A 72089-nucleotide genomic window follows, 5' to 3' on the forward strand; every position below is an offset into this window, starting at 1 on the left:
CGGGCCGTGAGGGGTCTGCTGGGGGGTTGCCCCCCAAAATAGGCATTTGCTCTTTTCTCTGAAACTACATACACAATTTCAATGAAACGTCACCACAACCTTCATCATCCGTGATGTACCAATGCTTGTTCAAGCCATTAGAAAGATTGGGATATGAGGAGGTATACAGGATGGGAGGGGGGGGGGGGGTTGTAGGAGTTGCCCCCCAAAATAGGTATTTTTTTGTTTGTTTATTTCAAGTCTTGAGATTATGTTAGTATGATTCTACATGCGGCCCTGTCTTCCAGAAACCATTCAAATTAGTTTAAAATACCTTTAGTCATTGCAGTATACTGTTTAATGAATCTACCCGGTGAGCACCAGGGGTATTGCTCCTGTAGCGGCTACCGCTGGGTTTACACAATCGCCTTGCACCTACCAAGGACGCGGAGCGATCACCATGCCGGGCTCGTCCAGGACGCCCGGGCAGGCCCGCTCTCAACTTGCCAGGCCTCGGCCGGGATGCCCGGGCATGCCCGCCCTCGACTTGCCAGGCCGCGGCCAGGACGCCCGGCCACGCCACCTCTCGCCTTTCCCGGGCAAACGCTCCAGGATAATGTGTGTATATATATTGCTGCCCGATAAACGGGCTTTTCAGAGTACCCGAGTTGTTTTGTGACAATAAAGAAACTCGGACGAATTCCAGCTTTTTGTCGCGTCCATTCTTCCGATTGACGTGGGAGCACGGCTCCTACATTGGTGACCTACCGACATGGACACGGCAGTCGCCCTCAAACTGCCTACCTTCTGGGAGGCTCACGCGGCAGTTTGGTTCGCCCAGGCGGACTCCCTGTTTGCCCTGCGAGGCATCACGGCCGACGACACCCGCTTCCACCATGTGGTAGCAGCGCTCGGTTCAGCCACCGCAGCCCGCGCCCTGAGCCTCCTCGAGAGCCCGCCAGCCATTGACAAATATGGCGCGATTAAAAAGCTCCTCCTCGACGCTTTCGCCCTCTCATCGGCGGAACGCGCACGGCGCCTGCTCGACCTGCCCGAGCTCGGCGACACGTGCCCGTCCGAGCGAATGGACTACATGCTTTCGCTGCTCGGCGAGCACTCTCCGGCATTCCTGTTCCAGGAGCTGTTCCTCCGTCAGCTGCCCAGCCCGGTACGCCTCGCCCTGGCGAGCACGACGATCACGGATCCCCGCGCCCTCGCCAGGGAAGCCGACAAGATCTCCGCGGCAGGCCAACGCATTGCAGCAGCGACCTGGGGCCCACCGCCGTCCGACGCAACGCCCATGGCGCCCGAGCACCCGGCACGGTCGACGACCGAACTGCCGACGCAATTGGCGGCCACTACGCTGAGCCGACCACCTCCAGCACGACGAACGGGGCCTCCACCTGACCAAGCGTGGTGTTACTATCATGCCAGGTTCGGACAGAAGGCCCGGACATGCCGACCCCCGTGCACCTTCGGCAGGCCGGGAAACGGCCGGGCCGGCATTCATTACCAGCCATGAGCGCCGGCCACACGGGCAACTTACTTTTCATCATGGACAAAGCGTCCGGACGGCGCTTCCTGTGCGACACCAGCGCCCAACTGAGCGTCATACCCGTCTCCGATCAGGACAGGCAGTCCGCGGTTTGTGGCCCCTCCTTGGTTGCGGCCAACGGATCGGCCATCCACACCTTCGGCCCGCGCAACGTCACCCTCTGCTTTGGCGGCCAACGCTTTACTTGGACGTTTGTAACCGCAAGCGTGCCCATGGCTCTGCTAGGCGCCGACTTCCTCTGCACACACGGACTGCTGGTGGACATCCAACGGCGTCGCCTCATCAACGCCGAAACCTTCAGCTCCCTGGTATGCACATTGAGCAGCTCCGCTCCGACCGAGCTGGCATGCGCCCTCCCGGCGGCGAACGAGTTTGCTCGCCTGCTAACGGAGTTCCCGGCCCTCACGCGGCTGACGTTTTCGGCCGTCGCAGTATGGCATGGGATCGAGCACCACATACCAACCACGGGCCCGCCGGTCTACGCCAGAGCCCGCCGCCTCGACCCAGCCAAGCTCGCCATGGCCAAAGCCGAGTTCGACGCTTTGGAACACCTCGGCATCGTGCGGCGCTCCGATAGCGCGTGGGCTTCGCCACTACAAATCGTCCCAAAACCAGGGGGCGGCTGGCGCCCATGTGGCGACTACCGCCGCCTTAACGACGCTACCACCCCCGACAGGTATCCGATCCCGCACATCCAAGACTTCTCCGCCCGTCTGGCAGGACGGGTCATTTTTTCAAAAATTGATCTAATACGGGGATATCACCAGGTACCTGTCAGGGCGGCCGACGTCCCTAAAACGGCTGTCATCACGCCGTTCGGCTTGTTCGAATTCCTGCGGATGCCATTTGGCCTCAAGAACGCGGCTCAGGCGTTCCAGCGCTTGATGGATGGCATGCTGCGTGACCTGCCGTTCCTCTTCGTTTACCTGGACGACATGCTCGTCGCCAGCACGTCCCGAGCACCTCCTCCACCTCCGAACACTGTTCGGGTGCCTCAGCGAGCACGGCCTCATCGTCAACCCGGCCAAATGCCACTTCGGCATGACGGCCATTGATTTTTTGGGCCACCACATCACCAAGAACGGGGCCGTGCCGCTGCCAACCAAGGTTGAGGCCATCACCACGTTTCCGCGTCCCCGCTCCATAAAGGCCCTGCAGGAATTCCTGGGAATGGTGAATTTCTATCACCGCTTCGTGCCCCGCGCTGCTCAACTCATGCAGCCCCTCTACGAAGCCCTCCGGGGCAAGCCGGCCAAGCACGACGTCGTCTGGTCCGCAGCAATGGACGCGGCCTTCAACAGCTCAAAGCGGGCCCTCGCCGACGCAACACTGCTCGCTCACCCGGTGCTCAACGCTCCCATCGCCCTCACCACGGATGCCTCCGACTACGCGGTGGGTGCCGTACATGAGCAATGGGTGAACGGGGTTTGGCAGCCACTCGCTTTTTTCAGCCGGCATCTCCAGCCGAACGAGCTCAAATATAGCACGTTTGACCGTGAGCTCCTCGGTCTACACCTGGCCGTTCGCCATTTCCACCACCTCCTGGGGGGCCGACCCTTCACAGCGTTCGTCGACCACAAGCCGTTGGTTTACGCAATGGCCAAGGTCACGGAGCCGTGGTCGGCCCGCCAACAGCACCACCTCTCCGCCGTGTCGGAGTTTACCACGGACATCCGGCACGTCGCCGGCAAAGACAACGTCGTGGCCGACTGTCTTTCTCGGGCCAGCGCGAACGCGGTCCACCTCGGCGTGGACTTCACGCTTATGGCGGCGGACCAAACCACCGACACAACGGTGCAAGCCCTCCGGGCGGCGGACACGGGCCTCCGCCTGGCCGACATCCCCTTCACGGACACTGTCCTGCTCTGCGACGTCTCCCAAGGCCAGCCTCGCCCCATCGTGCCCGTTACCTGGCAACGCCGCATCTTCGCCTCCCACCACGGCCTTTCCCACCCGGGCCGGAAAGCTTCCCAGAAGCTGGTGTCGGCGCGATTCGTCTGGCACGGCCTTCGACGGGACGTCCGCGATTGGACCAGCACCTGCACAGCCTGCCAACAGGCCAAGGTCCACCGACACACACAGGCCCCGCTGGCACCTTTCACCGTGCCCGAACGACGTTTCGACCACGTCAACGTGGACCTGGTGGGCCCCCTCCCCCCATCACGGGAGTTCACACACCTGCTCACCATGGTGGACAGGACCACCAGGTGGCCGGAGGCCGTTCCCCTCGTCTCCACCACCACCGCCGACGTGGCGCAGGCTTTCATCGCCACCTGGGTCACCCGCTTCGGCGCACCGGCGGACATCTCGTCGGACCGCGGACCGCAGTTCACCTCCGAGCTGTGGGGCGCGGTCGCCCGCAACCTGGGGGTCAAGCTTCACCGTACTACGGCCTACCACCCCCAAGCCAATGGGTTGCGCGAGCGATTCCACCGCTCCATGAAGGCCGCGCTCATGGCCGGCCTTCAGGACGGCGGTTGGGCCGACCGGCTGCGTGGGTCCTTTTGGGCCTCCGCACGGCCCCCAAGGAGGACCTCCGGGCATCCACCACCAAGCTTGTCTACGGCCAGGCGCTAAGCGTCCCGGGCGAATTCGTGCCTGACGCTACCAGTCCCTTGTCCGCAGCTCACCAGCGCTCGGACCTCCAGGAGGCCGCCCGACGGTTTGCCCCCGTGCCAACGTCCCACCACGGTGACCCCCAGTCCTACGTCCCCCCAGCGCTTCGCACAGCGGAGTACGTTTTTGTGCGTCATGACGCACATTGGGGGCCACTCCGGCCGCCTTACGACGGACCCTTCCGGGTCCTGCGACGGGACGACAAGTCGTTCGTCATCGACATCGGCGGCAGGTCGGACCGGATTGCGGTGGACCGCCTCAAGCCGGCGCACGTGGACATCGACCAACCGCCACGGTTAGCCCTTCTGCCACGGCGAGGCCGCCCCCCGTCCATGGTGCCCCCCACTCGACCGCCCACCACCACACCGGACCCCCCCCCCAACGACCCGCCAGGGGTCACTTCGGCCGGGTCATCAGGACCCCCCTTAAATTGACCCTGCCGGTGCAAGTCGATTCTGGGGGGGACGTGTGTAGCGGCTACCGCTGGGTTTACACAATCGCCTTGCACCTACCAAGGACGCGGAGCGATCACCATGCCGGGCTCGTCCAGGACGCCCGGGCAGGCCCGCTCTCAACTTGCCAGGCCGCGTCCGGGACACCCGGGCATGCCCGGGCATGCTCTCGACTTGCAAGGCCGCGGCCAGGACGCCCGGCCACGCCCCCTCTCGCCTTTCCCGGGCAAACGCTCCGGGATAATGTGTGTATATATATTGCTGCCCGATAAACGGGCTTTTCAGAGTACCGGAGTTGTTTTGTGACAATAAAGAAACTCGGACGAATTCCAGCTTTTTGTCGCGTCCATTCTTCCGATTGACGTGGGAGCATGGCTCCTACACTCCTATGTTTTCTCTCGGAAGCAGTTCTTTTTTATTTTTGAACTATCTGTCTCACACGTTGGACGTATACGACATAACCCGACCTGTGGCCAGGAGAACAAGCGTTACGCCTAGGTCCCCCGTCGGTGAAGTGATGTGAGTTGACAAAGTGGAAGACGCAGAAAACATGCTGTGATATGATATTTCGCTCACAAGGTTCAGACATACATGGAGGCGGCCATCTTGGATTTTGACGTGGCGACCCAATTTTCAATAGCGTTCTTCCTTGTGCCTAGATACACCCAACACCAGATTAGAAGTTGGTACTTTGCTTATTTTTCAAGATATTATGCTCACAAGTTTCAGACATATATGGTGGCGGCCATCTTGGATTTTGACGTGGCGACCCAATTTACAATAGCGTTCTTCCTTATGCCGAGATACACCCACACACCAAATTAGAAGTTGGTACTTCACTTATTGTCCCCCGTCGCACAGCGTAGCGAAAGGGGGACTATGGCTTTCCCCTCCGTCCATGTGTCCGTGCGTACGTGCGTACGTGCGGGCGTGCGTAATCGAAGGACCGCATTCGAATTTGGTGTGTGGGTGCAACCCACGTCAAAATCCAAGATGGCCGCCGCCATGTATGTCTGATGCCATGTATGTCTTAACCTTGTGAGATGAATATCTTGAAAAATAAGTGAAGTACCAACTTCTAATCTGGTGTGTGGGTGTACCTAGGCATAAGGAAGAACGCTATTGAAAATTGGTTCGCCACGTCAAAATCCAAGATGGCCGCCGCCATGTATGTCTGAACCTTGTGAGATGAATATCTTGAAAAATAAGCGAAGTACCAACTTCTAATCTGGTGTGTGGGTGTATCTCGGCATAAGGAAGAATGCTTTTGAAAATTGGGTCGCCACGTCAAAATCCAAGATGGCTGCCACCATATATATGTCTGAAACTTGTGAGCGAAATATCTCGAAAAATAAGCGACGTACCAACTGCTAATCTGGTGTGTGGGTGTATCTATTGGGTCGCCACGTCAAAATCCAAGATGCCCGCCGCCATGTATGTCTGACCCTTGTGAGATGAATATCTTGAAAACTAAGCGACGTACCAACTTCTAATCTGGTGTGTGGGTGTATCTAGGCACAAGGAAGAACGCTGTTTAAAATTGGGTCGCCACGTTAAAATCCAAGATGGCCGCCGCCATGTATGTCTGAACCTTGTGAGATGAATATCTTGAAAACTAAGCGAAGTACCAACTTCTAATTTGGTGTGTGGGTGTATCTCGGCATAAGGAAGAACGCTATTGCAAATTGGGTCGCCACGTCAAAATCCAAGATTGTCGCCACCATATATATGTCTGCAACTTGTGAGCGTAATATCTTGAAAAATAAGCAAAGTACCAACTTCTAATCTGGTGTTTGGGTGTATCTAGGCACAAGGAAGAACGCTATTGTAAATTGGGTCACCACGTCAAAATCCAAGATGGCCGCCGCCATGTATGTCTGAACCTTGTGAGCGGAATATCTTGAAAAATACGTGAGGTACCAACTTCTAATCTGGTGTGTGGGTGTATCTAGGCATACGAAAGAACGCTATTGAAAATTGGGTGGCCACGTCAAAATCCAAGATGGCCGCCTCCATGTATGTCTGAACCTTGTGAGCGAAATATCATATCATAGCATGTTTTCTGCGTCTTCCACTTTGTCAACTCACATCACTTCACCGACGGGGGACCTAAGCGTAACGCTTGTTTTTCAAGATATTCATCTCACAAGGTTCAGACATATATATGGTGGCGGCCATCTTGGATTTTGACGTGGCGACCCAATTTACAATAGCGTTCTTCCTTATCGTAGATACACCCACACACCAGATTAGAATTTGGTACTTTGCTTATTTTTCAAGATATTACGCTCACAAGGTTCAGACATACATGGCGGCGGCCTTGTTGGATTATGACGTGGCGACCCAATTTTCAATAGCGTTCTTCCTTATGCCTAGATACACCCACACACCAGATTAGACGTTGGTACTTCGCTTATTTTTCAAGATATTCATCTGACAAGATTAAGACATACATGGCATCAGACATACATGGCGGCGTGTATCTTGGATTTTGACGTGGGTTGCACCCACACACCAAATTCGAATGTGGTCCTTCGCTTACGCATGCACGCACGCACGCACGCCCGCACGCAAACACGCACGGACACACGGACGCACGCACGCACGCTCGCACGCACGGACACACGGACGGAGGGGAAAGCCATAGTCCCCCTTTCTCTACGCTGTGCGACGGGGGACAATGATGCGGCTACAAGCGCGTCTAAGTTAGCGGGCGACTCGGCCTATCGTGCGGACTGTCAAAAGGCAAATATTTTGCCTGGCAATCCGACCATGCTTCAGTCGAGCCAAAAGCAAACCCTCGTCCTGGGAACAAGTCTGCAGAATTCCGGTGCAAAAGCAAACGAGCGATTTGCGAGCGGAGAGCCATGCGCTGGCACCATGTCAACTCGAGCATTTCTACTCATTCTTGATAAGGCGCGTATGTATTTTATGGCTTTTGAGTGATAGATGCTCCGAGCTTCACCGCTCCTCCCTCAGGATTTGCCGCAGACGTTTTGTACCTTCAGGATATGCAGGAGAGCCTTCACGCATGCATTCTTTGAATAGTTTTGAAACAACAAAAACACCCTTTGTCACTTTCTATTGGTCGAACAATTAGTAGATTGTACTTCACATGCAAAAAGAGGAAAGCTTTCCCACCCTTCACTGGGCTATGCCAAAACAAACATGAACATGAAACCTTATGGCCTATCTTTATTTTAAAAACATTCTTCTTAGCATGAACCAATGTACTCCAATTCTCAATGGCATTTATCTTCGGTGCTCTCAAGCTGTCTAACCCTGCAAAAGAATAGCATTTGGTGGAGGGAGAGGATTTATAACCCCAACCTACCATTCTTATTTAAATACATTGAGGATTGCTAACATAAGCTCAAGCTAAAATATATATATATATAAAACACAGTTTGTGTGTGTGTGTGTGTGTGTGTGTGTGTGTGTGTATGTGTGTGTGTGTGTGTGTGTGTGTGTGTGTGTGTGTGTGTGTGTGTGTGTGTGTGTGTGTGTGTGTGTGTGTGTGTGTGTGTGTAATGTTACCGATAGACTCCTAAACGGAGAGGCTTACGTGCTTGATATTTGGCATAGACATGGCCATTGAGCCTGGGACGAACATGGCCGAACTCAAAATATTTGACGATCCATATTTTTTATTCATATTTACCTCAGCGCATTTCAGCCACGGAGGTATATAAAATGGAGAGCCAATGACGGCTGTCGGCTGAAGCTAGCGGAAGTTGCTTGGCGGCCATATTGGGAAGCTGATTCATTTTGGATGCTTACCGACTGTAAGGAGTCTTATTTGTGAAGTGAGTTATGTGAGGAGTGAGTTATGAGGAGTGGATTATGAGAGGAGTGGATTATGAGATGATTGAGTTATGAGAGGGTTATGAGAGGAGTGGGTTATGAGAGGAGTGGGTTATGAGAGGAGTGGATTATGAGAGGAGTGGGTTATGAGAGGAGTGGGTTATGAGAGGAGTGGGTTATGAGAGGAGTGGGTTATGAGAGGAGTGGGTTATGAGAGGGTTATGAGAGGAGGCGGTTATGAGAGGAGGAGACGGTTATGAGAGGTGAGGTAGAGAAGGTGATGTAAAGTGGAGAGGAAGAGAAGGTGAGGTGAGGTGGAGAGGGTGAGTGGGGTGAGGTGGAGAGGATGAGATGGTTGGATGAGGTATAGATGATGAGAGGATGGGGTGAGGTGGAGAGGGTGAGTGGGGTGAGGTGGAGATGATGAGACGGCTCGGTGAGGTATAGAGGATGGGGTGAGGTGGAGAGGGTGAGTGGGGTGAGGTGGAGATGATGAGACGGCTCGGTGAGGTATAGATGAGGATGGGGTGAGGTGGAGAGGAAGAGAGGGTGAGTGGGGTGAGGTGGAAATGATGAGACGGTTGGGTGAGGTATAGATGATGAGAGGATGGGGTGAGGTGGAGAGGGTGAGGTGAGGTGGAGAGGATGAGGAGGTGAGATGGAGAGGGTGAGAGGTGGCGTGAGGTGGAGAGGAAGAGAGGATGGGGTGAGGTGGAGAGGCTGAGAGGGTGAGGTGAGGTGGAGAGGATGAGGAGGTGAGATGGAGAGGGTGAGAGGTGGAGAGGAAGAGTGGGTGGGGTGAGGTGTAGAGGATGAGAGGGTGAGGTGAGGTGGAGAGGATGAGGAGGTGAGATGGAGAGGGTGAGAGGTGGCGTGAGGTGGAGAGGAAGAGAGGATGGGGTGAGGTGGAGAGGCTGAGAGGGTGAGGTGAGGTGGAGAGGATGAGGAGGTGAGATGGAGAGGGTGAGAGGTGGAGAGGAAGAGTGGGTGGGGTGAGGTGGAGAGGACGAGAGAGTGGGAGGGGTGAGAGGTGAGAGGAGAAGAGGAGTGGAGAGGAGTGGAGTGGAGAGGTACGTTTCCATCATGTTGTGAGAACACTCGATGATGACATAAAGGAAGAGCGCATCAGGAAAAAATATTGCAAACTGGTCCTGTTTGCTCACCAGTGAGGCTTGTGGGTTAACTACATGACAGCGTTTCATGTCATTTATGTGACTGACTCACTGTTGATGTGTTGCTGACCCATGTCAGTGTAGAATAAACTCTGGTTATTATTATATCTGCGTGGTTTCTAACATCTCGGTAATAGAAACATACACATCTTAGTTACAATATAATGACTGAATTAAGTAACATCATATAACATGACAACACATCAGATCTTTATATTGAGGAATATTATTGAACAAGCCAAAGAATGGCAAACGACGATGTACCTCAATTTTATAGATTTCTAGAAAGCTTTCGACTCCTTGCCCAGAGAAAGTCTGGGTCATAATGAAGAAATACAGCATACCTGGAAAATTAGTGAACCTTGTAAAAGCCCTTTACCAAGACTTTCAATGTGCGGTCGTCGACCAAGGTGAAACAACAGAATGGTTCAAGGTGAAGACAGGAGTTAAACAGGGGTGTAACATGTCAGGATTCTTATTCCTACTAGTGGGTGATTGGGTCATGAGAAGAACGATAAAGAACACCGAGCGGTAATTTTGGGCACTTTTTTTTCAAACAAGCTCTAAACCATTGGATTCCCCAGGAAAAATGCGTCTAGAATCAACTTCAAACTTAATGAACACCATTTCCTTAAAGAACGGGATTCTGAGCCCGAATATCAGTTCAAATATTAGTATTCTATATTAATTAAATAGTCGGCGGTCCTAAAATTCGCTCCAGCTGCATCATCAGTGCGCCACGCCTTTGCTTTGACAGGCTTTGTTTACAAAACGATCGGCTTCCCAATATGGCCGCCAGACTATTTCCGGTGGCTTCACGGCGGCTAATGCTGCGAGGTGGCCAATTGGCTCTCCATATTATATACCTCCGTGATTTCAGCGCACGGAATCAACGGAATCAGCGCAGGTGGGCGCTGATTCGCTCAGAGCGATCACGTGATGACGCTATGACGCTATGAAACGCTATGACGCTATGAACGCTATGACGCTATGAAACGCTATGACGCTATGAACGATATGAAAAAAAAAATCGCTATGACGCTATGAAACGCTATGAACGATATGACGCTATGAACGCTATGACGCTATGACGCTATGAAAAAAAAAATCGCTCGCTTTACCAAGGGGCTCGCTCTCCCCCCGTTCCCCTCCCCTTCCCCCTCCCCCTCCCCTCCCCCGTCCGGCAATGCCGGGTACTTCTGCTAGTACACTGATAACAGGACAAAATAATTATGTGACTAAAAGTAAAGTACTTATGATGAATAAAACAGAATCAACAAGAAAGAGCAATCAGAGATTGCAAACCCTCACCAGGATGTATTTTCAGTGGTTTTTAAGGCTTTTGTGTTAAAACAAATATGGCGGCCGAACCACGTGACCGATGACATCATCATTATTATTTTTTCTCCACTAATTTATTTCTCGATTATGCTCAAGAAATTTCATCTCGATCGGATGACGTTTTGTACTTGTCAAATTATGACGTCATAATGGAGGCACCTATGACATCATCATTCACAGATGTTATTCCACATGGAGAGTTCTTTACAATGAGCCATGCCTCAATCTTTTCTATTCATTGCTTTCGGAGATATGAAGGTGCAAAATTTTTCGGTTTTTCAAAGATGGCGGCCGAACCACGTGACCGATGACGTCATTATTTTTTCTCCACCAATTTATGCCTACATGACACTCAATAAATTTCATCTTGATGGATGAAGTTTTGTACTTGTCGAATTATGGCATCATAATGGAGGCACCTATGACATCATCATTAACACATTTTATTCCCCATGGACAGTTCTTTACAATGAGCCATGTCTCAATTTTTTCTATTCAGCGCTTTCGGAGATGTAGTGGTGCAAAGGTTTTCGGTTTTCCAAGATGGCGGCCGAACCACGTAACATATGACGTCATAATTATCATTAAAAAAATTATACAGGTGGAGTTGCACCTATGGTGAAAATTTGCTGTCAATCGGACCAACGGTTGCAGAGAAAATCATATTTATTCTGTGCAGACAAACAAACAAACAGGCAAACAAATGAAAAATCGGTCAGAGACCGAGGACTTGCCGGAATTTACTTTTTTATCGGCCATTTAGGACAAATATGGCGGCCGAACCACGTGACCGATGACATCATCATTAACATATTTTATTCGCCATCGAGAGTTCTTTACAATGAGCCATGTCTCAATTTCTCTATTCAGAACTTTCGGAGATATAGAGGTGCTAAGTTTTTCGGTTTTTACAAGATGGCGGCCAAACCACGTGACCGATGACGTCATCATTAACATATTTTATTCCCCATGGAGAGTTCTTTACAATGAGCCATGTCTCAATTTTTTCGATTCAGCACTTTCGGAGATTTCGAGGTGCTAAGCTTTTCGGATTTTCCAAGATGGCGGCCGAACCACGTGACCGATGATGTCATCATTAACATATTTTACTCCCCATGGAGAGTTCTTTACAATGAGCCATGTCTCCATTTTTTCTATTCAGCACTTTCGGAGATAGAGAGGTGCAAAGTTTTTCGGTTTTCCAAGATGGCGGCCGAATCACATGACCGATGACATCATAATTAACATATTTTATTCCCCATGGAGAGTTCTTTACAACGAGCCAAGTCTCAATTTTTTCTATTCAGCACTTTTGGAGGTATAGAGGTGCAAAAATTTTCGATTTTTCAAAGATGGCGGCCGAACCACGTGACCAATGACATCATCATTAACATATTTTATTCCCCATGGAGAATACTTTACAATGAGCCACGTCTCAATTTTTTCTATTCAGCACTTTCGGAGATATAGAGATGCAAAGTTTTTCGGTTTTTCCAAGATGACGGCCGAACCACGTGATCGATGACGTCATCAGTTGGGCACAGTCTATTCCAGGGCAAGACAAATATGTGTGTAAAGTTTGGCAATTCTACATGCAACAGTGTAGACGTAGTACTGCGAACAGACAGACAGATGAAAAATCGGTCAAAGACCGAGGACTTGCTGGAGTGTACTTTCTTATCATCCATTTTGGACAAATATGGCGGCCGAACCACGTGACCGATGACATCATCATTATTTGTTTTCTAAACTAATTTATTCCTTGATGATGCTCAAGAAATTGCATCTTGATCAGATGAAGTTTTGTATTTGTCGAATTATGATGTCATAATGGAGGCACTTATGACATCATCATTAACATATTTTATTCCCCATGGAGAGTTCTTCACAATGAGCCATGTCTCAATTTTTTCTATTCAGCACTTTCGGAGATATAGAGGTGCAAATTTTTTCGGTTTTTCCAAGATGGCGGCCCAACCACGTGACCGATGACGTCATCAATTGGGCACAGTCTATTCCAGGGCAAGACAAATACGTGTGCAAAGTTTGGTGATTCTACGTGCAACGTTGTGGATGTAGTACTGCAAACAGACAAACAGACAGATGAAAAATCGGTCAGAGACCGAGGACTTGCCGGAATGTACTTTTTTATCGGCCATTTAGGACAAATAGGGCGGCCGAACCACGTGACCGATGACGTCATAATTAACATATTCCCATGGAGAGTTCTTTACAATGAGCCATACCTCAATTTTTTCTATTCAGGACTTTTGGAGATGTGGAGGTGCAGAGTTTTTCGGTTTTTCCAAGATGGCGGCCGAACCACGTGACCGATGACATCATCATTAACATATTTTGTTCCCCATGGAGAGTTCTTTACAATGAGCCATGTCTCAATTTTTTCTATTCAGCACTTTCGGAGATATGGAGGTGCTAAGTTTTTCGGTTTTTCCAAGATGGCGGCCGACCACGTGACTGATGACGTCATCATTAACATATTTTATGCCCCATGGAGAGTTCTTTACAATGAGCCATGTCTCAATTTTTTCTGTTCAGCACTTTTGGAGATATAGTGGTGCAAATTTTTGCCGTTTTTCCAAGATGGCGGCCGACCACGTGACATATGACGTCATCATTAACATATTTTATTCCCCATGGAGAGTTCTTTACAATGAGCCATGTCTCAATTTTTTCTGTTCAGTACTTTCGGAGATATAGAGGTGCAAATTTATTCGGTTTTTCCAAGATGGCGGCCGAACCACGTCACCGATGACGTCATCATTGAGGCACAGTATATTAGAGGGCAAGACCATTATGTGTGCAAAGTTTGGCGATTCTCCGTGCAACGGTGTAGACGCAGTGCTGCAAACAGACAAACAGACAGACAAACAGACAAACAGACAAACAGACAAATGAAAAATCGGTCAGAGACCGAGGACTTGCCGGAATGTACTTTTTTATCGGCCATTTAGGACAAATATGGCGGCCGAACCACGTGACCGATGACGTCATCATTAACATATTTTATTCCCCATGGAGAGTTCTTTACAATGAGCCATGTCTCAATTTTTTCTATTCAGCACTTTTGGAGATATGGAGGTGCTAAGTTTTTCGGTTTTTCCAAGATGGCGGCCGACCACGTGACATATGACGTCATCATTAACATATTTTATTCCCCATGGAGAGTTCTTTACAATGAGCCATGTCTCAATTTTTTCTGTTCAGCACTTTTGGAGATATAGTGGTGCAAAGTTTTGCCGTTTTTCCAAGATGGCGGCCGAACCACGTGACCTATGACGTCATCATTAACATGTTTTATTCCCAATGGAGAGTTCTTTACAATGAGCCATGGCTCAATTTTTTCTGTTCAGCACTTTGAGATATCGAGGTGCAAAATTTTTCGGTTTTTCCAAGATGGCGGCCGAACCACGTGACCGATGACGTCATCATTTGGGCACAGTATATTAGAGGGCAAGACCAATACGTGTGCCAAGTTTGGCGATTCTACGTGCAACGGTGTAGACGTAGTGCTGCAAACAGACAAACAGACAGATGAAAAATCGGTCAGAGACCGAGGACTTGCCGGAATGTACTTTTTTATCCGCCATTTAGGACAAATATGGCGGCCGAACCACGTGACCGATGACGTCATCATTAACATATTTTATTCCCCATGGAGAGTTCTTTACAATGAGCCATGCCTCAATTTTTTCTATTCAGGACTTTTGGAGATGTGGAGGTGCAGTTTTTCGGTTTTTCCAAGATGGCGGCCGACCACGTGACATATGACATCATTAACATATTTTATTCCCCATGGAGAGTTTTTTACAATGAGCCATGTCTCAATTTTTTCTGTTCAGCACTTTTGGAGATTTCGTAGTGCAAAGTTTTGCCGTTTTTCCAAGATGGCGGCCGACCACGTGACTGATGACGTCATCATTAACATATTTTATTCCCCATGTGGAGTTCTTTACAATGAGCCATGTCTCAATTTTTTCTGTTCAGCACTTTTGGCGATATAGTGGTGCAAAGTTTTGCCGTTTTTCCAAGATGGCGGCCGACCACGTGACATATGACGTCATCATTAACATATTTTATTCCCCATGGAGAGTTCTTTACAATGAGCCATGTCTCAATTTTTTCTGTTCAGCACTTTTGGAGATATCGTGGCGCAACGTTTTGCCGTTTTTCCAAGATGGCGACCGAACCACGTGACTGATGACGTCATCATTTACATATTTTATTCCGCATGGAGAGTTCTTTACAATGAGCCATGTCTCAATTTTTTCTGTTCAGTACTTTCGGAGATATAGAGGTGCAACGTTTTTCGGTTTTTCCAAGATGGCGGCCGAACCACGTCACCGATGACGTCATCAATTGGGCACAGTCTATTCCAGGGCAAGACCAATATGTGTGCAAAGTTTGGCGATTCTACGTGCAACGGTGTAGACGCAGTGCTGCAAACAGACAGACAGACAGACAGACAGATTAAAAATCGGTCAGAGACCGAGGACTTGCCGCAATGTACATTTTTATCGGCCATTTAGGACAAATATGGTGGCCGAACCACGTGACCGATGACGTCATCATAAACATTTATTCCCCATGGAGAGTTCTTTTCAATGAGCCATGTCTCAATTTTTTCAATTCAGCACTTTCGGAGATGTTGAGGTGCAAAGTTTTCGGTTTTTCCAAGATGGCGGCCGAACCACGTGACCGATGACGTCATCATTAACATATTTTATTCCCCATGGAGAGTTCTTTACAATGAGCCACGTTCCAATTTTTTCTATTCAGGACTTTCGGAGATATGGAGGTGTAAATTTTTCCGGTTTTTCCAAGATGGCGGCCGAACCACGTGACCAATGACGTAATCATTAACATATTTTATTCCCCATGGAGAGTTCTTTACAATGAGCCACGTTCCAATTTTTTCTATTCAGGACTTTCGGAGATATGGAGGTGCAAAGGTTTTCGGTTTTTCCAAGATGGCGGCCGAAACACCTGACCGATGACGTCATAAATTGGGCACAGTCTATTCCAGGGCAAGACGAATATGTGTGCAAAGTTTGGCGATTCTCCGTGCAACGGTGTAGACGCAGTGCTGCAAACAGACAGACAAACAGACAAACAGACAGACAGACAAACAGACAAACAAACGAACAGATCAACATACTTGCCGGAAATTTTTCCGGCAAGTAACAAACAGATGAAAAATCGGTCAGAGACCGAGGACTTGCCGGAATGTACTTTTTTATCGGCCATTTAGGACAAATATGGCGGCCGAACCACGTGACCGATGACGTCATCATTAACATATTTTATTCCCCATGGAGAGTTCTTTACAATGAGCCATGCCTCAATTTTTTCTATTCAGGACTTTTGGAGATGTGGAGGTGCAGAGTTTTTCGGTTTTTCCAAGATGGCGGCCGAACCACGTGACCGATGACATCATCATTAACATATTTTATTCCCCATGGAGAGTTCTTTACAATGAGCCATGTCTCAATTTTTTCTATTCAGCACTTTCGGAGATATGGAGGTGCTAAGTTTTTCGGTTTTTCCAAGATGGCGGCCGACCACGTAATTGATGACGTCATCATTAACATATTTTATTCCCCATGGAGAGTTCTTTGCAATGAGCCATGTCTCAATTTTTTCTGTTCAGCACTTTTGGAGATATAGTGGTGCAAATTTTTGCCGTTTTTCCAAGATGGCGGCCGACCACGTGACATATGACGTCATCATTAACATATTTTATTCCCCATGGAGAGTTCTTTACAATGAGCCATGTCTCAATTTTTTCTGTTCAGCACTTTTGGAGATATAGTGGCGCAACGTTTTGCCGTTTTTCCAAGATGGCGACCGAACCACGTGACCGATGACGTCATCATTTACATATTTTATTCCCCATGGAGTGTTCTTTACAATGAGCCATGTCTCAATTTTTTCCATTCTGCACTTTTGGAGATATAGTGGCGCAAAGTTTTTGCCGTTTTTCCAAGATGGCGGCCGAACCACGTGACATATGACGTCATTATTAACATATTTTATTCCCCATGGAGAGTTCTTTACAATGAGCCATGTCTCAATTTTTTCTGTTCAGCACTTTTGGAGATTTCGTGGTGCAAAGTTTTGCCGTTTTTCCAAGATGGCGGCCAACCACGTGACTGATGACGTCATCATTAACAAATTTTATTCCCCATGGAGAGTTCTTTACAATGAGCCATGTCTCAATTTTTTCTGTTCAGCATTTTTGGAGATATAGTGGTACAAAGTTTTGCCGTTTTTCCAAGATGGCGGCCGACCACGTGACATATGACGTCATCATTAACATATTTTATTCCCCATAGAGAGTTCTTTACAATGAGCCATGTCTCAATTTTTTCTGTTCAGCACTTTTGGAGATATAGCGGTGCAAAGTTTTGCCGTTTTTCTAAGATGGCGGCCGACCACGTGACATATGACATCATCATTAACATATTTTATTCCGCATGGGGAGTTCTTTACAATGAGCCATGTCTCAATTTTTTCTGTTCAGCACTTTTGGCGATATAGTGGTGCAAATTTTTGCCGTTTTTCCAAGATGGCGGCCGACCACGTGACTGATGATGTCATCATTAACATATTTTATTCCCCATGGAGAGTTCTTTACAATGAGCCATGTCTCAATTTTTTCTGTTCAGTACTTTCGGAGATATAGAGGTGCAACGTTTTTCGGTTTTTCCAAGATGGCGGCCGAACCACGTCACCGATGACGTCATCAATTGGGCACAGTCTATTCCAGGGCAAGACCAATATGTGTGCAAAGTTTGGCGATTCTCCGTGCAACGGTGTAGACGCAGTGCTGCAAACAGACAGACAGACAAACAGACAGACAAACAGACAGACAAACAAACGAACAGATCAACATACTTGCCGGAATCTTTTCCGGCAAGTAACAAACAGACAGATGAAAAATCGGTCAGAGACCGAGGACTTGCCGGAATTTACTTTTTTATCGGCCATTTAGGACAAATATGGCGGCCGAACCACGTGACCGATGATGTCATCATTAACATATTTTATTCCCCGTGGAGAGTTGTTTACAATGAGCCATGTCTCAATTTTTTCTGTTAAGCACTTTTGGAGATATAGTGGTGCAAAGTTTTGCCGTTTTTCCAAGATGGCGGCCGACCACGTGACTGATGACGTCAACATTAAGATATTTTATTCCCCATGGAGAGTTCTTTACAATGAGCCATGTCTCAATTTTTTCTGTTCAGTACTTTTGGAGATATAGCGGTGCAATTTTTTTGCCGTTTTTCCAAGATGGCGGCCGAATCACGTGACCTATGACGTCATCATTAACATATTTCATTCTCCATGGAGTGTTCTTTACAATGAGCCATGTCTCAATTTTTTCTGTTCAGCACTTTTGGAGATATAGTGGTGCAAAGTTTTGCCGTTTTTCCAAGATGGCGGCCGACCACGTGACTGATGACGTCATCATTAAGATATTTTATTCCCCATGGAGAGTTCTTTACAATGAGCCATGTCTCAATTTTTTCTGTTCAGTACTTTTGGAGATATAGCGGTGCAATTTTTTTGCCGTTTTTCCAAGATGGCGGCCGAATCACGTGACCTATGACGTCATCATTAACATATTTCATTCCCCATGGAGAATTCTTTACAATGAGCCATGTCTCAATTTTTTCTGTTCAGTACTTTTGGAGATATGGAGGTGCAAATTTTTTCGGTTTTTCCAAGATGGCGGCCGAACCACGTGACCGATGACGTCATCATTAACATGTTTTATTCCCCATGGAGAGTTCTTCACAATGAGCCATGTCTCAATTTTTTCTGTTCAGCACTTTGAGATATCGAGGTGCAAATTTTTTCGGTTTTTCCAAGATGGCGGCCGAACCACGTGACCGATGACGTCATCATTTGGGCACAGTATATTAGAGGGCAAGACCAATATGTGTGCCAAGTTTGGCGATTCTACGTGCAACGGTGTAGACGCAGTGCTGCAAACAGACAAACAGACAAACAGATGAAAAATCGGTCAGAGACCGAGGACTTGCCGGAATGTACTCTTTTATCGGCCATTTAAGACAAATATGGCGTCCGAACCACGTGATAGATGACGTCATCATTAACATATATTATTCCGCATGGAGAGTTCTTCACAAAGAGCCATGTCTCAACTTTTTCTATTCAGCACTTTTGGAGATATGGAGGTGCTACGTTTTTCGGTTTTTCCAAGATGGCAGCCGAACCACGTGACCGATGACGTCATCATTAACATATTTTATTCCCCATGGAGAGTTCTTTACAATGAGCCATGTCTCAATTTTTTCTATTCAGCACTTTCGGAGATGTGGAGGTTTCGGTTTTTCCAAGATGGCGGCCGAACCACGTGACATATGATGTCATCATTAACAAATTTTATTCCCCATGGAGAGGTCTTTACAATGAGCCATGTCTCAATTTTTTCTGTTCAGCACTTTTGGAGATATAGTGGTGCAAATTTTTGCCGTTTTTCCAAGATGGCGGCCGACCACGTGACATATGACGTCATCATTAACATATTTTATTCCCCATGGAGAGTTCTTTACAATGAGCCATGTCTCAATTATTCTGTTCAGCACTTTTGGAGATATAGTGGTGCAAAGTTTTGCCGTTTTTCCAAGATGGCGGCCGACCACGTGACATATGACGTCATCATTAACATATTTTATTCCCCATGGAGAGTTCTTTCCAATGAGCCATGTCTCAATTTTTTCTGTTCAGCACTTTTGGAGATATAGTGGCGCAACGATTTGCCGTTTTTCCAAGATGGCGACCGAACCACGTGACTGATGACGTCATCATTTACATATTTTATTCCCCATGGAGAGTTCTTTACAATGAGCCATGTCTCAATTTTTTCTGTTCAGCACTTTTGGAGATATAGTGGTGCAAATTTTTGCCGTTTTTCCAAGATGGCGGCCGACCACGTGACATATGACGTCATCATTAACATATTTTATTCCCCATGGAGAGTTCTTTACAATGAGCCATGTCTCAATTTTTTCTGTTCAGTACTTTCGGAGATATAGAGGTGCAAATTTATTCGGTTTATCCAAGATGGCGGCCGAACCACGTCACTGATGACGTCATCATTGAGGCACAGTATATTAGAGGGCAAGACCATTATGTGTGCAAAGTTTGGCGATTCTCCGTGCAACGGTGTAGACGCAGTGCTGCAAACAGACAAACAGACAGACAAACAGACAGACAAACAGACAGACAGACAAACAAACGAACAGATCAACATACTTGCCGGAAAATTTTTCCGGCAAGTAACAAACAAACGAACAGATCAACATACTTGCCGGAATCTTTTCCGGCAAGTAACAAACCAACTGATCAACATACTTGCCGGAATCTTTTCCGGCAAGCAACCAACCGATCAACATACTTGCCTTTTCCAGCAAGTAACAAACAGACAGACAAACCAACCGATCAACATACTTGCCGGAATCTTTTCCGGCAAGTAACAAACAGACAAACAGATGAAAAAACGGTCAGAGACCGAGGACTTGCCAGAATGTACTTTTTTATTGGCCATTTTGGACAAATATGGCGGCCGAACCATGTGACCGATGACGTCATCATTATTTGTTTTCTAAACTAATTTATTCCTTGATGATGCTCAATAAATTTCATCTTGATCGGATGAAGTTTTGTACTTGTCGAATTATGACGTCATAATGGAGGCACCTTTGACATCATCATAAACATATTTCATTCCCCATGGAGAGTTCTTTACAATGAGCCATGTCTCAATTTTTTATATTCAGCACTTTCGGAGATATAGAGGTGCAAATTTTTTTCCGTTTTTCCAAGATGGCGGCCGAACCACGTGACCGATGATGTCATCATTAATTTTTTTCTCCACCAGTTTATGCCGTCATGGCGCTCAACAAATTGCATCTTGATTGGATGAAGTTTTGTACTTGTCGAAATATCAAATTATGACGTCATAATGGAGGCCTTGGGCCGAGAGGGTTAAAAATTGGGCACAGTCTATTCCAGGGCAAGACAAATATGTGTGTAAAGTTTGGCGATTCTACGTGCAACGGTGTAGACGAAATACTGCACAAAAAAACAGACAAACAGACAGACAAACAGACAAACCAACCGATCAACATACTTGCCGGAATCTTTTCTGGCAAGTAACAAACCAACCGATCAACATACTTGCCGGAAAAGATTCCGGCAAGTAACAAACAGACAAACAAACTGACTCAAATGCAATAACCTCTCCTCAGGCGAGGGTAACTAGAACAGCACTCAGTAGAGAGCATACCTCCGTCTGGTTGGCCCTATCTCCCAATGGTGATGAATCACTTACAAAATTCTACTAACCGGATCCGAATCCGGATCTTCACCAAAATGCAATCATTTAATCCTTGTCACATGTGCTACATCTCTGCCAAATGTGGTCTGAATCTGTCCACAACGTTTTGAGATATCTTGTTCACAAACAGACAAACAGACAAACAGACAGGGGTGAAAACATAACCTTCATCCACCTTCGGTGGCGGAGGTAACAAGAAAGAGCAATCATAGATTGCAGACCCTCACCAGGACGTGTTTTTAGGGCTTTTATGTTAAAATAAATATGGCAGCCGAACCACGTGACCGATGACGTCATAATCCCCCCCCCCCCCCCCCCCCCACCAATTTATCCCGAGATGACGCTCAATAAATGTTGTCTTGATCGGATGAATTTTTGTACTTGTTGAATTATGATGTCATAATGGAGGCACCTATGACATCATAATTAACATGTTATTCCACATGGAGAGTTCTTTACAATGAGCCATGTCTCAATATTTTCTATGCAGTGCTTTCAGAGATATAGAGGTGCAAAGTTTTTTGGTTTTTCCAAGATGGCGCCCGTACCGCGTGACCTACGACGTCATGATTTTTTTTTTCCCTCCACCAATTTATCCCGAGATGATGCTCAACAAATTTCATCTTGATTGGATGAACTATGATTGGCCACGAGGTGCTGATGATCAATTAATTGATTAAAGGCAAATGGAGAACGACCCGAGAAAACCTGCTGTGATGTTTTTAATGAACAAATTAGTTTTAAATTTTGATTCCTTAAAGTAAAGTGTTTCCAATATGAGATATTCAAGTTTTGAGCTCACATGAACCCCCAAATGAGTAACACACCAGGCTGTTCAAAAGATGACGAGGAAAGCAGTGGACTGTGTGGTCTTAAAAAGAGGAATGACAAGTACCAGCTAAAATCACAGGAAGTATGAAAAGATCAACACTACAACACCAATGCTTGCCAATTCTCAATGAGACGTTTGCTCAGCAAAGATTATTAATATAACATCTGGACAATTGATACAGCAAATTGTTCTTACACTTTGTTAACATCTCATAGTGAGATGGTTGCCAACCTATGACAGTGTGAGATATTAACAAGGTGCAGCAACAATTTGCTGTATCAATTGTCCGGATGATATCTATCTATAATTCCAGTAATCTCTGTCTGTACGTTTGTCTGTGACCGCTGTTTCTCGACAACCACGGGTCCGATATACTTTTAACTTGCCAGGTATATTGCTGGGGACCCGAGGATGTGCCTTTTCAAGGTTTCATATTAATCGGACAATTACTTACCGAGCTATGTCCAAAAAACGATTCAACCAATCAGAGAGCAGCGAACGATCGCGTGTGCCGAACGTGGAGGACACACTCTGCCTCGGATGGCACATTTGAGAGCGTATTCATTTATTTCACGTTTGCAAACTATGTTGGCGTTAAACTACGTTTTAAAACTAATAAAAACGAATTTGCGATTCATTCGCTTTCCTGCGCGTTTGTGCACGCGATGGCGATTTCTTTACCAAACTCCGGAAGCCGTTCGCTTTGGACCAAACCATTGCATGTAAATAGAGGGGGGGGTTCTGTGGTCGTTGCGAATGGACCAAACCATTCATGTAAATAGAGGGGGGGGATTGTCACTGTACTCGCAAGCCGTTCGCCGTTCGCTTTGGCGTTGCGAATGGACCAAACCATTTCATGTAAATAGAGGGGGGGGATATAATTTTAGATAGATATATAGTACGGGCATATATATAGTACGGGCATGCCCTAGTATTAATAAATCATTGCAGAAGAAACATCTCCCGCTCCCTTTATTATACCTGTATGTTCTATGTGTTGCCTCTTATACGAGCCTCGACTTAGTATACAAAAAAAAATCTCATTCCTGTATACATGTATATTAAATAATGTAAAGAATGTATATAATGAAAATGTTTAATATATAATGCGAGCCGTGGTGTTTGTCCATGCGTTTATACGTTGTTACGTGTTCCTCCCCAAACCCCGGTTACGGTGTACCTCCGAGCCCCGAGAGGAGTCACGGCAGAAAGATGTGTTATTCTGTATGTCAAAGATCAATGGTGAAACCACACCAATTGTTACCAACAAACAAGTACTGTATTAAGATCACAGAAGAATAACAGTACAACAACAATAGTAATCAATTGCACAACCAATATATATTTCCTATGATGTTACCATCAGGTTCGTACAATATAACTCACTGTGCTCCAAGTGAGCGAAAAAAAGAACATTCCCAATGTCTCAATTCCGGCATCAAGCCAAATTCGATCCGCTCCAGTAATCGTCAGAACGATGTCTAATCGAGACCAGAATACCGTTCGGCTGACAGTCACAGTCACGCTGCCAAAGCTGCGCAAAGGTCCCCTCAAGGCGACTGGGAAATCACACCCTCGGGTGTGGACGTTCCACGGCTCCCACTCGGCGAACCGCAGATTTCCCACTCAAAAGCCACGTTGCACACACACCAGATTAACGTCTGAATGCGGTGAAAATGGTTGAAGCGAAGTGAAAAACCTTGAGCGAAGCGCAAATCCTGCGCAAGGTAAAAATGGCCGACGGCCCGTTCTCGTGGCATAACGGCACTCTGATGATTCTCTCCGGAATCAACCGCAAAACCTGTCACGCAGGTTTATCTGTCACAGCGATGACAACTCTCGCAGGAATCCCTTTCCCGGGAAACCCAAAGTTCACACGTGACCCACGTTCGCCAATGTTCGCTCCAGACCTCGAAGCAGCTCGGCTTCTTGTCCGACTCACTCGCTCCGCCTTATCTTCCTCCTCTTCCTCTTCGTCGTCGTCCGGTTCCGGTTTCATTTAAAACATTAACTTTTTTACCTTTTGAAAATAGTAATCTCTATTTCCCTTAAACGACAACAATAATAGTACATGGAATCAAAAATGTTTACAGTGGATGAAAACCACAACAACGGAAGTGACAAATCCGTAACAACGTTCAGCTGTCTCCCATTTACAGCAGACGCTTGCTGTGCTGCCTTTGAAAAGCTCAGCATTCACTTTTGAAATGATCTGAGAAAAGGGATTAATAATGTTGATACCAAATTTTATTTCGCAAGAAGGATATTTTGCCCTCTTTTTTGACAAATTCAACCTCTGCCGCCTGATGTTGCACCATCACTTTGTAGTGGGTGGTATAAGTAGCTCAGAGCTTTGGCTCTGAGTGAAATCAAAGGTGCAGCACAATTTTAACCAAAGGTGCAGAAATAATTTAAATTAATAAATTAACTTAAACTTTAATCGTCACTGGGGACGGATATTTTTACTTGTGCCTTCAGAAAGTATTCACACCCCTTGACTTTTTCACACTATAATCTCCACTCAGACTCGTATATACAAACAAGGGGGAAACGAAAGTAAAAGAAAATAAATAATGTTTTGGTAATCGGCCGGCACTCAGCTTTGCGTCCCCAAATGGCTGGTAAGGCTTACTGGTTGTTTGTCGCCTGCAAACCACCGCGCGGGAAGCACAAAAAGTGGTGCGGAGTCGCACTCCTCGACGTCCCAACATGAGGTACTTCTCGCAATGCCGACTGCCCCGACCCTCTCTTGTTCAGTCTCTTTCCATAAGCGCACCCGAGCCAAAGATGCACCACCACCCACGACAAAGCCAGAACAAAGAGAAAAAGGCAAACACAGCCATTCTCTTGAAAGCCAGCACAACAGAGAAAATATGACCGCCTACAACGAACGCCAGACCAAAAAGAAGCGAAATGCGACTGCCTCCAACAACCGCAAGCACAAAGAAAGATTTTTTTAAATGACGAGATGGCTTTTTTTTTTTCTCAGCTCTCGAATGTTCGACCGCTGACGTCACACTCTGTCCAATCATCGAGTGCTACTCAATCATCCATCACACCTCCACCAATCACAAAGGCCAGAGCGTGGCCTCTTCATCGTCGGGGGGCGGAGTCTAATCTCTGTTTGGGAATGTTCAGATGACGTCGGGGTTTCCTTACCGATCGGCAAATGCTGTTTCTGTCGGCCCTGGCGGCGCTGTGAGCGAATGAGTCCATTTGTTATATACACAAAGAATTAAGTTAAGCACCCCCCCCCCCCCCCGTTTTTTTACAACCTCGCACATTACAAGTTTGTTGTCGTCAAAACAGTGTAATATACCCATGATATTGCTATATTTTCTGGAGAAGTGATATTATGGTCACATAAAAACATAACAATCATGCCGTTTTCAATATTTTATTCTGAATAATTTAAGGTGAAATTTTTTGGGAATTTTAGGCATATTTTCACCTCAATTTAAGTATGGAGCTATAGGTCCATCACGGACAGTGTGGATGACGTTTATGTTTTCTAACGTACAGTAATTGTTCTGAGAAGACCTCTAGCGATCTTTGCGTCAATAACGTGTGTAGGACCCACGTGATCGGATCACTGACTCAACCCTACGTCTCATAGACCCTGTAAGCCGTCGTATGCGTTGCTGTGGCAGGTTGAACCCCCTCGAGCACGTTTGGGACATGTTGGGACGACAAATTGCGAAGATGGTCCCTCCAATTGCCAATCTGGATGAATTGGAACGTGCATTACATCGGGAATGGAACAAAAACAATTTTGATCTTTTGATCTAGGCATGGTGACACCGCACACTTCAACAACAAAGAGCAAACCAAACTAAATGTCTGAGGTTTAAATAAGACTGGTTCCTCCAAGATCCTCTCTAACGATGTTCTCATCATTTGCACCTGAGCTGGTGCACCTGATTCTAATTTTATGTATTTGAAGTAGTGATAAATGTAGGGGTGTACTTACTTTTTCCACTTGCGAAATTTGCATTTGTGTTTATTTAAATTATACAATGGACTACAAAATGTAAATGTTTCATGATATTTGTTATATTATATCACCTTTATCTATCAATATTGTTGAAATGAAGATCAAATAGCTGTTTGTTGAAATATGTTGAAAAAGTCAAAAGTTTACATGGGGTGTACTTACTTTTTCACGTGACTGTATAGTAAACAATGTGCATATTGTCATCCTTTTGGGCTCCAATGTGTGTAACTCTATTTGTGCTGTTGACCTTCATTAGGTCAACATGGCTTGTTCTGTACACTGTGATGTTGGTTCGAAGGCAGCTGATGGCAGCAGTATTAAGGATTTTCAAGTTAATCTTATGAAGCTGAGCAAGTCTCAAGAGAGTTACCTTGTTACTTTTGGATTGCCAGTGAAAAGCCAACTGGCTCGTTCATGACATTCAGGGAGGAGATAATCCGTCTGCCCTGTCTGGTCTGGTCTTGTGGTCTTTCTACACTCAGTGGTGACACTCAACACCCTCAGGGAAACTTAGGATGGGATTGAAAATGGAACCGATGACAATGGTAGTGCTGCTCAAAATATCCCCGAACTGAATAGAAAATATAAAGTTTCATTTTGGGAAAAGTTTTGGAATGTATGAAATAAAACATTCCCTTTTTCACAAAAGGTTCTTTTGTAACACTCATCCTGATTGGGAAACCCGAACGATTTATTTCAACAATTGACAGCAGCTGAATAAATTAAAATTAAAGGATATTATTTTCCACCTTCAGCACTATAACGGAAATCATCACCATGGTGAAGAAGCTGCTACCAATCTCGGAATATTATTTAAGACACCTCGAGTCAGAAACAAAGGGAGAGATTTTCAGCAATAGACATCCTCAAGCACCCATGGCTGCAGTGAGCTGCCAAAACAGGTGAAAGGCACACCTTTAAATAATATCTCAAACCCGACTCACTGTGGGATCTTTGAAATGAAGACACTCCACCAATAACAAATTCCTCCAAATTAGTTCTTTTAATCGTGAGGAATTCAACATGGAACACCTGCCTGCACAAAGTTTGGTGGTACGTTAGTAGTAAAGTCAGAAAGGTAGAATATTCAACAAAAATTTTCATTTTGGACCAATCAGCATGAAAGATGCAGTGAAGTTGAGCAAGGAATAATTTAAGGAGACATCTTTTTTTTCGTCCCCTACCGGTTTCTCCGTCCGTCTGTCTGTCTGCCCACCTGTCCATCGCACCTGTGGTTTTCCAGAATTTTCACCCTTACCCTTTAAAATATCAAACTGATATTTGGTATATGGATTTATTATGATAAGTTACAGAACAAGTTTGAGTTGTGGGGGGTTTCGCCAATTTTCCACAAAGTTATGCCCTTCTTGGACTTAGAAAAATCACATATCATACATGAATCAGTTTTCCAGACTTTTTCTCCCTTACCTTTTAACATATGCAACTGACATTTGGTACATGGCCTTATTATGATAAGTTACAGAACAAGTTTGAGTTGTGGGGGGTTTTACCATTTTTTCACTGCGTTATGCCATTTTTGGATTTGGAAAAATCACATACCATACATGGGTGACTTTTCCAGACTTTTCTCCCTTACCCTTTAACATATTCAACTGAGACTTGGTACATGGCCTTATTATGATAAGTGACGGAACAAGTTTGAGTTTTGGGGAATTTCGCCATTTTTTCACTGCGTTATGCCCTTTTTGGATTTGGAAAAATCACATACCATACACGGGTGACTTTTCCAGACTTTTCTCCCTTACCCTTTAACATATTCAACTGAGACTTGGTACATGGCCTTATTATGATAAGTGACGGAACAAGTTTGAGTTTTGGGGAATTTCGCCATTTTTTCACTGCGTTATGCCCTTTTTGGATTTGGAAAAATCACATACCATACATGGGTGACTTTTCCAGACTTTTCTCCCTTACCCTTTAACATATTCAACTGAGACTTGGTACATGGCCTTATTATGATAAGTGACGGAACAAGTTTGAGTTTTGGGGAATTTCGCCATTTTTTCACTGCGTTATGCCCTTTTTGGATTTGGAAAAATCACATACCATACACGGGTGACTTTTCCAGACTTTTCTCCCTTACCCTTTAACATATTCAACTGAGACTTGGTACATGGCCTTATTATGATAAGTGACGGAACAAGTTTGAGTTTTGGGGAATTTCGCCATTTTTTCACTGCGTTATGCCCTTTTTGGATTTGGAAAAATCACATACCATACATGGGTGACTTTTCCAGACTTTTCTCCCTTACCCTTTAACATATTCAACTGAGACTTGGTACATGGCCTTATTATGATAAGTGACGGAACAAGTTTGAGTTTTGGGGAATTTCGCCATTTTTTCACTGCGTTATGCCCTTTTTGGATTTGGAAAAATCACATACCATACATGGGTGACTTTTCCAGACTTTTCTCCCTTACCCTTTAACATATTCAACTGAGACTTGGTACATGGCCTTATTATGATAAGTGACGGAACAAGTTTGAGTTTTGGGGAATTTCGCCATTTTTTCACTGCGTTATGCCCTTTTTGGATTTGGAAAAATCACATACCATACATGGGTGACTTTTCCAGACTTTTCTCCCTTACCCTTTAACATATTCAACTGAGACTTGGTACATGGCCTTATTATGATAAGTGACGGAACAAGTTTGAGTTTTGGGGAATTTCGCCATTTTTTCACTGCGTTATGCCCTTTTTGGATTTGGAAAAATCACATACCATACATGGGTGACTTTTCCAGACTTTTCTCCCTTACCCTTTAACATATTCAACTGAGACTTGGTACATGGCCTTATTATGATAAGTGACGGAACAAGTTTGAGTTTTGGGGAATTTCGCCATTTTTTCACTGCGTTATGCCCTTTTTGGATTTGGAAAAATCACATACCATACATGGGTGACTTTTCCAGACTTTTCTCCCTTACCCTTTAACATATTCAACTGAGACTTGGTACATGGCCTTATTATGATAAGTGACGGAACAAGTTTGAGTTTTGGGGAATTTCGCCATTTTTTCACTGCGTTATGCCCTTTTTGGATTTGGAAAAATCACATACCATACATGGGTGACTTTTCCAGACTTTTCTCCCTTACCCTTTAACATATTCAACTGAGACTTGGTACATGGCCTTATTATGATAAGTGACGGAACAAGTTTGAGTTTTGGGGAATTTCGCCATTTTTTCACTGCGTTATGCCCTTTTTGGATTTGGAAAAATCACATACCATACATGGGTGACTTTTCCAAACTTTTCTCCCTTACCCTTTAACATATTCAACTGAGACTTGGTACATGGCCTTATTATGATAAGTTACGGAATAAGTTTGAGTTTCAGGTCATTTCCAATTTCAAGCTGATTTTCGCATTGGTAACAAGAGTTAAGCACATTTTTTATGATTACCAGCCACACACACGGTCACAATACTTCACTTGAGTCTTTGCCACTTAGCTGAGCTAAAAATGGTGGAAATATTCTGAAGCTGCAACTTATTCTATAGGTTTGCATACCGGTACCTAAAACAATTTGTCGTGCAGTGCATGGCTGACAATTGACGAGTCCTTGGAACAAGAACATTCATTGGGACCGGTAGCAGACATGCAATGTAAAGCAATTCTCACCGATTGTTATATTTGCAAACATGGTGGGCTTTGTGTCCACTCGCAATTATGCTCTGCTTGTCCCCTCCATCAACTAGTCCTATTATCCCAAATTCCTTTGCCTTCTCTCCCCACTTCCTGAAGATATACTCTGCACTACCTCTGCTCTTCTGCATTCTTTTCACTCTCATAATCCACTTCCTTTTCTCAATTTGACCCATTCCAATTGCGTAGTAAATATCTAGGCCCTAAACTTTAAAATCCGACATGGATGTGGAGTGCTTTTGCGATCTGGTGTTTGTTCCACCAGGCCTTCCTTGCCCTTCATCAATACCCTTCCTTCACTAAACTGCTTCTATCAGGCTCGATGAAGATAAATAAAGGCCACAGGTGCAACTATTCTGAAGACGCCACAGAGTAAGCATGCAGAAAGGCTGGGCAAGGCCTTTGGGCCTGTAATGAACGTGTCAGCGCTGAAGGGAAAAATAGCACGGGCGTAATTGCAGACCAAATGACCACGGAGTTTAACCATGTGCTCTGCTGATAGCATCTCCCCCAGATCCAGATTTACGCCTCGCCAAATTCGCAATCGTTTGCAGGGGGTAGCATAAAATACAGTACCCCATAATGGCTCAAATGGAGTCGTAGGCCTACTGGCCAAAAGCGGGTTTAAGGGACAGATATATGGATGTGGAGATCCTGGGGGTCTTCGGCGAGGCGAGCGACGACCTTGACCTCGGCTAACAAGAAGCATTCACTGCGCTGCTCTGTAGGATATACTCCAATACCCTTTTTAATTAGGGTTGAACCATCCTCTAATATGTAAGCTCTTATCAGACATGCCCAGCCACAAGCAAATGCTAATCATAATAAATAAAAACTTTTTGCTTGGATAGCAAGCGCAGAGTAGCAAAGAGTTCCTTCGTCTTGCAGATTTGTGGATTATCACATGGTCGCCAATACTTATTATGCACTCTCTGAATCCCCTTTGGAGCAATGTTACTCTTGCAATACAATTGCAATTGATTTCCAAAAGTTTGGGATTGTTTTATCAGGTCTTCTTGGGGTTTTTTATGCATGTGGGTCCAAGTTTCTGGGCTAATTTAACGACAAGCCGTTGGCAAATTGCGGTCGCAGTGCTCCCTATCAGGACAGGCCTTAATGTCTGTAGTATGAAAGTCAGCAAAGCAAGACAACTTTTTTCAGCCTCAGCAGTCAAACCATGAACTAGTATTGAAACTTTGTCAATTACTACTTTCATAGCGCCAATGAATCCCAACGTTGTGTAGGGTCAGCCGCACGACTTATTCCTAAACGCATTCCTCCATTACGAGCATCCTCTCTCTGAATCCCACTTCTCTCATGTCCCTCTCCACCAGTTCCTTCCACCTCAATTTTACTCTACATCTCATCCTGCCAACTACACCCATAACAAAAATCTGCTTGATGACATTCACATCTTCCGTTATAGGAGTACGTCCCAAAGAACGCTGATGTGTCAATCGTGCCTTTTCGCTAATGTCACATACTCCTGCTGCCCACATCCTGATATCCTCACTTGTTTTCCTTTCCATCTGAGAGATCCCCATCGGCCCTCTCGGGAATCTGCATCTCTGTACAATGAGCAGCGGTCTCTCCTCTTCCTTTCTCAAGGTCTAAGCCTCTGCAACACACAAGTATACTAACTGGTCTTATTACCATTTTGTAAGTATTTTCCCTTAGCCTAATCAACATCCGTCGAATCATGTATCACTCCAGAAACACACCTCCAATTAAAATAATATGAGTTTCCTTACAAAGAACTTCAATGCAGGTGGAGACCATTAGGGCCAACTTATGGTTGTTTATCCATGTTCTATCTTTTTAAATGTTGAGCATCAAGCAAGGAAGCAGCATGTACCATTTTGAAAGCCTTTGGATTTACCTGGCTGAGGTTCAAACTTCAATGACTAAGAGCGATTACACCACAATTTCTCCATGTCTCTCCATCTCCCTCCATCACTCTCCATATACCTGCATCTTCCTCTATATACCTCCATCTATGCCCATCTCTCTCCATCTACCTCCACCTCTCTCCATCTCTCTCTGTCACTCTCCTTCTTCCTCCGTCTGCCTCCATCTACCTCCAGGGCAGAGTCGGCGTCAGAACAAATCTAATCGGGGGGCATTAGGGTAACCGCGGGGGGGCACAAACTGCCGTTCAGAACTCAATCTATGATGTAAATGCTTGATAATAAGAGTTTGCCGTCAACAACCAACACACACCAACCCAGTTACAATTATTTAAAAACATGCTGCAAAGTCTCTCTCTTGCACACACACACACACACACACACACACACACACACACACACACACACACACACACACACACACACAGCCTACGTGCAAGCCACGTCTCTGTCTCTCACTCTTTCACTCTCTCACTATTTCACTCTTTCACTCTTTCACTCACTGCACTGTGCGCGTCATTGGACCATCATTTGAAATAGACTATTTTTCTCCACTCTTACCGAATAAATGCAGACAGACCCAAAAATCATTCAACATTTTGCGTAATAATCATGAAAGCCAAGGCTGGCATCATAAAGTGAATTGAACGCATGGCTTACCTTCAGAAGAGTTGCAGGCGGCGAGTGTTGGTGCTGAACCTCCTAAGAATGGTGTCCTTTCACTCAGTTGTGCATTTTCGGGTTAAGTCGCTCTCAAACGCTAGCTGAACCAACTGGGCCTTTCTTTTGTGGAGCATTGCGTGTCTGTGGTCCGAAAATACGTTTCTCAGAGTGGAGAATGAATTCTCGCACATTGCTGTGGAGGCGCCAAATGTTGAGGCATGTTTGAAAGCAGTCAGTACACTGGGCATTCCGATCAGATGTGTGTGGTACTTTGAGAGGATGTGCTGTGTCGTCCGATCCCTCTCGATTGGCTGTGATTGTTTTTGTGAGCTGAAAAACTGTTTAGCAACTTCGTACTCTGCCTCAATTATAGGCGATCGTGACAGGTCCATAATATGCTTCATAGCCTTTACATCAAGAAATGTATCACTTTCTGGATTCAGTGCAACAAGTGCACTAGCCAAGTGTGAGTTCCGCTCGCTGAATCTGTGATCCATCTCTCCAAGCACTGAATCAATAGTGTTGTGGTGCAGTCTCTGAAGTTCTGTTTTTTCGTCATCATCCCTGTGTCCTGTAGTTCCCATAACGACATACTCATCCATATTTGTGTTCGCTTTGCGTCTCCGTTTGGGGATCGCGGGTCTCAGTGATGCGCTGGCAGCCGTGGCCATGTCCCACACCTTATTAAACTCCTCGTCAATGAGCATACTACTTCCTCAAATGTGACCTGATGCAAATATGACCAACAGGGTGTGTTTTTTTCTTTTCCTATTTTTGTTTTTATTTCATTTCATTTAGCAAAAAGATTTTCACTTTTAATATGATAAATATAAATTAATTAATAAAACGCAAAGTTTGGCACCAAAGGCTTGGCCTGCGGGTGGGGGGGGGGGGGGGGGGGCACAATAACTAATTTGGGGGGGCATGGCCCGCGAATGCCCGCGAATGCTCTAGGGTGAGGCTCAAACACGTTCAAGTAACAAAATGGCTGCCAGTCTGCCATATTGGATCTGATCACAGAACAATGAGGTGCTATGTAAGCCATCATTCATTTATCTGTGTGCCAAGTTTGACCAAGATCGGTAAATGCTTGTCCGAGAAATGGTTGAAGACATGTTAAATATCGGTTTTTTTTACAACTAAAATGGCCGCCAGTCTACCAGTCGGCCATCTTTGATCAGATCACAAAATAAAGTGAGGTGCAGGTGTATGTATGCCATCATCTACTCTGCTTTTGCCAAGTTTCAAAAAAATTGGGCCATGCATGTCCAAGAAATGGATGGGGACACGTTTAACTAACTAAATGGCCAACAGTCGGCCATCTTGGATCTAATCTCGAAAACAAATGAAGTGCATATGTAAGCCATCATTCATTATCGGTAAGTTTGAATGAGATATGTAAATGCATATCCGAAAAATGGTTGAGGACGTGTTCAATATTGGGGTTTTTACAACTACAATAGGTGCCAGTCGGACATCTTTAATCGCATCCCAAAACAAAACGATGTGCATATGTACAGTCACGTGAAAAAGTAAGTACACCCCATGTAAAGTATTGACTTTTTCAACATATTTCAACATACAGCTATTTGATCTTCATTTCAACAATATTGATAGATAAAGGTGATATAATATAACAAATATCATGAAACATTTACATTTTGTAGTCCATTGTATAATTTAAATGAACATAATTGCAAATTTCGCATGTGGAAAAAGTAAGTACATCCCTACATTTATCACTACAAATACCTAAAATTAGAATCAGGTGCTCCAGCTCAGGTGCAAATGATTAGAACATCGTTAGAGAGGATCTTGGAGGAACCTGTCTTATTTAAACCTCAGACATTTAGTTTGGTTTGCTCTTTGTTGTTGAAGTGTGTGGCGTCACCATGCCAAGATCAAAAGAGCTCTCTGAGGCCTTCAGAAAGAAGGTTATAGATGCCTACGAGCCTGGGAAGGGATTTAAAAAGATATCCAAACAATTTGAAAATCAATCATTCGACTGTCCGGAAGATCATCTGCAAGTGGAGAAGATTCCAAACAACTGCCAACTTGTTCAGGCCAGGCCGCCCCAGCAAGTGCAGCTCGAGAGCAGACCGCAAGATGCTGAAAGAAGTCTCTAAGAACCCCAGAATGTCATCACGGGACCTACAGGTAGCTCTTGCCACTGTTGATGTCAAAGTGCACGAGTCTACCATTAGAAAGAGGCTGCACAAATTTGATCTTCATGGGAGGTGTGCCAGGAGGAAACCTTTGCTGTCCAGAAAGAACATCAGGGCAAGACTAAAGTTTGCCAATGAACACCTTGGCAAAACCAGCACTTCTGGAACAATGTGCTCTGGACAGATGTGTCAAAGGTAGAGCTATTTGGCCACAGTACCAGAAGACATTTTTGGCGAAAACCAAAGACAGCATTTGACCACAATAACCTGATACCTACTGTAAAGCATGGTGGTGGAAATATTATGGTTTGGGGCAGCTTTGCTGCATCAGGGCCTGGGCAGCTCACCATCATAGAATCCACTATGAATTATTCATTGTACCAGAGGGTGCTTAAGGATAATGTGAGGCCATCTGTCGGAAAGTTGAAGCTCAACCGAAGGTGGACCTTGCAACATGACAATGACCCAAACATACTCGTAAATCCACCAAGGAATGGCTGAAAAGGAAGAAATGGAGGGTTCTGGAATGGCCAAGTCAAAGCCCGGATCTACATCCCATCGAGATGTTGTGGGGGGATTTGAAACGAGCTGTGCATGCAAGAAACCCCTCAAACATCGCACAGCTGAAATAATTCTGCATGGAGGAGTGGGAAAAAATTTCTCCCGGTCGATGTCAGAGACTGGTAGACAGTTATAAGAAACGCCTATTTGAGGTTGTTTCTGCCAAAGGGGGCAATACCACCTGTTGGAGCCAAGGGTGTACTTACTTTTTCCACATGCAAAATTTGCATTTATGTTTATTTAAATTATACAATGGACTACAAAATGTAAATGTTTCATGATATTTGTTATGTTATATCACCTTTATCTATCAATATTGTTGAAATGAAGATCAAATAGCTGTATGTTGAAATATGTTGAAAAAGTCAAAACTTTACATGGGGTGTACTTACTTTTTCACCTGACTGTATATCATCATGTATTGTCTTTGTTTGTTTGTTCCATACACGTCCGAGATTATGGTTGCAGATGGATGCACTGACACTCGGATGCATGGACAAGACCCAATGAATAAGGCAGGGGGTGAGGCTGGAGCAAGGACAGGCAAAGGTGAGGCTGGAGCAAGGACAGGCAAGGGTGAAGGCTGGAGTGAGGACAGGCAAGGGTAAAGGCTGGAGCGAGGACAGGCAGGAGTGGAGGTGGAGTAAGGGCAGGCAGTGGTGAAGGCTGGAGCGAGGGCAGGCAGGGGTGAAGGCTGGAGTGAGGACAGGCAGGGGTGATAGTTGGAGTGAGAGCAGGCAGGGGTGAAGGCTGGAGTGAGGGCAGGCAGGGGTGGGGCTCCAATGAGGGGAGGCAGGGGTAAAGGCTGGAGCGAGGGCAGGCAGGGGTGAAGGCTTGAGTGAGGGCAGGCAGCGGTGAAGGCTGGAGCAAGGACAGGCAAGGGTAAAGGCTGGAGCAAGGGCAGGGAGGGGTGAAGGCTGGAGCGAGGATAGGCAGGGGTGAAGGCTGGAGTGAGAGCAGGCAAGGGTGAGGCTCGAACGAGGGCAGGCAGCAGTGAAGGCTGGAGCTAGGACAGGTAAGGGTAAAGGTTGGAGCGGAGGCAGAGAGGGGTGAAGACTGGAGCGAGGGCAGCCAGGGGTGAAGGCTGGAGCGAGGGCAGGCAGAGTAAGGCCAGGGAGATGTTTTCTGACATTATGTTAACAATATGTTAACAATTCATTCAGCAGGAAGGATTGTACATATAGAGTTATGAGCTGTATCAAAGAAGTTGGGGTAATGCGTATTAAATGAAGGTTCAAAGAGATTGCGTTGGGTCATGGCAGGAAGTCGTTGGCTGTGATACACATCGGATGGAATGTTATCGGCAAAATTTACTCAAGAGGATAAAAAAGTTAGTTTCAGGATATTTGGAAGCTGACTGAAAGTAAAGGGTTGTGAGGTCATGTTTTCTCTTATTCTTCTGAGAATAGGAAAGGGAATATAATTCACATGTTGAGCGATATACACTACATGACCAAAAAGTATGTGGACACTGAACATCGAACATCTCATTCCAAAATCATGGGCATTAATATGGAGTTGGTGCCCCCCTTTGGTACTATAACAGCCTCCATTCTTCTGGGAAGGCTTTCCACTAGATGTTGGAACATTGCTGTGGGGATTTGCTTCCATTCAGCCACAAGAGCATTAGTGAGGTAGGGCAATGATGTTGGGTGATTATGCCTGGCTTTCCAATTCATCCCAAAGGTGTTCAATGGGGTTGAGGTCAGGGCTCTGTGCAGGCCAGTCAAGTTCTTCCATACCGATCTCGACAAACAATTTCTGTATGGACATTGCTTTGTGCATCAGGGCATTGTAATGCTGAAACAGGAAAGGGCCTTCCCCAAAATGTTGCCACAAAGTTGGAAGCACATAATCGTGTAGAATGTCATTGTATGCTGCAGCGTTAAGATTTCCCTTCACTGGAACTAAGGGGTCTAGCCCGAACCATGAAAAACAGCCCCAGAGCATTATTCCCCCTCCACCAAGCTTTACAGTTGGCACTATGCATTCAGGCAGGTAGCGTTCTGCAGGAACCTGCCCCCGATGATCTTCTGAAGTATGTGCGCTGCAAATTTAAGGCATCGTTACGAAATCCCTGCAGCACCAATCTTTGTTCCTGTCGGAAAAGTGGGCTCAGTTGTGTAACTGCTTGTCGTGACTGTCGAGGTGAAGAGTGTCAGAATGCTGCTCCAGTGCAACCGGAAGAGGACGAAATGCCCGTGGACGCGAACATCTTTGAGATACTACTTTAGATTTATTTCCTACATAGTACATATGATTTACATCTTCTGTAGAAAGTAAGCCATTCCAGTTTGTTCCCTGTTATTTTTTTGCAATGTTGCTTGGTAATGGCCTGACTATACGCCGGACGCGTAATATTTTTTTCCCCATGATGGTACAGGGCAATTATACTATACTATACTATACTATATTTTAATGACACAAGGCTGTTACCATGCTGGATAAATCGTGCTGTAAAAAGTTTTCCCCAAAGAAGATCTAAGAGGAGTTTTCACCATCTTGTAGAGCATAAAATTGCGCTTCTTTTGATGCCATATATGCTTTGGTAACAATTTTTTCCCGGTACATCAATCAAACGACCAGACTTTACATGATAGTGGGGAGGAAGATAAGGGAGAAGAGAACAATGATGAGCAGCGTAGACTGGAAGAAGAGTTGGCCAACAAAATAGAGAAGATGAGATTGATACCACTCAGGGAAAGACCAAAACTCTAAAGAATAGAAAATGACAAACAGACAAAAAAATTCGTAAAGAGAACTAACCGAGCACTCAGAAGAATGACACCGAAATCATCCCCCTTGAAGGAAAGCAATACTGTGTGCTTTTTGCAGCAGCATTGCTCATTCAAGAAATGGTAATAGGCAAAAAACGCCATACGAAGAACAAGCCAGGCCTTACAGACAGAGACCAAGTACCACCATGGAAACGGAGACTAATGAAACGGAGAGAACAACTGAGAGAGGAAACGGCAGAAATGCAGAAATTCAGAAGAGGAAACCGAAGACCAAAGCTGATGAAGAGAATCCCAAAAAAAAACGAAAGCAAATATAAAATTGAGGACAAAGACTTAGAGGTAATGGATGCTGAAAACAAATTCTAAAATCTAAATGTTAGCAAAGGAAGATTTTTTTAAACTACGATGAAGTCGACAATGCGAGAAAGCACAAGCAGATGTTTGAAAATAACCCAAAAATCTTGTACCACAAATTAGGGAAACAAAAGCAAAATGTATCAAGCACCCATTAAAAAGATAAACTTGAAGATTTCTGGAAAGGAATTTATGAAAACCCAAAATAACACAATAAGGATGTGGAATGGATCCAACACTTGGAATAGAAAAAAACAACATCTAAGCGAAATTCCTCAAGTGATAATTGGTGAAGAAAACCCCCCCAAAAACAACAACTCGAAAACACGCCAAACTTAAAAAACCCAGGCCGAGATGGAATTCCAAACTTCTGTTTAAACTCGCTAAAGCAACTAGATGGTCTCCACAATCGCTGTGCTTGAGCATTCAACAATCTTATCCAGAGGAAAAGGTAATGGATGAGTGTCTCACAGAAGGTAACACCTTCCTCATCCCAAACTCTGAAGAAACCAATTATCTCACAAATATAGGCCGATAACATGTCTACCACCAACATAAGACTTCCAATGGTAATCATCAAATACATTTCGAGTATGTAACACAACCCAACACAAAAGGGAGGCCTAGAGGCAGTAAGAGAGAATGCTCCAGAACAATAGACCACCTACTCCTAAACAAGGCCATACTCGAAAACTGTAAAACGAGAAGATTTGAGGTGCCGACTTCTTTCCTGGAAGTCCTTGGTGTCCTTGCGTTTTATGCCTATCCTGCCTCCCCCCAGGCCCTCTCCCTCCCACACATCTCCCGATGTCCCTGCTCTCAAATGTTGTGTTTGTGTGCTTCCTCCCCTTCTCTCCCCATCTTGTCGACCGCTCCCCTTTTTATATACTTTGTTTGCTTGTTTGTTTTGTTTGTTTGATAAATGTTAGCTCTTTCACGAGCCTTGACTCTGTATACAAAAAAACAAACAAAAAAAAAAAACCTAATTGTCCACAGCTTGGTTAGACTATATAAAAGCTTTCGATAGTGACCCCCATTCATGGATGAAAAAACACATGCAATTGTACACACTCGACCCCAAATAATCAAACTGATTGAGAAAGCAATGGAGCTCTGAAACAATACAGACATTGCTATTACAGCACTCCGAAGGAAAGATTGACATACCGGGAGTGAATATGTCACGTGATCTTCCAGGGAGACAAATTTTCACACCTGTTTTGCCTGGCTCTGGACCTACTCACTGAGCAACTTCATTAATAAGCGAGCACACATATACACCCTAATGCCAAATAAGAGAACTTCCAAAGAAACAGAAAAGGTGACACATCTACTGCACATTGATGATTTAAAATTATTTGCATCAAACAACAAAAAAATTGGCAGAAAAATTCAAATGAGTGAAACGTTACTCTGACGACATTCAAATGGAATTTAGCCTAGATAATTGTACCAAGTGCACATTCGTATAAGGTAGACCAAAAAAACATAATTTTGATGAAGAAAAACATAAACATTGACCTAAATTTGACATTACAGCTTTACTTGAATGTTACTTGAAAATGAAGCATCATACAAATACTTTGGAATATAAGAGGGCCACCAAATATGTCACAAACAAATGCGCAAAATAATTACCAAAGAATACCTACGTAGAACGAGGTGGATGCTGAAAACGTACCTCTCCCAAAGAAACAAAATCAAAGCCATAAACCAACTTGCTCTACTACTATTCCAATATCCCAATACAGCTGCGGAATAATAAACTGGCCACCATATAAAATCAATAAACTAGATATCAAAACAAGGAAACTCCTCACCATCCACAAAATGTTCTACAAAAACCAATGCATCTCGAGAATGCACCTGCCGAGATGAGAAAGAGGTAGCGGCCTGATGGAGCTTGATACAGTGCTCAGAATAACAACTGTAGGATTAGCCGAGTACGTGAAACGTTCAACAGACGCCCGAATCCAATTTGTATGCAAACATGAAGACAGCAAGCCAAAAAAGGTATTGCTAACCCACCTTTATGTTTTTCAAAAACAGGTGCGAATAGACGGTGTCACACATGAAGCTGAAAGAGCAACGAAACAGCCCAAATGGTGAAAAAAAAAATTCAAGGCGAAATATCAATAAATACCCACCAACAACTGGTGGATCGATAAAATAAAAGGAAAAGAGGTTGTTTTTTTTTAAGAAAAAAGAGTTGGATAGATTGAGCATTGACAAAGAAGGCTCGTTGGAATGGCTAAGAAGAGGTCAGCTCAACTGGCATGGAGAATGAATCATAATAAATGCCCAAGACCAAGGACACTCACCAATGGCTTTAAGAAAATGGCAGGAGTGAAAAAGATGGTCAGGTGTAGATTCTGCAAGGTAGAAACTAAAAGCATGTGTGAACATAGAAAACAAAGCACTGCAACCGGACAGAGTACTTACATACAAAAAAGATAAGAAGGCATTGCTAATTCGATGCAGAAATCAAGAAAATGACCAAATACCAGACCTCAATAATGAAGTGAAAAGAGTCTGGAAGCTGAAGAGTGCTAATACTGTACCAATGATAAATTGGAGCAATGGGAATAATGAAGAAGAACCTGACGATGATGTTAAAAAAACATCCCTGGGTATATTACTAACTAGAACAATGCGACTGTGTCGTCAATATGCCTCCACATAGTCCCACAACGGGTAGATGCCATCACTCTGCATATGTATGGGTAGTGGATCACGTTTGTTAAGTTTTATGTTGATCGGATAAAATTCGCTTTCTATCCAAGATGGCTGCCAGACCATGTCACCTATGACATCATCTTTTTCAAACCATATGCAATAGTGCTGTTAGATGATATTTGTAAAATTTCGCATCGATAGGGTGAGCGGTTTCAGAGATATAATTATTTAATATTTTCCTTCAATCCAAAATGGCTGCCAAACCATGTGACCTATGATGTCATAAATTTAATATTTCAATACAAATGGGTCATAGATTATGTGCATAAGGAATTCGATTAAAACATTTTTGGCTGGTATACCACTTCACCTATGATGTCATCATTAGCATGCTTTTGTTCCTCATTGAGAGTACTTGACAATGTGGCAAGTTTCAAATTTTTCCATTCGGCGGTTTCTGAGAAATAATTTTTTACTTATTTGCTTTTAATCCAAGATGGCTGCCATACCATGTGACCTGTGACGTCACAATTAACATAAAACATGGGTGTCACTCTTACCCTGAAAGTTTCGTCTCAATCGGACATATGGTTGCTGAGAAAGGGTTCAGCCCGGATGGACGGACGTACGGATGGACAACCCAAAAACATAATGCCTCCGGCGACTTTGTCGGCGGAGGCATAAAAACAAACTGCAGTTGGAAGCTGTCACGTTTGTTAAGTCTGGAAGTGACAGCTCAGTGACAATCTTGAAAAGAGCCCTTGCAACAAAATTCTGAGAACAACACTTTCAAAAAAAGCTTTCAGAATTCCAAAAGCTTTCAAAAAAGCTTTTTCAAAAGCTTTCAGAATCACTGGAATCTCCAGATTGGAATCGCACGATGAAGCTAACTCTGAGGGCCTTTCACTGACTCAGTGCAGGCAGGCTGGTGGACTTTCTGTCTTCTACCGCCTCCTCTCCGACCTTGCTCCCCCAGCTCTGTCAGTGCTCTGTCCCACAAATATTCGTACAGGTCGCACAAGATCTGCCAGCAACCCTCTTATGGTTAAACTGCCAAAATCTAGGCTCTCTACACACCTTCACTCTTTCATTCCTCTTTTCTCCCGCCTCTTGAACAAACTCCCTCACTCTCTTCAATCCCACTCCTTACTCCAGGTCTTTAGCACCATCTCTTATCTTCCCACATCCAAAACCTTGATCTTTTCTACACCCGTTAATTCACCCCAGATCCACTTTTTTGAAATACCGACTTCTTTCCTTGAAGTCCTAGTAGTGTCCATGTGTTCTTTTCCCCTTCCCTACCCCCCCCCCCCCTTCCCTTGCCTCCTCCCCCAAAGCCCTCTCCCTCCCACAGATCTCCCGATGTCACTGTCCTCTACTGTTTTACTTGTGTGATTCCCTCTCTCCCCCCATCTTGTCTCCCGCTCCCTTTATTATATGTTTTATGTGTTCGTTTGTTTTTTTCTGTGATTAATGTTAGCTCTTTCACGAGCCTCGATCTTGTATACAAAAAAATAAAAAAAATAAACAGCTTCACAACTTAGCCCATGAATCGCACTCCTTCACCGAACTGGGGGTGGATACTCCGAGTCCTGGGAGGACTCCGTTCCACCTTCTAAAACCCTAAGAAGCCTGCAAACCAGATATGGTGTCTTCCTCAGGGAATTATCCTTCGGGCTTGAAACCAGCCAACATCATCGGGAGTTTGCAGTACGGAAAGCTGTGAAAGATAGGAGGAAATCTCTAATACAAAAAATGTCGGGACGAGCCCCGGGAAGGTTTTAGGCTAGGTGGCGAGGCCAGTTGAGGCCGCTTAGGCCGGGCCGGGCCCATTTCACAATTAAAAGCTGAGCTGAATTATAGTAGTCAATCGTCTACGGCCGCGAGTAAAAGCTGAATTATAGTAGTAAATTCATTCAAAAAGAACCGAAAATGTCGGGACGGGCCCCGGGAAGGTTATCGGCTAGGTGGCGAGGCCGGTCGAGGCCGCGTTGGCCGAGCTGGGCCCATTTCACAATTAAAAGCTGAGCTGAATTATAGTAGTCATTCTTCTATGGCCGCGAGTAAAAGCTGAATTACATTCAAAAAGAACCATAAATGTTGGGATGGGCCCCGGGAAGGTTATAGGCTAGGTGGTGAAGCCAGTCGAGGCCGCCTCGGCTGCGCTTGGCCCATTTCGCAATTAAAAGCTGAGCTGAATTATAGTAGTCAATCCTCTACGGTCGCGAGTAAAAGCTGAATTATAGTAGTAAATTCATTCAAAAATAACCCGGGCAACGCCGGGTGCTTTCAGCTAGTATATATATATATATTGTTACAGACGCGGCTTTTAGATGTTATATTGACCGAGCGGTGGTGTATTTAACCGCGTCCGAACAGTTACTCCCCGATTAAAACCCGATTTCACCCGACGTTGACCAGATCGCCCCACGGATATTCAATCGGGAAATCTCTAAAGCGATCGCAAGAGAATGAAAAAGAAGAAGAAGAATACGGAGGAAGAACAGATTTATTATACGCACACAAGCAAAGGATGGAAGAAACAGTGACACAGCGAATCCTTAACTTACCCTATTCATTTTTACTTAACCCCAAGACAACGAGTAGGACAGACGACGTTCACACTTACACGGGGGGATATTGCAGGCAGGTAGGGCTTGAGGTAGATTGCTGGAGAGGGAGGCCAGGCCGGAGGTAGCAGCTCTCAATTCCTCGCGGTTTTTGGCGGGAAAATCCTCCGTCACGCGCTGGCTCGGCACACCTGCTCCTCTTCTTCCTGGTGGAGCCGTCTCCCTCCTTTCAGCGCGTCTCTCCAAAGCTGGTTTCCTTTCCGAGTACCTCTCCTCTTTGGCTTGGAGCGTTTCGCATCTCACCGCCTCTCTTTGGTGCAGCCTCTTTGCTCCTCTCCCAGGGCCATCTCCAGCTCATCTCCTCAAGCAGTCCCCTGCAGTCGCTTTTATCACCTCGGGCGAAATCAAGCCGCCGACTCCGAGGGCACGCCTACCGGGGCACTCACCGCGGTGTTGATTGGCTGTTAGGGCCGGTTCAATCCTTCCCTCTTCTGACGAGATGGAGACACGCCTTTCTTCTCCAACCTTACCTCGTGGCCAATGGTGGCTGAAGAGAAAAACCGACCAAAATGCGGAAGGCAAATGGAAGGGCCTACGCTTATTTTGTTTGATACAATGCAAAGTCAATCTAGTGGGAAAACACAAACTTAGCCTACATGGAATAAGGAAATACACTATTTAAAAGATATATCGTGACCTGCGTGTATATTCCATGCAATTAACTAGGACGCTGACTGCGACCATTATTTACATTAACAGGGTGGTACCGTACGTTTGTAACGTTCACATTGTAACGTTTTCACATTCGTTACACTTCCTCCAAAATTGTTACACTTCTCAAAAAAACCGTTACACTTCTCAAATTCGTTACACACTTCCCAAAATAGTTACACACTTCTCAAAATCGTTACACTGCACCCCCCTTTCTTCAGGTCCGTCCTCGGACCTATTAAACTTTAACTTAGTGTGGCACGTAGGTGTAATTCCCTCTACAATTAACCTGACCCTGAGTGTGACAATTTTAAAACACAAATAAGTATGTCCCCCTATTGCATTGCATCCTGTCTAACAGACTCAAGCCCACAGCTAACCGAATTACGGGATTATTCTCAAACTATACATTTACGGTGGGGAGCATTATTTACAATGACGTGATTTCTTATTTACAACGCAACCCAGGACCTGTGTTTTTCTTTTTTTTTTTTTTTCTTTTTAGGGAACAAGAAAAAGAAATTCCTGTTGGGAGGGAGGAGACAGCACGCATTGCATCGATGCACCAGTACCAATACCACCAAAGCACCCAAAAGCACCCAAACACCACAAAGCACCCAAAAGCACCATCCGGTGCGGTCACCATGGTTCATAATAAACACAACAAAACAACTGGTGGTGGTCTTCTCTTTCTCTGCTGGGCCGATGTTCTTCCCGACGTCTTCAGGCTTCATGCGGCCTATTTGGACATAATAAAAAGCACAACTTGTGTCCATTTTTATTTAGGGCCTCAGGGGCCAACTAAGGGTGGTCCACCTCTTTGGCATAGGTGCCACCTTACCGAGGTCCGCAAGCAAGATTCCCTGGCCACTATGGCCGGTTTCCAACAGAGGTGCCCTGCCCCAGAACCTGGGGTCCATCAAGTGGTACTTGGCCGCAGAACAGCGGTCCATAAAGTGGTACATCAACGCAATGCATGCTGGTTCTGGGAATCTCGGGCGCACAATGGCCACCTCACGCACGCTCCCCTCGGCACCCAATGGCGCACAGGTCATGTGGGAGACAAAAGAAAGACAATTGAGCGAGGGGTAAGGTCACAAGGGTACACGTCAATAAGGCAATGCAAGGTGAAATGCGTACGGAGGCCGAAGTGAGAAAGCTCGTCCCTACCGTACGTCACCCCCCTGTCACCTACCCTACCCTTGTTCCCACCCCATATGTACAAAAATCTACACATTTACAAATTCGTCACTACTGTCACGTCTTCCCCATATTTCCCCTATACCAAATTCGTCTCCACAATCCCGTTACTTCAAAATTTGCCATCACCAATTCATCATCAATCCTCATAAGGAGGGAGAGATGGAATTATGCACAATGTCACACCCACGTCATGATGCGTCTCACAATCCAAACATTTGCATCATAAAAAATAATCAAAACATGGCATGGTGTGGAGTACCTGTCACCTCAGGTGAGTGGATGCAGATGGTGCGAGGAGATCCTTCATCCTACCTATCCTCTAAATGACTTTAACACACTTTACACTACCCGGGGTCTTTCCCTGCCAATCCATTGGCCAACTTACACTACGGGTTCTAATAACCAATTCCCATTGGCCAAACTGTGGTGCTCCTCAATTTTGGGGTCTCACTCCCCCGATTCATCTCCCGGTGCTCTAGCACAATTTCTGGGCTGCGACGTGTACCTCTCCCAACAGGTCTACCCACCTGCACACCTCCACCACTGTAGTTGCCACCCGAGCTTACCTAGCTCCTCACCCCAACCTAACTAACTGGGGACAGCCCCTCTCCTGGCTCTGTCACCCCTTGGTGCCCTCTGGCACTGGGCTACCCGGGTCCGTCCTCCGGATCCTCGGGCCCCATCCACACAACTACTACCGGCTCCCAGAGCCCACCTGCGGCCTCACCTGGCTGACATCCTTACAGTGGTGGAGTGCCCAAACCAACTACACACACTAACAGGCTACACGCCCAGCCATTTCCACAACACCAACGCACCCATCCACATACCATTCTGTCACCCGCACCACAGATGCCAATATCCAACCACAATTTACCTGTACCCTCTACCTAACACTTACACTACCCGCCCCGGGTATCCGCGATGGGGGTCCACTCTTCCCCCATTCACACCTTCGCACCATCCACTCCACTCCACAATTTCCACCATTCTCACTCCACGACCATCCATTTCACTACTCCATACCATTTATTCCATACACCTGTCCTCCATTCACCTGTCGTTGCACACCTGTGCAATCTCACCTGGTGCCACCTGCACCCTCCTCCTCTTTCTGGACCAGTTGGTCAACGCAACACACATCACCATCACTCACTCATACACTGCTCCACACACCTGTTCAGTTGCACACCTGTGCAATCACACCTGTTCCATTCTCACCTGTTCAATCCTCACACACACGGCATCATCTCAGCTAACTTCTCCCCTCTGAAACTTGCGCTTCCCAGTCGTCCCTTTAAACTATTGCGCTCCCACGTCATTATAATCCACACTAATCTACCTGCGTCCCCACTACAGGTATCAGTCACTAACTAACCTTAACGTCACCTAATGTCAATCTCTTCTAGATCCCTATCATTATCCAAGCCCTCCCTGGCTCGGTTGTCATAGCCACCCCATAAACTATTGCGCATTTGCCCCCACTCTGTGAGGGATGGTGGATTTGCCATCCCACCACATCGGGGGTCTCTCACTATCAATTTTGTTCGTCCAGATTCCACAAGTCAAAAGCTTTCTATTTACTGCCAATTCTATTCACTTTTCTAAATTTTGTATCAAATCACTACTATCACTATCACCATCACCCGTCTACTTATTAGGTCCTCTCGGTGCGCCAATTCACATCTACAGCCCGGCTTCGTACAGCCGAGCAATGAACGCGGGTTCTTTTGTGTCCGCGGCTGGATACGTCCCGCATTCGGGGCAGGGACGGAGGCTTACCCGGGCCGAGATCCCATGCACCACCTCGGCGTGGAGCCATCCAATGTCCCGATCTCGACCTGCCGGCACGTCTCAATAGAAAGTGGTCGCCATGACGACGCTTCCTATCGGGCTGCCCGCTCCGCCTAGTGGAGCCCGGACGCGGCCGCTCCACGCGAGGCCCAGCGTGGATCGCGCACGGCGGTCCTTTCGAACCCGCCGTGGCTCGGATCTCCGCTGGTTCTCGCGGCACGCGAAGCCCGGCACGCACCGAGGGCCCGATCCGGCTAAAAGTCGACCTAACCTTTAACCCGGTTACCGTCGACGCTTCACCTGCAGGCTTACATGCATACGCTACCTCTTTCTTGCTCATACATGCAGCCGTTCCCATTCTCCTCGTACCTTTTCTTTCACACCTCGGTACACTCACTCCGCTCACCGACTTGGTCACACACCTGACCACCGAACACTTTGGCACACATTCGTCGCTCGCACACCTCACTAACACACCTCTTCGCGCCCCCTCCTCGGTCACTTCCTCTGTGACAATCACAGGTGTGCTCTCATTCGCACACCCATCCACGTGCCTCACTACCAACTCAAATGTGCCTTCCCACACACGCTCTACCATCCCAGGTGTGCTTCCTTCCATTCCAGGTGTACATCCTCGCTCACCTGTCACAACCAACTCACGCTCCGTTTCACTCTCACTACTCTCACCTCCACTCTCGGTCGCGCACTCACCCTTACTCTCGACAGCACACTCTTTCCTCATGCACCCGTCCGTTACACACCTTTCTCGCGCGTCCTCCCGCGCACACTTTTTCGTTACTTCCTCCGTAACACTCACCACACCGCGCTTCCCTGTGCTCCCTCGCACACGCGCTTCGACCAACTCACTCTTGACGGCACACTCACTCCTCGGCGTGCACTTTTTCCTCACACACCCCATGGTCGGACATTCTCGCACACCTCTTTTTTCGCACACCAGACCTGTCGCACACTTCACCAACGGCCTCTCACGAACACCCGGATCCAAACCAATCCCCAAGCCGACTGAAGCTTTCCTCACATCATATACATTGCCACTCACCTCCGTACTTCGTCTCACCTCCTCTGCCACCTGCAAACTTTTTATTTGGTTAGTGAGCATCACATCATGATTTGAACACAGACCTTGTACATATTCCATGACTTCCTCCTTTATCTCCCTCTTAGTTTCTGTCCGTCCCTTCTTAATTTCACTCACCTCTTCTCCCACTTCCTCTAATTTTTGTTTAACCTCTTTTATTTCTCGGTGCGTCTCCTCAAGTTCGTCCTCTAAGGCTACCGTGACCGTTTCTACGTGCGTCCTTACCTCCCGGTCCTTCGTCTCCATTGCTTCTGTCACCTCTTCCACCCTCATTGTCAGTTCCTCCCGTACCATCTGACATTGCCTCTGCGTCGCTATTAATTCGTTTTTAATTTCTTTTTGTGTCGCCTTTAACCCTCCTAGTACCGCCGTGTTCTTTTGAACCTGCTCCACTAACTTAGTTTGTCCCTCTGTCAGCTGTTCTACTCCTTTCGTCAGATCTTCTATTCCCCCCTGTAACTTTGCCGTATTATTTCTCACCTCTTTCTCTATACGCTTTTCGCCTCGCTTTACCTCCTCGCGCAGCCCCGAAACCTCCTCACTTACCCCTCTTCTGATCTCCTCTCCCATCACTTGCATCTCCTGCCCAGATGCCACCCTCATCTGCTCCATTTCCTCCCTGTGAGCATCCAGTTTGGTTTCTACCCCCATTCTGACCCCCTCTATCTGCTGCCCCATTTGGTTAACTTCCCTTTCCGCTTGGTCCCTCATGTCCCTCAATTTGCCTTCCATACTGTTTTCTAACCCCTCTAACCCACTTTTCACTCCCTCTATCTGATTCTCCTGGGCAGCCATTCTATTTTCTACCCCCTCTAACCCCTTTTGCATCCCTTCCATTTGATTTTCTTGAGCGGCCATTCTGTTTTCTACCCCCATTAACCCATTTCTCACCCCCTCTAACTGATTCTCCTGGGCAGCCATTCTGTTTTCCACCCCCGTTAACCCATTCTTTACCTCTTTTATCCCGTTGTCTAACCCCTCAAAATTTTTGTCGAACTTCCCAAATTTCTTGTCTAACTCCTCACCGGTACCCCTCGCTTCGTCCCTCATTACCCCCATTTGGTTTCCCATTACCCCCATTTGGCCCTCCAATCGCTCACCCTGAGCATCCATCCGGTTCCCCATTTGTCCCATTTTGGCTTCTAGCCTGTCCATAAGGGCCCCCATTTTTCTGCTTTCCATTTTCTCACTATCGTTATTTTTCTGCATTTCCACCATGAATTGGGTCATGAAGGCTTGCATTTGGGTCGCGCTCATTGGTTCCGCGACCGTGGCCCCCTCAACCACGTGCGCGAGGGCGCCATTTTGTGCGTCTGAAACCTCCGCAACCACATTGCCATTTTTCTCCTCCTCCCTTTCCTCCACATACATTTCCCCGAGGTCCTGGGTCGATTCCACCCTGTCTATCTCTCCCACCGACATCCGATCGCCTTGATTGTCCATGGCGCGATCTCAAAATTCGGGTTTTGCTTTATAAAACAAAATAAATTTCGGCAGCTTGTAATTTTGAGCGCGTTAAGCGCGCTTCGGGTCCGATTTCGGGTCCGATCTCCCTCCTCGACACCAATTGTTACTCTAATAGTACAATTGGTGTTCCAAAATTTGGGCCTAACAAATTTAGTCCCAGGTTCGAATCCAACTCCTCGACACCAATCGTTACAGACGCGGCTTTTAGATGTTATATTGACCGAGCGGTGGTGTATTTAACCGCGTCCGAACAGTTACTCCCCGATTAAAACCCGATTTCACCCGACGTTGACCAGATCGCCCCACGGATATTCAATCGGGAAATCTCTAAAGCGATCGCAAGAGAATGAAAAAGAAGAAGAAGAATACGGAGGAAGAACAGATTTATTATACGCACACAAGCAAAGGATGGAAGAAACAGTGACACAGCGAATCCTTAACTTACCCTATTCATTTTTACTTAACCCCAAGACAACGAGTAGGACAGACGACGTTCACACTTACACGGGGGGATATTGCAGGCAGGTAGGGCTTGAGGTAGATTGCTGGAGAGGGAGGCCAGGCCGGAGGTAGCAGCTCTCAATTCCTCGCGGTTTTTGGCGGGAAAATCCTCCGTCGCGTATCCGCTGCTGTAGACGTCACGCGCTGGCTCGGCACACCTGCTCCTCTTCTTCCTGGTGGAGCCGTCTCCCTCCTTTCAGCGCGTCTCTCCAAAGCTGGTTTCCTTTCCGAGTACCTCTCCTCTTTGGCTTGGAGCGTTTCGCATCTCACCGCCTCTCTTTGGTGCAGCCTCTTTGCTCCTCTCCCAGGGTCATCTCCAGGCTCCAGCTCATCTCCTCAAGCAGTCCCCTGCAGTCGCTTTTATCACCTCGGGCGAAATCAAGCCGCCGACTCCGAGGGCACGCCTACCGGGGCACTCACCGCGGTGTTGATTGGCTGTTAGGGCCGGTTCAATCCTTCCCTCTTCTGACGAGATGGAGACACGCCTTTCTTCTCCAACCTTACCTCGTGGCCAATGGTGGTTGAAGAGAAAAACCGACCAAAATGCGGAAGGCAAATGGAAGGGAGGTTTTGGGGAAATTGGAAGGGCCTACGCTTATTTTGTTTGATACAATGCAAAGTCAATCTAGTGGGAAAACACATACTTAGCCTACATGGAATAAGGAAATACACTATTTAAAAGATATATCGTGACCTGCGTGTATATTCCATGCAATTAACTAGGACGCTGACTGCGACCATTATTTACATTAACAGGGTGGTACCGTACGTTTGTAACGTTCACATTGTAACGTTTTCACATTCGTTACACTTCCTCCAAAATTGTTACACTTCTCAAAAAAACCGTTACACTTCTCAAATTCGTTACACACTTCCCAAAATAGTTACACACTTCTCAAAATCGTTACAATATATAAACGCGAGTTGTCTGTGTGTGTGTCCACGTTTTATTCAGAGATGGCTGCACGGATCTTCATCAAACTTTCAGAGGTTCATCAGTGAGTGCCTGTGAGTGTTTTTTGGGGAATATATACATATATATAGATATGTACATATATATATATATATATATATATATATATATATATATATATATATATATATATTGTTACGGACGCGGCTAGGATGTTAATTGGCCGAGCGGATGGCCGCCGCACCCGAACAGTTACCCCGACTAACCCGATTCCTGAACGTTGGCCAAAATCGCGCCACAGATATTCAATATGGAAACCTCTAAAGCGACCGAATGTGAAGAGGAAGAAGAAGACGTACAGAGGAATAACAGGATTTATTATTTACACACACTAAAGCAAAAGGAGCAGTCAAGGTTATATACAGGGAAATGGAAAAAGCAGGTGACACAGTGAAATCGTTAGCTTACCTATTAACAGTCTTAATTAACCCAGGGACAAGACACACAGAACAAACTCACGTACACGAATGGGGAAATTGCAGGTTGGTTTTTGCTGGAGGAAGAAGGTCGAACCACAAGCTAGAAGGCTTGGCAGGGCGCACAGCAAGCCGGTCCTTGTCAGGCTGGGAGCGAGCAGGGCGACGTCGGCACACGTATCTCGTTGCACGCCTCTGGCTCTTCTGGTCCTCCCCTTCTTTCCAAATCGTCTGACGCGTCTTTCTCTCCGATCTCCTGCCTGCGCGATCGTCACATGTATTTCTCTCTCCTTGCACGTCTCTCGTGGGGGCATCGTCGTGCAGGTTATATATGCCACGCCCTTGAACCTTCGCGAACCTACTCGATGTTTCTCTCCACACCCTCTCCAAGTCCTACCCCTTGTTCTTGGTTGGTTGAGTGGGGCTGACTCACTCCTCCCCTCTATGACGAGGTGGGGACACGCCTTTCTTCTCCGAGGTTACCTCGTGCATAATGGAGTCAAATGCAGCAAAGTGGACGGCAGATGAAATGCAGCAAAGTGGACGGCAGATGAAATGCAGCAAAGTGGCTAAACCTGGCACTTGGAAGATGCCATGGGGCGTCGGAGGGACCTGTCTTATTTAATTGATGCAACGTAATGAACTAGTGGGCCACAGAGCCTTATACTAACATGTATTAAGGACATAACTACGAGGGGAATTTAAGATTCGCTACGTGTATGCGATGGATTAACTACGGGCGACTTTTGATCTTTATACTATTGGAGGGTGATATTTACAAGATTTACAGCATACAAAAAGTGGAAAATGTACATCAGATTACCCACACAATTTCCATATCCCCAACAATATATATATATATATATATATATATATATATATATATATTGTTGCGGATTTGAGAATCCTGTGTTGTAAATATCACCCTCTGTAAATAATAGTAATTCTTTGTAAATACCTCCATCAATTTGTGTAAAGATCAAAGGTCGTCCTTTTAGTTAGTCCATCGCACACACGTAGAGAACCATAGAACCTCTCTATAGTTATTTCTTTATTATGTGTATTAGTTTAAGGCTCTGTTTTCCACTAGTTGACTCTGAATTGCACCAAATTAAATAAGATAGGTCCCTTTCAGTTCCCCAAGCATCTCTTCGGAGTGCCAGTAACAGTTGGGCTGTTTTCGGCGGCGTTCGCCACCGTTGCATTGGGCTGTTTTCTTCACCCCAAACTCCATTACGCACGCGGTCAACTCGGGGAAGAAGGGCGTGGCCCCCCCCCCCCCCATCGTCATCAGGAGGTGGATCCAGGAAGCCCTTGTGCCCAACCAGGACTCGGTGGGCACGGCTTGGTAAGGTGTGGCTATGGCTTGGTAGGGCGTGGCTATATAACCCGCGGCGCGACGCCCCCACCTGAGATGATGGAGGGAGCCAGATGAGCGAGGGAGCACGAAGGCAGTTTCTGTCAGGAAGGCGCTTGAGTTGGTGAAGAGAGACGTGCAACCTGCGGGAGTACGAGTGAGGGAGATGCTGTTTCCAACCAGCCTTGCCACGTCAAGCTCCGACGCGCTGCTGCGAACATCCCGGCGGTGTGGACCTGAGGGTGGAGAGTCGGCGGCTGCTCGCTCCCGGCCCGGCCGTTCTCCTGCGTCCAGCTGAACCTTCCTCTCCTTCCAGCCATTCGTTCCTGCCTTCATTCCCCATTCGTGGAAGTCTGACTGTCGTCTGTCTGTCTGTGTTGTCTGGGGTATAAGTTAAGCCTGTATAGATAAGCTAGAAATTGCTCTGTGTCCTTCTGCTCCTTCCATTTTCTGTATATTACTTTGATTGCTTTTCTTCCTTTAGTCTTGGGTAAATCTATCTATAATTCCAGTAATCTCTGTACGTTTGTACGTTTGTACGTTTGTCTGTCTGTGACCGCTGTTTCTCGACAACCACGGGTCCGATATACTTTTAACTTGCCAGGTATATTGCTGGGGACCCGAGGATGTGCCTTTTCAAGGTTTCATATTAATCGGACAATTACTTACCGAGCTATGTCCAAAAAACGATTCAACCAATCAGAGAGCAGCGAACGATCGCGTGTGCCGGCGTTGCGAATGGACCAAACCATTCCATGTAAATAGAGGGGGGGTTCTGTGGTCGTTGCGAATGGACGAAACCATTTCATGTAAATAGAGGGGGGGGGATTGTCACTGTACTCGCAAGCCGTTCGCCGTTCGCTTTGGCGTTGCGAATGGACCAAACCATTTCATGTAAATAGAGGGGGGGGGGATATAATTTTAGATAGATATATAGTACGGGCATATATATAGTACGGGCATGCCCTAGTAATAATAAATCCTGTTATTTCCTACCTTCGTCTTCTTCTTCATGCTCGTCCGATCGTCTTTGTGATTTCCCCATTGAATACCTGTGGCACGATTTGGCCGACGCATATGAATCGGGTTTAGTATTTGTTAATGGCTCGAACGTCGTGTTGCTACGACCGCTCGGCAACGAGAACATCCAGAAACCGGGGTTCGAGCGGTACTTGTCTCCCTGTTCTGCGGAGGGACGGATAAAGGTATTCGGGATAAACCCTGGACCCATAACCCTGATCCGTTCCATCCCGCGGGAGAGCGTTACAAGTACCAGGAGCGGAGACGGTCAGCTTAACAAGACAAGGGGCTAACCACCTCTTGCTAAGGGGGAGAGCCGTACTCCGTATCCGTAACAATATATATATATATATGTATGTATATATACACATACATATTTATATATATACTGTATATATATATATTGAAAAAAAAAGTTCGTTTTTTTGGAGTTAAAAAATATATATCGCTCGATAATGCCAAAGCCTTTTTAAATGAATGACAGTTATATACAAGTACACATTCGCATAAATAAATACAAAACAATTACCAGACATTTGAATACAAATAAATCAAACAGGGGGAAGTCTTATGATTATTCGATTAATTATTAATTAAGTAATATCCAAAAAGTAACAGATTCGGATGTTACACACTGGTGGTTTAGGTATGCTATTAGCCAATTTATTAAGAAATTAATTATTTTCTGACTATTATTTATTTATTTTAATTCTGCAATTAATCAATCAATTATATTGTACACCGCTCCCTCCAAATTCCGTCTCTACGTGCTGGAGGGCATGCTATTTATTTATTTGGCATGGGAGCGATGTACTTTGAATGTATAGCTGTACTTGTTTCAATCCATTTTTGACATTCAGTGGTTGGACATGTGAGAAAAGTAAAATGGACTCCTATCAAACTTGTTTTGGACAAATATCGTTCACACCTGGAAAGGATCATCACTCAGAAGCTCTTCAATAATTGAGGGGTCACCAAAATGTAATGCTAAAAACAAATCTTTGTTCGATGTTGAGATAATTAAATTTAGAAGTTTTGAAAAATTGCTTAATTCCCATAAGTAATGCAAGATGTGTTATCCATTCCCCCAATATAATAGCACATCTTGCATCACTTATGTGAATTAATTGCACAGTAACCAGTTGTGATACTGATTTGAGCCCTATTACGATCATAAACATCGGGCTGTTTGTAAATTGTATTTGATCTGCTGATGGAATGATTTGTAAAAAGCATGCAGGTGAAGAGGCAGTCTACAGGGGTCTTCGAAGACCCACAACAGTAGGCAGTCTACAGACCCAAAACACCCCAAAGACCCAAAACACCCCGAAGACCCAAAACACCCCGAAGACCCAAAATACCCTCAATGGCCCAGAGGATCCCAAAGACCCTGAAGACCCAAATGGCGCCAAAGTCATAGAAGACCCAAAATACCCCAAAGACCCAAAACAGCCCGAAGACCCAAAACACCCCGAAAACCCAAAACACCCCGAAGACCCAAAACACCCCGAAGACCCAAAACACCCCGAAGACCCAGAACACCCCGAAGACCCAAAACACCCCGAAGACCCAAAACACCCCGAAGACCCAAAACACCCCGAAGACCACAAACACCCCAAAGACCCAAAACACTCCGAAGACCCAAAACACCCTGAAGACCCAAAACACCCTGAAGACCCAAAACACCCTGAAGACCCAAAACACCCCGTAGACCCAAAACACCCCAAAGACCAAAACACCCCGAAGACCCAAAACACCCCAAAGGTGAGTAGACAAGACAACAAATTAATCTCATCAACTTTATCAGTTTGGCTTTGTGACATTATTTTGATGAATTAAGTTGGTAGTTGGGTCTCACTTTGAGCCATGATCCTTCTTGGGCAAATCACATTTCAAAGTTGGCCTCCAAAGCCAGCCTGGGCATCATGCGTCGTACAAAGTCCTTCCTTGGAACACCAGAACTCCTATCCACCGACAAGGCTTCCATCCGCAGCTCGATGGAGTATTGCTCGCCCCTCTGGGCTGGCACCCCTGCCTCACATCTTGCTCAGCTTGACGCCGTGGAAACCAAGGCCTTCAAGTTCAATTTAATCTCCCCGCGATGAAACTGAGTCTATGGGCCTATCACTTTCACATCGCAGACAGGTCGGTGGTCTTCTCTGTCTTCTACTATCTCCTTTCTGATCTTTCACCCTGCTGCTCTTTCCGTGCCTTGCCCATCTCCCCCCCTACCACCCCCTCCCCCCCCCCCCCCCCCAGGTTTCTGCGGGGCACACACAGTCCACTATAAACTCACGTTCTGGTGAAACTACCTAAATCCAGGATCACTGCTCACCCTCCACTCTTTTGTTCAACCTTCTTCCCAGCCACGGAACCAATTTCCACATCCTCTTCAATCCCATTCTTCCTTCCAAGTTTCCAAGACAGCTGATCACCTCCATCTCATAATGTCTCCAACGAAAAACCATGATCTTTTCTACCCTCGTTAACCCCAACGTAATCCTTCCTCCCTCCAAATGTCCAGTTTCCCCTCCTGAGAGTTTCCTTCTGTATCCATCTTGTCCACCCCATGCATCCTCGCCTGCCCCCTAATTCCTCCCCACTCCCATTGCTTGTCAAAGTCTGCCTCTATCTTGGCCTTCAACTTTGCAGTTGTTGCTTCCCCCCTCTCTACTACTCCTTGTTGGCCTGTTACGTCCTCATCCATTCAGTGCACTAGCTCTTCCATGAGCCTCGACTATGTACAAAAAAAATAATTCACATATCATTACTGCAGGTAAGTCAAGTTGAAGTACATTGATATCTCATAATGTCCTTGTAATTCAGGTTAAGGTACATTGATATCTCCCAATGTCCTTGTCCTGTGTGGTTTATGTCTAAGCTCCACCGTGATTTGCTGTTTTATGACGTCACGTTATGTGCTGGCATTCACAGCACCACACATGGGTTCATGAGTTTGCAGTAAAGGAAACAATCAAGCTGTTGTTGCATTTTGTGCTGTGGTTTGTAGAGAAAAAAACGAAAGTACAAAATTTCTCTAAGACATACAACCATTGTCCCATTGCACATTGAAGACATCTTTTGAGCTTGTGCGTTCGTTTAAAAATATTTCCCCCAAATTTGAACTCTGAGTTAATTTAAAATAAGAAAAATAATTAATTGCTTGAAAGTTTTCAACTAATTTTTCCTAAAAACAAAACGATCCCCGCAGATCTTCTGTACGTTGTGGTGTCTGGATACGTCATGCTTGGGGTTTCTTAATTCCATTGCAGGGCCGGATGTGACGTCACGTTTACACTGAGGCCTCATGGCAGGCTGGGTTCGTCACATCGATTCGAGTGCCCCTGTGCCAACATGGCTACCGGTAGGTAAAGACCTACGGGAAACAATGGAGACTTCATTGATTCACTTTCATTATTTGTTTGTGGTGTTAAAGAGGAATATGTTTCGTACCTGCATTGATATTTCTCGAGAGTTGTGCTGTTTTGGGGGAGTTTATTATAGATTTGGTTTACAAGGTAAAGAACTGTTGAGTAGTTTGTGTTAAGGTAATTTTGCACAAGGGTTACATAGGAACCAGCAGGTGAGGATATGGACCTGAATTGCTTACCTTCATTCATTCATCTCCTTATTCTCCTGATTGTGGAACCCGTCTGGGACATTTCAGTGAAATATGTTTAAGGGAGATAAGGCTGGAAAACCACAGGTAGGACGGACGGACAGACGGACAGACGGACAGACGGACAGACAGACGGACAGCAAACCTCCGGTGAAACCAGTAGGGGAATAATAACAGAGTTGATTCAACATAGCAGTCGTTTTCATCAGCGTATATTCCAACAGGACAACAGGTGCACATCAGTCCATAGAGTGCAGGTGTGGTATCTAGAAACTGGAGTGGCGACAGAATCCCCCCAGCGCATGACACGTCACGTGACTATGGATTCGGATCTGTACTTAATCTCGTGGTTTGGCAGGGGTGGACGAATGGCTTGCTATCCCATCACCGATGTGAAGTGCAATCCACAGATACTTAATGGAATGGTAACTCAATTCGATTTACATGAAAAAGCGTACCTTTTCAATAGCTCCCCCTTATGTTATTGTCACAATGAATGAAATGAAGACAAGGGACATTGTTCGCATGAACCAATCAGGTATAATAGCTATTATCTGCATGAATCGATCAGATATATTAGCCATTGTCTGCATGAATCGATCAGGTATAATACCCATTGTCTGCATGAATCGATCAGGTATAATACCCATTGTCTGCATGAATCGATCAGGTATAATAGCCATTGTTTGCATGAAATGATCAGCTATAATGGCCATTGTCTGCATGAATCGATCAGGTATAATAGCCATTGTTTGCATGAAATGATCAGCTAGAATGGCCATTGTTTGCATGAATTGATCAGCTATAATGTCCATTGTTCGCATGAATTGATCAGCTATAATGGCCATTGTTTGCATGAATTGATCAGCTATAATGTCCATTGTTCGCATGAATTGATCAGCTATAATGGCCAGTTTGCATGAATTCATCAGTTATAATAGCTATTGTCTGCATGAACCGATCAGCTATAATAACCATTGTCTGCATGACCCGATCAACTGTAATAGCCATTGTCTGCATGAATCGATCAGCAATAATGGCCATTGTTTGCATGAATTGATCAGCTGTAATGGCCATTATCTGAATGAACCGATCAACTATAATAGCCATTGTTTGCATGAATTGATCAGCTATAATGGTCATTGTTTACATGAATTGATCAGCTGTAATGGCCATTGTTGGCAGGAATCGATCAGCTATAATGTCCATTGTTTCCATGAATTGATCAGCTATAATGGCCAGTTTGCATGAATTCATCAGTTATAATAGCTATTGTCTGCATGAATCGATCAGGTATAATATCCATTGTCTGCATGAATCGATCAGGTATAATCGCCATTGTTTGCATGAAATGATCAGCTAGAATGGCCATTGTTTGCATGAATCGATCAGCTATAATGTCCATTGTTCGCATGAATTGATCAGCTGCAATGGCCAGTTTGCATGAATTCATCAGTTATAATAGCTATTGTCTGCATGAACCGATCAGCTATAATATCCATTGTCTGCATGAATCGATCAGGTATAATAGCAATTGTTTGCATGAAATGATCAGCTATAATGGCCATTGTTTGCATGAATCGATCAGCTATAATGTCCATTGTTCGCATGAATTGATCAGCTATAATGGCCAGTTTGCATGAATTCATCAGTTTTAATAGCTATTGTCTGCATGAACCGATCAGCTATAATAGCCATTGTCTGCATGAATCGATCAGCTATAATGGCCATTGTTTGCATGAATTGATCAGCTGTAATGGCCATTGTCTGCATGAATGGATCAACTATAATAGCCATTGTCTGCATGAATCGATCAACTATAATAGCCATTGTCTGCATGAATCGATCAGCTATAATGGCCATTGTTTGCATGAATTGATCAGCTGTAATGGCCATTGTCTGCAGGAACGGATCAACTATAATAGCCATTGTCTGCATTAATCGATCAGCAATAATGGCCATGGTTTGCATGAATTGATCAGCTGTAATAACCATTGTTCGCACCAATCGATCAGCTATAATAGCCATTGTTCGCATGAATTTATCAGCTATAATGGCCATTGTTCACAAGAATCAATCTGCTATAATGGCCATTGTTTGCATGAATTGATCAGCTGTAATAACCATTGTTCGCATTAATCAATCAGCTATAATAGCCATTGTTTGTGTGCATTGATCAGGTATAATATTCATTGTCTGCATGAATCAATCAGGTATAATCGTCATTGTTTGCATGAATTGATCAGCTATAATGGTCATTGTTTACATGAATTTATCAGCTGTAATGGCCATTGTTGGCAGGAATCAATCACCTATAATAGCCATTGTTCGCATTAATCAATCAGCTATAATATCCATTGTCTGCATGAATCGATCAGGTATAATAGCCATTGTTTGCATGAATTGATCAGCTATAATGGTCATTGTTTACATGAATTGATCAGCTGTAATGGCCATTGTTGGCAGGAATCAATCTGCTAGAATGGCCATTGATCGCATTAATCGATCAGCTATAATAGCCATTGTTTGTGTGCATTGATCAGGTATAATATCCATTGTTTACATGAATCGATCAGCTATAATCGTCATTGTTTGCATGAATTGATCAGCTATAATGGTCATTGTTTACATGAATTGATCAGCTGTAATGGCCATTGTTGGCAGGAATCAATCTGCTAGAATGGCCATTGATCGCATTAATCGATCAGCTATAATAGCCATTGTTTGTGTGCATTGATCAGGTATAATATCCATTGTTTACATGAATCGATCAGCTATAATCGTCATTGTTTGCATGAATTGATCAGCTATAATCGTCATTGTTTACATGAATTGATCAGCTATAATGGTCATTGTTTACATGAATTGATCAGCTGTAATGGCCATTGTTGGCAGGAATCAATCTGCTAGAATGGTCATTGTTCGCATTAATCGATCAGCTGTAATTGTTAATTTAAATGAAGACAAAAAAGTTTAAAACTTGCTGGAAATAGTGGCCCGAGTGCTGTTATTGCTTGGACCGCCGCATGAACCGAGTCAGGCCCCGTTGGACCTGCTGAGCCGGGCTGCCTTCCAAAGACTCGGCCAATTTGGCTTCCAGCTGCAGGGGAAGAGATTATCTGACGCCGCCTTTTGGCGTCGAGGCCTTGATTTACTGCCCGGGAGACTCCGATTTGGGACTTGTCATGACGAGGTCATCAGAACCTCTCTCCCCGTTCCCTAAATATTCCGAGACCGTGTTTGAGCAGGGGCGGTTCCGACCCCTCCTGCCCCCATGCGGGACTAATAATATTCCGCGGCGCCGCGGGGTATCATGCGCGGGAGGATCCGCTTCCGGTGACGTCACGGGCACGCGCCACGCGCGCCAAAAAGGGCGGCATCGAACGGACTCGAGGATTTTTGCATTGCTTCTCCACCTCGGTCTCGCTCCGGCGTGTTATCGTTGCTCGAGCGCAGGGAGTGCAGACACTTAATAGTGTCGAACGTTCCTCGACGTCAGCTGCGTCAGCGCTTGACCCAATTATCTTAAAGTGTTGACCAACCGAACGAGCGCTTTTAATTAAAGTCTTTCTCGACTCACGATGTCCGTAGCCGGGAGCGATCGCTAAAAGGTGCGATTACGGCCTGCCAGAAATAAATAAATAACATCACATAACATACTGGTGGCCACCACATTTTTTTCTCTTAATTAAAAGGATAAATTATTGAAGCGCATCATTAATGTCTGGGCAGTCTTCAATCGCTCAGTGAATAAAGTGCTGAAGCGCTGATTGTGTTTGCGAATTAACAGGAGCCGCATGCGCAGGCGCTCGTATATTCTGCCCCAGTGGTCGGGCGGACACACTTATCCGCGGTCGAGGGAAGATGGTCGGGGCACCGAGTTCGGTCCGTTCGAACGCGACTCCGTATCGATGGGAAAACGCGCGGGGTCGACCCAAACGAGCTTCGTCGTGACGTCGATCGGGAATTGGCGGCTGGATGACGTCGGCATTAAAAAAAAAAAAAAAAATGCCGCTGGTTGTCATGGCGACCCTCCTGTGACGTCATGTCATTTTCATTGTGCATTTCTTCGACAGCTGTCACTGAGCAGGACGACATTTGGAATTTAGTGACGTCACGCAGTGCAGTATGGATGGGACACTGGGACAGAGTTATGACTTGTCTCGTTATTTATAGCACGAGCCCTGGAATTTCGCTCAATGTTTATTCCCAACGAGACTTGGTCAAATTACCGACGCCAGTGTGAAATGCGCATGGAACACGAACATGGAGAACAGCTTAGCATGGAGCTAATGCATCCATGGTGAGAAACTCCAGCACGGAGAACATTTAACATGGAGCTAATGCATCCATGGTGAGAAACTCCAGCACGGAGAACATTTAACATGGAGCTAATGCATCCATGGTGAGAACTCCAGCACGGAGAACATTTAACATGGAGCTAATGCATCCATGGTGAGAACTCCAGCACGGAGAACATTTAACATGGAGCTAATGCATCCATGGTGAGAAACTCCAGCACGGAGAACATTTAACATGGAGCTAATGCATCCATTGTGAGAAACTCCAGCATGGAGAACATTTAACATGGAGCTAATGCATCCATTGTGAGAACTCCAGCACGGAGAACATTTAACATGGAGCTAATGCACCCGTGGTGAGAAACTCCAGTACTGAGAACACTTAAAATGGAGCCAATGCACCCGTGGTGAGAAACTCCAGTACTGAGAACACTTAAAATGGAGCCAATGCACCCGTGGTGAGAAACTCCAGCACAGAGAACATTTAAAATGGAGCCAATGCAGCCGTGGTGAGAAACTCCAGTACTGAGAACACTTAACATGGAGCCAATGCACCCGTGGTGAGAAACTCCAGTACTGAGAACATTCAAAATGGAGCCAATGCACCCGTGGTGAGAAACTCCAGCACGGAGAACATTTAACATGGAGCTAATGCATCCATGGTGAGAAACTCCAGCACTGAGAACATTTAACATGGAGCTAATGCATCCATGGTGAGAAACTCCAGCACGGAGAACATTTAACATGGAGCTAATGCATCCATGGTGAGAACTCCAGCACGGAGAACATTTAACATGGAGCTAATGCACCCGTGGTGAGAAACTCCAGCACGGAGAACATTTAACATGGAGCTAATGCATCCATGGTGAGAAACTCCAGCACGGAGAACATTTAACATGGAGCTGATGCATCCATGGTGAGAAACTCCAGCACGGAGAACATTTAACATGGAGCTAATGCATCCATGGTGAGAAACTCCAGCACGGAGAACATTTAACATGGAGCTAATGCATCCATGGTGAGAAACTCCAGCACGGAGAACATTTAACATGGAGCTAATGCACCCGTGGTGAGAAACTACAGTACTGAGAACATTCAAAATGGAGCCAATGAACCCGTGGTGAGAAACTCCAGTACTGAGAACACTTAAAATGGAGCCAATGCACCCGTGGTGAGAAACTCCAGTACTGAGAACACTTAAAATGGAGCCAATGCACCCGTGGTGAAAAACTCCAGTACTGAGAACACTTAAAATGGAGCCAATGCACCCGTGGTGAGAAACTCCAGCACTGAGAACACTTAATATGGAGCCAATGCACCCGCGGTGAGAAACTCCAGTACTGAGAACATTTAACATGGAGTTAATGCACCCTTGGAAAGAAACTCCAGCACGGAGAACACTTAAAATGGAGAAAATGCACCCTTGAAAAGAAACTCCAGCACTGAGAACATTTAACATGAGCTAATGTACCCGTGGTGAGAAACTCCAGCACGGAGAACAATATAACATGGAGCTAATGCATCCGCGGTGATAAACTCCATCATGGAAAGCAGCATAACATGGAGAATGGAGCTAATGCACCCTTGATGAGAAACTCCAGCATGGAGAATAGCTTAACATGGAGAATGGAGCGAATGCACCCACAGTGAGAAACTCCAGAATGGAGAACAGCACAACATGGAGCTAATGCACCCACAGTGAGAAACTCCAGCATGGAGAGCATTTAACATGGAGTTAATGCATCCGCGGTGATAAACTCCATCATGGAAAGCAGCATAACATGGAGAATGGAGCTAATGCACCCTTGATGAGAAACTCCAGCATGGAGAATAGCTTAGCATGGAGAATGGAGCTAATGCACCCACAGTGAGAAACTCCAGCATGGAGAGCATTTAACATGAAGAATGGAGCTAATGCACCCATGATGAGAAACTCCAGCATGGAGAATAGCTTAACATGGAGCATGGAGCTAATGCACCCACGATGAGAAACTCCAGCAAGAAGAACACCTTAATATGGGGCTAATGCATCGACAGTGAGAAACTCCATCACGGAGAACAGCATAACATCGAGAATGGAGCTAATGCACCCATGATGAGAAACTCCAGCATGGAGAATATCTTAACATGAAGAATGGAGCTAATGCACCCATGATGAGAAACTCCAGCATGGAGAATAGCTTAACATGGAGCATGGAGCTAATGCACCCATGATGAGAAACTCCAGCATGGAGAATAGCTTAACATGAAGAATGGAGCTAATGCACCCATGATGAGAAACTCCAGCATGGAGAATAGCTTAACATGGAGCATGGAGCTAATGCACCCATGATGAGAAACTCCAGCATGGAGAATAGCGTAACATGGAGCATGGAGCTAATGCATCCATGCTGAGAAACTCCAGCAAGAAGAACACCTTCATATGGGGCTAATGCATCGACAGTGAGAAACTCCAGCATGGAGAATAGCGTAACATGGAGCATGGAGCTAATGCATCCATGCTGAGAAACTCCAGCAAGAAGAACACCTTCATATGGGGCTAATGCATCGACAGTGAGAAACTCCAGCATGGAGACCATGCAGAGAGAGAAACTCCTGGAGAGCTGGAGAAACTCCAGCATGGAGACCATACAGCTTGGCCTTTTGATTTGAGAGACACATCAATGGTTTTTGTCCATATTGAACTAGGGCTTTTGGATAATGGAGGAGTTTGTCCATGAATCACAGTTTTTATCTGTACAAGTTTGTTCCTTCGATACAGTCTGGAACCCCGTCCTGCTCTCCAAACGCTCCTCTTTTGTTATCCATGGAAGTCTCCACGCATAGCTCACGGACTTCCTCTCCTGTCGTAGTCAACGTGTGGTTCTAAATGGAATTATTTCTTTTCCTCTTTCCGTCCAGGCTGGAGTTCCTCAAGGCAGTGTTCTGGGCCCTGGGCTTTTCTGGTCTTCATTTATGATTTCTGCGACTCTCTGGAAAATCGTCTGTCCTCTGCTGATGACTCCACTCTCTGCCGCTCCATATCTCAACACTCAAAATGGCAGGCAGCAGCCTCCTCACTCTCTGCAGACCTGCATAAAATCACAAACTGGTAAAACAAGTGGAACATGTCTTTCAATCCTGACAAATCTCACACTCTCACTTTCTCTCTCCGAAAAGACCGTCTGGAAAACCCTCCCATCTACTTTCTCAACAAACTCCTCGAAGAAGTTCTGTCACTCAATCTTTTTGGTCTCACTATCTGCCATGATCTTTCCTGGGAAAAATATATTTCCAAGCTGGCCTCCAAATCTGGGTATCCTCCGTCGTGTGAAGTCCTTCTGAGCATTTCTCAGCTTCTCACCACTTACAAGGCTTTCATCTGCAGCTCAATGGAATACTGCTCTCCCCTATGGGCTGGTGCTCCTGCCTCATGCCTAGCTCGTCTTCACGCTGTTGAAACCAAAGCTTTCAGAATCATTGGAATCTCCCGCGCGAAAGCTGATTCTGAGGGCCTTTCACTTGTTCACCGCAGGCAGGTTGGTGGTCTTTCTGTCTTATACTGACTCCTCTTCAGCCTTACACCCCCTGCTCTGTCCCCCAAATATTCCTGGAGGAAGCACAACATCTGCCAGAAACCCTCTTCTGGTGAAATTGCCAAAATCAAGACTCTCTGCTCACCTTCAATCTTTCATACCTCTTTTTTCCCGCCTTTGGAACAAACTCGGGCACACTCTCTTCAATCCCACTTCTCCCTCCAGGTCTTCAAAACAGATGTCCACCACCATCTCATATCTTACCCCATCCAAATCCTTGATCTTTTCTACCCCTATTAATCTACCTCCTTAAAATTCCGTTTTCTTTTCTGAAAGTCCTTGTGGTGTCCATCTTGTCTATCCCGTGTACCCCACCCCAGCCCTCTCTCTTCCACAGATCTCCTTCTGTCTCCTCCTCGTCCTCCGCTCCCTTCATTACATGTTCTCTCTGTGTTAGGTCTTATACGAGCCTCGACGTAGTCGCAATGTTATGGAAGAGCAAGGTGCGATTGACATTGTGGTAGTAGCAACACTTGAGCACAACCAGCAAGTGAATAAAACAACCAGGAAAGAAAGAGAGAGAAAGAGAGAAAGAGAGAAAGAGAGAAAGAGAGAGAGAGAGAAAGAGAGGGGTGGAGAGGGGGGGGGGGGGGGGGGGACACTGAAACGAGCAAGTAAATGTGTTGAGTTTGGAAGAGTTAAATGGGGGTAATAAAGATCATTGGTCGGGATTGGGGATGGCATGAGGTGGAGATGCAATGCATGATGGAAGCACTTTGGGGAAGTTGGGGAAAGCAGGCCTCTGGAAGGTGGTTCAATATATGGGAGAAGTGAGGAACAATGAAGTTGAACCTGGATTTTGGAAGTTTAATCAGGAGAGCATTACTGGAAGAACGGGTGTATCACTAGACTCGGCACCATAATGATTGGAGTATCCGCTGTCGGTCTGGGAGGTCGGCTGTTTGAACCCAATCCGAGACTTTCAAATGGTAAGTGCTGCTACCTTGCTTGACCGCTCAGCATGTAAAAGGATTGAGCATGGACAAACGACCAAACAACCAACAACCATAGGCAAAGATTGTGCAGGCTTGATGGACCTAATGTCCTCCTCCTGTGTTCAAGTCCCTTGTAAGAAAACTCGTATTATTGTTTATCCTGGAGTTGCTGTGGCAGGTCGGAGGACTGAGAAAGCAGAGGGAGCAAAATCGGAGACCAGTAGGTTCAAAAACAAAGACTACTGACCTTCTGGCGATGTGAAAGCAACAGATCTTGTGCTTCATCCTCATTGTGGAAGATTCCAATAATGTTGAGAGCCTTAGATTCCACAGAATCCAGGAGAGCCAGATATGATGCGGAGGCGCAATCTCATCCGGGAGAGCAGCACTCCACTGAGGGATTGACAAAGCATTGCAGATTGTGAGCAGCTCTAATTTTCCAAAGAAACACTTGGATTGACAGATGATGCTCCAGTCTGCGGTTTGCTTTTGAGGCAAGCTTTGCTCCGTGGTTGGTTCATGAGAGGTCATGGCTGATAAAGTTGCGTTCAAGAGACTGGCTGACCATGGAAATAGACGGGTAGGTGAGTTTGACGATCCTTCTAGGGTAGGGTGAGAGAGTGAGATTTTCCAGGATTGAAGGACATTCCATTGACCCGACCAACATGAAATCAATTCCAGATGAGTAGAGGGATGGCCCTCATCTCATTTCTGACATTGAGGGCCTCCATCCATTGTTGGTGGAGCAGAAGCAGCATGTCCAAGGTGGTGGACCTGGTCTGAAACCAAATTGGTGATCTGAGATGAGGTTGTTGGAAAAAAGAAATGAAATTTTGTCAACTGTGATGATTGATTCCATGACCTTGCTGATGACTGGAATGAAGCTAAAAGGCCTGTGGTGAAAGGGATCGGTTTTTACACCCTTTTAATATAATGCAGTGATGTTGTCTGTCTTCCAGACACATTGAATACGACCCAGTGCAAATGATATGTTGAAAAGGGCAGAGAGAGAGGATGTGGAAGAGCAGCAGAACAGATTTAGGACACATGAGCTGAAACAATTTGCTGTAGAATTTCTTGTTATTATTGGTATCGATTTGTAATTAAAAAAGAGGGACTGAAGTGTGAGTTTGGTTTTCCTTTTTTAATTGCAGGTATTTGGGATAGATGTCATTGATGAAGCTGATCACCCACGTTGCTGCAGTCACCCAATCATACTGAAGAAGGTGATGGGAGAGCTTTCTACTGTTAATTTTATAGCCAAGCCTCAGGGATGGGAGGACTCATCAGGTGGACTCCCTGGGTGTGTCGAGGCTGGGTGAGGGTGGACGAGGATGGGCGAAGGGTTGACAAAATGACCAAGAAATCACCCTCAACCCAGGTTGTTATTGACACAAAATCTAATGTTATGCAGAGTTATTTCTGGCTTTCCTAGTGTCTGACATCTAATGCCACCAAAGGACATTCCTGCCAGCTGTCCAGTGCATCACCATGCATAGACAATTGCAAAGAGGACGTGTGGGGTAGACTCGGCCATATGGTGAATAATAAGGAGGTGAATAGAAGGTCATTCATTCTGCAATTTTCCTTATCTTACATGGAGTTCTGGGTTGTAGTAAACTACTCAATAGGACCAGGTCAATTTTGCCTTTTGAAAACATTCCTGGATAAGACATAGGATTTGTTTCATGGATTTTCTCTCATAAGCATTAGTTTTTATTCTATTTTATACTTTTTTATGCATGGTCGAGGCTCGCGGAAAAACTAGAATAGTTTTTGGAGAAAATGAGGAAAAATGAATGGAATGGAGAAAAATGGAAAAGGGGAAACACGAACAGCGGAGTAGAAGTGAGAGTGAGATGAAGGAGAGGGGGCGAAAGATACATAGGGTGAACAAGCTGAATGAAGCACAGGAAGAAGAGGAGAGGAGGAGTGGGATTGAAACAGAAAAGGAACAAACGAACCGCCAAATACCAAACCAAGAGGTGAGGGAGGGACAGTGGGGAAAATAACCATACCCTGGGGAAAAGGGAGTGCTTGGATTGGGGTCATTTGGGGGAAGAAGACATCATGGTGTGGATGGGGGATGACTTGAGGTGGTGGTGAACAGCTGTCTTGAAGCCCTGGGGGGATGAATGGGACTGAACAGACTGGGGAAGCTTATTCCACAGGTGAGAGAGAGAGAAGAGGAACGAATGAGTGAAGGTGAACAGTGAGCCTGAATTTGGGAGTTTAACAGACCACGTGCGCCTTGCAGAAACCTGGAAGGGACAGAAGCAAGAGAAGGCAGAGGGTGCAAGGCCCGTGAAATATGGACCCCAGTCTGAGTATTTATGTATTCACTTGTAAAAAGCCCGTCAAAAATGACGCATTGTAACAGTTTATTTGACGGGCGGTGCAGCCTCGTGAGCGTGCCAAAGTCTGAAGCCTTGGCCTAGTCTCAGGTGTGCTTATATCTTCTTTATTTATTAGACATCCTACAAACGTACTGTAAATGAACACTCGTTTTACTCTGTGCTCGACTGCTCGTTGCACATCATGTGTAGCGAATATCACTTCCCTGCGCGTTGTATTTAAATGTTATTTTAAAAAAATGTTTCTGTACACCGCCCTAGAGGCTCGGTTTGCAAGCCACCGTCTACAATTCCAATAGAAGAAACATAATTACTCTTTTATGGAAAATGTTTTTCTAGTTTGTTTTATCCTCAAAAAATAGACCGTAGTGAACACACATTCGTGTTAAAAGATTGGACTTTAAAACCTACACTTATGGAAAGATACACATATCTGTACAAACACATAAACCGACATTGTATTTTGTATGGGAGATATTAATATGGTACACCATCATGTTTGGCTAATAATTATAATCTCAGTAGAATTGAATGATTTGCAACTGTTTAAAAAAAAAAGAAAAACGACGATGATTTATTTCATACCACAGTTATACATCATGTGCGTCACAAACACATGTTCCATAGAGAGACCACACGCTCGTCTCAAGGCACGTAAAAGTTAAAATACTCATTTTGTGCACTTCAAAAACAAATATTGCCATGAACCCTTGTTCAGAAAGCACCATTACCTTTCAACATTAAGGATCCCATTGCATTGCACAAACGGGCAATCTTCTAATTCCATCCCAATAGGCCACTTCATATTCATCCAAATATTTGAGAAACTTTTTCTCCTTTTCTACCACAGGGTCCAATAACCAACATGGCGGAATTAAACAAGTCAAAATGACGTATAGCAGTCGTTAGCAGACCATAAAATGTGTTATTTACAACACCAATTAGGCAAAATATGGCTTGGCTTTCTGTGCAAATCATTGCGGAATACATTCGCTGCTTTTGTACAACAAACACGACTTAACATTTGTTGAACCCATAAAGACCAAGGGGGCTAGCTATTTATTACATATGCAGGTATGGTGGAATTATAGATCTCCCAGCTCACCTTCTCCCTTTCCCCATATACTTAATCTTAATGCTCTTTTCTGCCAAATTATTTCACTTCTATACTCCACTCCTAATATATCCTCCAACCTGCTTTCTCTCTCATATCGTCCTTCCTTTTGTCAATTACTTTTAAAGTGAACACTCCTACAACCCCATCCTCACCTTTTCCATTTCTTACATAATATGCAAAGAGCCCCTCCTGAGAAGGATTATTTATATGGAAAGTTTATAACCAGTACTGTTACTACTAAAACTCACTTTGCAAATTGATCCTCTGAGAATCGCTTTTTATAAGGACATTAAAAACCTGAATAAACTAAAGAACTCATAGAACACTTTACCCTGTGGAGTGTTCAGGGAATAATTCAATTTAAATAAAATAATGATTTCAAAGGTTGTATTAAAATTTCTGGAAATTTAGAGCCATTGATGCACGCTCATACACAACAACATGTAGCATGTCCAAGTACTGCAAAACTGGAGTTTTTGGAAGCGATAAGAATGCCATTTGTGTTATACAGTGTTGAAGTATATAATTCAATTCAAATAAGATAAAAATTGTAAAGTTTGTATTAAAAAAAAAATCCTGAAGTTTCGCACCATTGACGCAGTGGCTGGTACACCACCTTATCTAACACGTTACATTAGTTATTTGTGCCAGTTGTTTGTGTCCTTTAGGACGCCGTTAAAAACAGTAAGTTTCCTGTTTGGAAAGATTCTCAATTTTGTTTCACTGTCAGACAGGCTGAGGAATATGAATGCATGATCGTTTTTTAAGGGCCATTTTTCCCCGCTAGAGCAGGGGTTAGCCTTGCGGACCCCATGACAATCGTGGTTCCCTTTTTGAGGCAATGTTTTTATGGCCGGATGCTCTTCCTGACGCCAACCCTTAGTCACCTCTTACGATGTGAAGGGATAGGGTGTACCTATTATAAATCGGGGTACACGCCCAGATCATTCATCCCAGCAAGCTGGTACTCAATTTGCCGACCTCGGAAGGATGACAGGCTGAGTCAACCCCCCTGGTGTTAATTCAGCGATCGACCGGGATTCGAGCTCAGGATCCTAAGATCCCAGGCCGGCACCCTAACCGCTAAGCCAACACCAGGCTTTCAGAGCCAAAGTACTGCTAAACTATAGGTTTGTTTTCCGATTCATGTTCCAATTTGTGTTCAAAATATAACGTTAAATTTAAATCAAGTTGCTCCTCAATCATAAACCGACGTTTGTGGATGGATGGACGGACAGAGACAGAAATGACCCAATCGCTTAACCGCACTTTTGAGCCTAGTGTTGGCTTAGCGGTTAGGGTGCCGGCTTGGGATCCTAGGATCCTGAGTTTGAATCCCGGTCGATCGCTGAATTAACACCAGGGGGGTTGACTCAGCCTGTCATCCTTCCGAGGTCGGCAAATTGAGTACCAGCTCACTGGTAATGGGGGCACTGCATTAACAGCACAAAGCGCTTCCAGAAAAATGATGCAACCAACAGCCACAGGCTGCATATGAAACAACAACCACTGCCCTTTTCGCTTCACGTGCGTGGGATAATGAAGTGTAAATATTCCAATATAGAGAATGGGAATGGATTGCATTATGGTAGGATGGTACGAGGCCAAATACTTATCAATATGGGGTGGTTGAGGTTGATAGGAGAGAAAAGAATAAAAGAACTTGATAAAACTGAGGGAAAGGGGAAGAATATGAATAATCATCAGTAAAGAGAGCTGAAACTATGCGTTATAATGAAGGAAGATGGGAAGTGTATGAGAATGAATAAAGATGTGGGGATGGACTTGAGGCCAGGATGGGGAGATGGGGGGGGAGGAAGTTGGGTGGAAATCATAAACAATCTGCTATTTAGTGGGACATCCATTAATGGAGCCAAATAAATTAGAAAAGAGATGATAAAGATGAATATACAGGTAAAGCCGCAGATAATAGGAGCTTAAGAATGGTTAGTCACCTTCCTGGGTGGAACTCATTGGGATGGTTTGAAGCGCAAGGTGAAAATGCGGTTAGTGGTCCCCTCGGTTCCACCACCTTCCATGGTAATTGTGGCGGATCGTTATGGTAATTACTACCTCCATGCCACTGGAACAGGGCACAGGAGATCTGTTTCCACTTCCCTTCCCGAAAACACCCTGAAGGAAGTCCAGGCTGTTCAAACATTTTTATAGGCCTCTCAAGTTCATAACACCTCCCGTGCTCACCATAAAATCAT

The sequence above is a fragment of the Myxine glutinosa genome, chromosome 2, assembly GCF_964187855.1.
Source record: "Myxine glutinosa chromosome 2, kmMyxGlut1.1, whole genome shotgun sequence".
Classification (NCBI taxonomy): domain Eukaryota; kingdom Metazoa; phylum Chordata; class Myxini; order Myxiniformes; family Myxinidae; genus Myxine; species Myxine glutinosa.